Source organism: Lissotriton helveticus, chromosome 2_1 (assembly GCF_964261635.1).
Source record: "Lissotriton helveticus chromosome 2_1, aLisHel1.1, whole genome shotgun sequence".
NCBI classification, from domain to species: domain Eukaryota; kingdom Metazoa; phylum Chordata; class Amphibia; order Caudata; family Salamandridae; genus Lissotriton; species Lissotriton helveticus.
In genome coordinates, this window is record NC_136059.1 from 1,494,806,517 (window position 1) to 1,494,878,605 (window position 72,089).

Below are 72,089 nucleotides of genomic sequence, written 5' to 3' on the forward strand. Positions count from 1 at the left end.
TAATGACTTCAAGAAACGTGTTTTTTTAAACCGGCAAACAATAAAATTATTTTCCCATATTCATGGTGTAAATTAAATATTTATTTAAATAAGCACACACCATATTGACCATCTCATAATTGCAAAAAGCATTTCTTTTTTTTAAAAAACGATTTTCTGATCATAATTTTAAAACACAACACAGCTCCTATGTACAAGCACACCCTGTCAATACTTAAATTTGCCAAGCACACATGGGGGCGTATTTACAAGGACCTTGCACCACGGGGAAATGACTTAAATTAAAATGGGGAAAATAACGTCAAAGTGCCTCAAAGGCCTTGTAAATATGCCCCAAGCAGCCTATGAAACTCTAGCAGTACATATCGAGAAACCTAATTGACTTCAAGAAACATTTTTAAACACATCAAGTAAAAAAATGATTCACCCAGATTCATGGGGAAGTGACTTAAAATGCCCTAACACACATGAAAGCGTATTTTTAAGGCCCTTGCACCATTTTTGCGTCACTTTTAACATGGCTATGTAACTCAAAGAAACAAAATCTATTTGTAAAACACTTGACACAAAGCAACATTTTAAATACACAACTTTCTTCATAATTTTCTCTCTAAAGCATACTATTCTCTATCTTAATTAAATGAATCTTTTCTCACCTTAGCAAATACTTTTTGAGTTTCAAAACAGTCTCAGACACACACCAATTTTTCTTTAGCAGAGCAAAGGGTATGCACTCCAGAGGCTGCAACCAACAAAGGCACAGAAATGCTGTAATTCATCACACATCTCTCATGTCACCCAATCAAAACTCTTCCCTCACTTTTTTCAAATCAACACCCTTCCCCCCTCTGCCCTTTCTGCCTTTTTTCCATAGCAACCACCTCTTTAAAGACCTCTCATGTTTACAAGTTCACACAACAATGTTTCATTTGAACTCTGAACTCTCAGTACACCTGCGTATCCAGTGCAATCTTTCATAAAATGATTTTTTCTTGACCATTCAAATTACATCTTTCAAAGAACTCATCCATGCACCCTAACTTTCTGTTTTCAGCAATCAAAATCCACCAATCACTGCTACTGAATAATTAGCACAGAAACTCCACAGTTTTTTTTCATTACAAACTCCTACTGTTTCAACTGCCATTTCATTTCCACCCTTCATCTGACTGCAGCAGAACCTCATCTCACCATGTTTTCTGTCTGGATTGTTGGACATAGTTACATCCACTGGGCCCGAAGGTATGCTGATATCAGAAATTTACACAACCTCAATTTACAAAATGTGGAAATCACCTGGATTGGCCACAGAGGATTAAGATGTCACCAATTGATACCATTGGTGAAAACATTTTTGCATTTGCCAAAACCTGACCTGTTAATTGTGCACTGTGGAGGAAATGACTTGGGCACTTTGACTGGGGAAGGTCTGGAAATGCTTTTAAAGGACACATTTGAGCAAATGATGGCACTTTTTCCTCAAACTGCCTTGGTATATTCCAATATATACAGTTAATCAACAGGGAGGGATGAGGATTTAAAGTGTCCATTTCTATCCCCAAGATAATCAATTAATAATCAACAAAATTGGACACTAGTTACACTGCTCGACTTTTGGTTCTGTGCAAATAAGGAGACCCTCAGAGAAGTCAATGTCTGCTTGGAAATTGCGGTGTATTTGTTTCATCCGCCCCACATTGACATTCACGCAGTTATCATAGGGTTATTCCTGTTAGTGTGTACTGCTAGCCTCATCCAGAGGCACCTCCAGTCTCGAGTGCAGTGTCCAGAGACAAAAAGACTTCCCAAAAAAAGTTTAAAAAATGAAAAAGTGGTGCCCTGAAAATTTTATTATAGGGCAAACTTTCATTGAATAAAATATTTGAATACTCAATTATTGGCCGAGTTACTAGGCCGTGTAGTATTACTTGATTCTCAATCAAGTAATACTACACAGCCTAGTAACTCGGCCAATAATTGAGTATTCAAATATTTTATTCAATGAAAGTTTGCCCTATAATAAAATTTTCAGGGCACCACTTTTTCATTTTTTAAACTTTTTTTGGGAAGTCTTTTTGTCTCTGGACACTGCACTCGAGACTGGAGGTGCCTCTGGATGAGGCTAGCAGTACACACTAACAGGAATAACCCTATGATAACTGCGTGAATGTCAATGTGGGGCGGATGAAACAAATACACCGCAATTTCCAAGCAGACATTGACTTCTCTGAGGGTCTCCTTATTTGCACTGAACCAAAAGTCGAGCAGTGTAACTAGTGTCCAATTTTGTTGATTATTAATATTCCAATATATGCCAAAGACAGAAATGGAGGTGGTCCAATCAATTTTGTCAACAAATTGAGAAATCGAGGAAGCATGTAAATAAGTCTGTTTCAGCTTACATGAGAGACCATGGAATGGGCTCCATCTACAACAATAACTTGCGTTACTACATGCAAGATATCTACAGAGGAGATGGAGTTCACTTCTCAGATGAGGGGAACAGAGTTTTCATCCTGAATTTAAGACTATGTATTGGTACCTACTTATAAGATATTTTGGACAGCTTTTTCGTGATTAATGGAGTCAAGATGGATAACTTATGAATACCTCCAAATAAAATGAATTTATAATTGAAAAGTTGGTAACACATTTTTCTGATGCTGTGCGAATGGGTTTGCGACACAGTCATGTTGCACTTTTCTGAATCTATAATCATCCGTGCAATGAGGCGAGGCACGGTCCCAGACTGCACGCGAAATAAGGAACAAATTGATAAACTTGAAGAAATTACTGCAAGCAGGTGTGCAACGGCTATCTTCACATGCATTAACAATGAGATTGTTGCCTCACAAGCTGGAATGCACCCGATACTGAATTGGATAAAAGATAAAAAAGATGAGTGGACTTAAAACATCAATATCTTCACGATTAAAGCTGCTAATTTTCATGAAGAAATACAAGGAACTTGTGTGCATATTTCTCCTTTTATGAGGCTTCGACACTGCAAACAGCACATTGTAATTATACGGACACTTGCAAGATGATTTCAAATATAATGAATATGTATCATGAACCAACTTTTAATTTGCTAGTAACTCAATATATATGTTACACGTCTGAAGTTTTTATGGTGCTTGCATTTCACACACGTTATTGTTTAGTTGGGATTTATTTTTGTTTTACAAAGGATTATGGGCAATGAAGTAGTGAACAAAGAGCAGGCAATATAAGGCGGAAAGATGTGGGCTAAAGGACTGTTTATCTAGGATTGGGTGGAGCTGAAGGTTAAGGAGGTTACGTCACAGTTGCGATCTGTGCAGAAGCGAATATTTAAATAGCGCGCGATGACTATAGGGAAGTTTGAGCAGAGAGACGGTATTGAATAGAAATGATCAGCGTTCTGAAGCAGGTAACTTTGAAGGCACTACATCAGGGAGGGCAATTCTGTTTATTTAAATAAGATGGGAATGTAGGCATCGAAAATAAATATTAGAGAGTTGTTTTTGAGATATTTAGAATATGTTTAATTCACTAGGGATGTGTACTGTTTATGCAAACGCAGGAGTAAGTTTGGCAGGTTTAACAACGAGGTTGGAGAGGGGGAGGTCACTGCGTTCAGTAAACTTTGCACTTTGCATTTTGGGAGACAGGTATTGTGGGTCAATTTGGGAGTAAATCATTCATTCATCTAAAAGGGCAGAGAATGCAGGTTATGTTTATAACATGCAAGGTCAGATAGATTTGTCGGAGAAGAGAACGGGAGGACTAACATGGGTTTTATTTTATTGAAACAGCTTCCCCTGACGAAGAGCAAGAAAGCTGCTCGAAATGCATTGGGAATTATTCTTTTGCTGCGATTCATGAATTGAAAATGTCCTGAAGCAATGTAATAAGAGGCCTAGATGGGCACGATTATTTTGTGTGAAGCTTATGGATATTTTGGACAGCTTTTTCGTGATTAATGGAGTCAAGATGGATAACTTATGAATACCTCCAAATAAAATGAATTTATAATTGAAAAGTTGGTAACACATTTTTCTGATGCTGTGCGAATGGGTTTGCGACACAGTGCAATGGCAGCGAAACACATGTCAGGGGTTGCTTTTATTCATTTCAGGTTGGTTGGATGGTATTTTACAAATCAAAAGCTGTAATACTGTGGCGTGGCTTCGGCGTTGCCCAAGAGGCGGCGTAGAGGTTGAGCTCCTGCACGACCTCCACACCTCGCCGGTTCTCGTCAACTCTGCTGGCAGTTTTCGATTAGGACATACTGCCGCTTGTTGGTGAAGATGAGATGAGCCATGCGCCCTCATAAATAATAATTTTTGCAGCTTCTGGACGTTTTCTCGGCCGTGACTCATTTCCTAGAGTCCCTGTCACCATTTTGTGTTTTGAGGAAGCGTGACTTGCGCTTTAACACGCTGCTGCATTTTTCCTGCTACTCGGGATCTCTTCAAGCTACCATACCACTCTACCTCTATTTCTGGCATGAGGTGAGCTCTTCATCCTTCATAGTTTCTGATGCTGCAGCATTTTTGGTGTTTTCTCGACAGCGACCTGGGTTTCCAGACCCGGGTCGCCATTTTGTGTGCCACAACAGCGCGTATCGCGCTCTGAGCTTCTGAAATTTCTTCCGCACTTGAGCTTCACTATGGTCCACCGATACGCTCAATCTTTACTTCCAGGATAAGGTGAACCCACTGCTCTCTTTTATACTCAATTTTCACTGCATTTCTAACAATAGTTCCTGGACTCTGTTCCTCTCATTTCAACCACCATTTTGTTTCTTCAGTAGTGCACGTCCTCTTAGCTTGAGCGCCATAATGTGGCATCTCTTAAACCTTGTGGATGATTTTTCTTCAATGAGCTTATTTTTTCTCTGGCTATTTTTTCTGTGTGCTTTGAGTTGCCCATGACCTCGCTACTATTCATCAAATGACTTTTTCAGTCACGTTCATGACCCTTGTTGTTATGCCCATTTTTTCTTCTTATTGACTTCAGGACTTCTCAAACTTAAACAACTCTTTTCCACTGTATTTGACATCTGGGAGCCAACACTCCACTCAATTTTATCTCCCTGTTGACCATACATGGGGATGCTTCGTGATCTAAAACTCTCTACTACTACCGAGGTACCTATTTGCTCGGACTTTGACTTTGCTTCACAGGATATGGAAGAAGGTGCGATGTCTAAACCTGAGATTCACCCGGGGGCAATTTCTAAGTATCTTATCTTGGAGGAACTACGAGCTCTTAGACCATTTATGGAAACAACAACAAAAACCTTACAAGTCATGCATGATAAATGGTCATCCTTGGATTCTCGTGTTCTAATTCTTGAGCAGTCCACAGAATCTCTGCAAAGTTCCTGCTCTCGGATTCCATCAATAGAAACTGAACTTCTACAGCTTAAAAGGCAAACAGAGGATTTGGAAAACAGATATCGTAGAAACAACCTACGCCTTTACGGACTTCCTGAACTTTCAGAAGGATATAATCCTGCTGCTTTTTTCCAGTCCTTTCTTCCAAAAATTCTAGATGCACCCGCCTTGTCTTCCATCAACATACAGAGCACATCGGTTGGGTCCCAAAGTCTCCTCTAAACCTCGAGGCGTCATCATGTTCTTTCTACAATACACAGACCTCCTACAAGTTCTTTCAGCAGCTAAAGTAAAAAAACAAATTATTTGGGAGGGCCATCGTCTTTATCTGTCACAGGATGTTGCTAAGGTTACTGCTGCTCGTCGGAAGAAATTTCTTGATATGCGCCCACAATTGAGAGCTCTCAACGCTAGATATGGTCTCCTGCACCCGTGCCTTTTCAAGGTCACTTACAAGGAAAAGACTACTACATTTGAAGATCCTGCAGTTCTACAAGAATTTCTACGTCATCATGGGGCGGATGTTATGGACACTTCCAGCGTCACTTGAATGGGCCTGATACATTTCTAGTCTTTTACACCCTGTTTTAATGTTTGTTATCTATATCTATCTATTGTTTTACCCTTTTTATTATCCTATGTGTATTTATGCATTTCTTTAGTGCTCATTCTTTATTGTTTTTTCTTATATTATGTTTGTTTTTTCGACCCCTTTTTGCAGATTTCCCTTCACTCATCCTCTCCTGATGTTATCCTATTGGTCCTTTTCTACTGTCTTTTCTACTATTTTATCAGCGGAGGTTCGGTCACTGCTCTTGCTGTTGTCGCCATCGTCTTTTGACGCCGTCACCCCCTGTTCCACGTTTGTACCCGTAAGTATGTTTTTCAGTCATCTGTTTTTTACATGTACTGTCTATTTGTTCTTTATCTCTTTTTTCTCTCTTTCTTCTTCTTTCCTGATTTTTCCCTTTTTTCTCTCTCTCCCCCTCTTCTTCTTCTATATTGCTCTTAACTTCTTTCTCCTCTTCTTTTATTTCTTCTTATATTTCTCTTTCTCCATAGACTCAGTAAGCATGTTATCGCTTTATATTTGCTCGCAGTTTTTAATTCTGTGTTACTACCCGGAATGTTAAAGGATTAAATAATCCAATTAGGAGGCAACGGGTATTGTTACATCTTGCCAGACTTAAGACTGATGTTGCCCTTATTCAGGAATCTCACCTTTCAGAGGCTGTGGCTTTAAAAGTTAAACGTTGTTGGGTGGGACATGTTTTCTTTTCTCCCACTGATGATAAGAAAAATGGAGTTTTTATTTTGTTTCACAAAAAGTTAAACGTTTCTGTAATTTCTCAAAAATGTGCTACTAATGGCCGTTGGATAATTGTTAAGTTGCTTATTGATAAATACCCATTGTGATTTTCAATGTCTATGCTCCTACTGGTGTTGATAAGCATTTTTGGCCTTCTATCTCAGATATATTGACTACTCTAACAGATGATTATATTATTTTTGGTGGCGATTGCAATCAAATCATTGACCCTCCCCTTGACCGTCACTCCAAAGTTAAATTTTCACCTTCTAAGATGCACTCCCAATTTTCCAAACTATTCAAAACAATGCATTAGTAGATATACGGAGATTATGTAACCCTGACCTTAGAGAATACAGTTTTTATTCCCGTCTCAAAATTCCCAATCCCGCATTGATTACTTGTTTCGTAGCATATCCTTGACTCAACACCCTATTCACTCTGACATTGGTTCCATCTTGATATCAGACCACGCTCCCGTACTTGTTGATATTGACCTCATTCCCTTCTCTCCTCACTCTGGTATATGGAGGTTCAACAATTCTTTGCTCCTTGACCCCATTTTCTGCACCGAATTTACAAAGTTTACATCTGACTTCTTTTTACTTAATCACACTCCTGATTCCTCTTATGTCATGGTTTGGGACTCATTCAAGGCGGCTTCTAGAGGTTTTATCATTAATGTTGTCTCACAAAAGAAAAAACGTAATGAAGCTAAATCTGCTCTATTACTCACTCAAATCAAACAATTGGAACTTGCTTATCATTCCTCGAATACCGAATCCTCCCTTAAAGATCTTATTGATGCCAACATTTCTTTTAATAAATTTACCACTGATGCTGCTTCAAATTTACTATTGAAATGTAACTCATGTTACTACGGCGGTCAAAATAAAATGGGAAAGTTGCTTGCTAATTATTTAAAAATTCGAAAAGAAAGAACAAAAATTGAAATGATTAAAACCTCGACTGGTGATTATTTAAAGATAATGATATTCTTAATAAATTTGTGAGTTTCTACAAAAATCTCTACACTCCGGAATCAGTCCCTACCTCAGTTCATCTTCTTTCCTACTTCCATTCTATTCATCCTCCTCCTTCATCTCATGTAGCTTTTGATTCTTTGAATGTTGATATCTCATTGTCAGAGATTTTCCAAGCCATCTCAAAATTGCGTCACGGTAAAGCCCCCGGCCCAGACGGGTTTACTATTGAATTCTACAGTCATTTCGCCTCTCTTCTTCCACCAAAACTTTTACTCTTGTTTCAATTTTTTCTTGATTCCGGCCTTTCGAGCGGCTCCTTTCAACAAGCCTTAATTTGTTTGATTCCCAAGGATGACAAGGATCACTCTCTCTGTAAAAACTATCGACTCATCTCTTTGGTTAATACCGATTACAAAATCTTGGCAAAGATTCTGGCTCTTCGCATGGACCCTCTACTGCCCGACTTAATTGACCCTGAACAATCTGGTTTTGTTAAGGGCCGTTTATCCTCTGATAATTCCTGAGTCTTCTTTGACATTCTTAGTAAGGCCCCCTCTCTAGATCTTCCCTTAGCTTCTATGTCTTTAGACGCTAAGAGAGCTTTTGACAGGATTAGTTGGGATTTTATGTTTCAGGCTCTCTCTTGGGCAGGTTTTCCGCCCAAATTTCTTTCTTTTATCTCTTTACTCTATTCTGGCCCTCAAGCGTCGATTTTTGTTAATGGTACAGTTTCAGATTATTTCAACCTTCAAAGAGGTGTTCGACAAGGCTGCACTCTTTCCCCTCAATTATTTGTTCTGGTCCTGGAACCTTTTCTTACTAAAATTCGTCAGGATAACTCTATTTCTGGTTTCCACTTCGACTCCCAACAAGTTAAGCTTTCTGTTTATGCCGATGACATTCTTTTTTATTGTTCTGATCCAATCTCTTCTCTTCCTTCTTTTCTTCAACAAGTTTCCTCTTTCTCTGCCGTTTCAGGCTATCGCCTTAATGTAGATAAGTGTGAAATTCTCCCTTTAAATCCACTATGCCAAAAGCATCTTTTTGCTCATTCTGGTTTCTCATGGCAGCCGTCCAAAATTAAATATTTGGGAGTATTGTTTGCCCCTCTTTTATCTGACACTTTGAAAATAACGGTAGGTTTCTCGTGGCTGGCGGGGGTTTGGGGCCACAAAGAGGCATTAGGGGAGAGGAAAACGATTTTCCTCTCCCCTGATGTCTCTTTGCAGGGCATTTCTGCCTCAAGATCGCGCACAGCGTCGCGATCGTGCGGCGGAAATGCCCACCACTAGCACCAGGGATTTAAATTTTGTTTACAGGAAGCAACCCTTTTCGGCCGTTTTGCCCCCGGGGGGGCAGAAATTCCCCACTAGCACCAGGGTTTATTTTTGTGAGCACTTTTTTTTATTTTGGAAGCGACCCCTTGGGTAAGGGTCGTTTCCAGGTGGCATTATTTATGTTTTTGACTTTCTGTCCCCCCTGGGGGCAAATCGGCGTGTTGTTTTGGCCGTTTTGCCGCCGGGGGGGGCAGAAAATCCCCACTAGCACCAGGGAATTGCAAATTTAGTTTTTAGGAAGCGACCCCTTGGGCAAGGGTCGCTTCCAGGCAGCCTGTAAATATCTTTTTGTTTTTCTGCCCCCCCTGGGAGCAAATCAGCCCATTTTTTCGGCCGTTTTGCCCCCGGCGGTGGCAGAAATTACCCACTAGCACCCGTTTTTTTTGGGCCCAATGTTTTTATTTTGGAAGCGACCCCTTGGGTAAGGGTTGCTTCTTGGTGGCCATAATTTATGTTCTTGATTTTCTGGCCCCCCTGGGTGCAAATCGGCCCGTTTTTTGGGCTGTTTTGCCCCCAGGGGGGGGGGGGCAGAAAATGCCTACTTTCACCAGGGAATTGGAAATTTAGTTTTTAGGAAGCGACCCCTTGGGCAAGGGTCGCTTCCAAGCGGCCTGTGAATATCTTTTCGTTTTTCTGGCCCCCCCGTGGGCAAATAGGCTCTTTTTTTGGCATTTTCTGCCCCCGGGGGGGGGGGGGGCAGAAAATGCCATTAGGCACCAGGGATTGTTTTTTTTGTAATGGCGGCTACCCCTTGGGCAAGGTTTGCTTCTTAGAGGGAACTTGTTTTAGCTTTGTTTTTCTGCTTCACCCCCACCCCCCTTGGGGCGAATTGGCCCTTTTCTTTTCTGTTTTTTGGCCCACTAGGCCCTAGGAATTGAGTTTTGTAGGGTGTGGAAGTGAGCCCTTGGGCAAGGCTTGCTTCCAATGTTGCTTATATTTTTGGTTGTTTTTTACTGGCCGCCTCCCTTGGTGCTAGTTGGTCTTTTTTTGTTCTTACAGTCCCCGTGTGAGGGGGGTACTGTTAGGACCAAAAGACCGACTGACACCAAAGGGGTCAGGCAGTAAAAAACGTTCAAAAAATTAACCAGTGTCTTGATGGAAACCCTCACCTAATACCAATTGGTCTAAGCCCTATTTGATGGCCCATCTGGGCGAATGTAAATTTGGGGGGAACATTTGTGTGTTTTTTTTTTATTGTTATATTGTTTGTGAAATGTGGTAGTAATTTTTTTTTCTTCTCTATTTTTGTCTTGTTCCAGGCTTTTGCTGTTTGGATTCTTGTAGGTTGCGGTTCTGTTACTGCTGGTTTTGCAGCTTGTGTAGTTGCATGTGCTTGGTAAGTGAATGTATTTTGTACTACTTTCCCTAGATGATTGTCTTTTTGAAAACTGTGTACTTATAGCAGTTTGTGTGGCTCTGTGTTTTTTTTCTGCATTAGTGCTTGATGTGCATTTTGTTTTCTAATGTGTAATTTTTTTTCTCTTTCTAGTGGGATATCATTTCTTTTTGCTGCGTCTCAGCAGAGTAGGTGCTGGTGAGTGTTGCTAGATTTTGTAAGAGTGAAATTCTTTTGGATTGTATAGATCTTTGTGTGAAAGCCTTACCCTTGTTTACTTCTTACTTTGCACAGTGTAGGTTGTTGTTCACTTGTGTGTGAAGTCTTCTTGCTTTGTAAGGATAATGGCTAGTCACAGGATTACTGCTCAGCAGGTTCTTGGTTTGCTTTTTGAGTCTTCCTCTGACCATGGTTCAGAGACTGACTCCGATTCGGACCCAGAGGTAGGGGCAGAAGATTCAGGCAGTGAATTTTCTCTTCGCATGGAATCATCGGATGATGAATCTTCTTCTAGTGCTGATGAAGTGCCTATGGTAGAGGAGAACATTGATGTGCCGGTAGTGGGCCAAGAGGCATCTGTGCTGCTGCCTAGGGCCGCAAGGTTTCCTTTCTTTTTACATCGACAAGAGGCACGTGGGCTGCAGCCTGTGCCCAAAAGGCTTCACATTGCTGTGGTGCGCCAAGAGGCATCTGGTGCTGTTAGTCTTCCTGTTGGTGTAGTGCAGCAAGAGGCATCTGGGGCTGTTAGGCTTCCCATTGGTGTAGAGCGGCAAGAGGCATCTGGGCCTGCTTGGTTTCCCGGTGGTGTAGTGTAGCAAGAAGCATCTCAGGCTGCTAGGCTTCCCGTTGGTGCAGTGCAGGAAGAGCCCTCTGGGGATGCTATGTTTTCTGTTGGTGTTGTGCAGCCAGAAGTATCTGTGGCTGTTAGGCTTCCCGTTGGTGAACAGCAGCAAGAGGCTTCTGGGCTGCAGGCTGGGGTGGCTGCTCCCCCCGTTGATAGGGATGGCCTCTGGGTTCCCCATGGCATGGTACAGCCGGCATTGCCAGAGTTCACTGGTGTTCCTGGGTGTAGAGTGAATACTGAGAATTTTCTGCCAATACATTTTTTTCAGTTGTTTTTTGACGATGTGTTTTTGCAAGAGATTGTTGAGCAAACTAATTTTTATGCAGAACCGTTTTTGAGGGACAACAGTGCCAGCCTTAAGCCCCATTCTAGAGCTACCCGGTGGACTCCCACAAATGTTGAAGAGATGAAGAAGTTTTTGGGATTAACTTTTTTGATTGGCTTGCTAAGGAAGCCTTCAATGTCTTCATATTGGTCCACTAGTCCCTTGATGGCAACAGCTATATTTCCAGCAGGCATAAGTCGTGATCGGTATATGCTTCTTCTTCGGATGATGCATTTTGTTGATAATGGTTTAGCTTTGCCACGTGATCACCCTGATTGTGAATGTTTGTTTAAAATTCGGCCTGTCCTTGATCACTTTGTTGATTGTTTTTCTGAGATATTTGCCCCTGGTAAAGAAATTGCAGTGGATGAGTCTTTGCTATTGTTCAAGGGCCGCTTGGTTTTTAGGCAATACATTCCTAGTAAGAGGGCACGCTATGGAATCAAACTGTATATGCTGTGTGACAGTGAGACTGGATATGTCTACAATTTAAGGGTGTACACTGGTAAGGAGTCCAGCATTAACCCTCCTGGTTTCCTTCCACTTTTGGAGTGCCTGAGAAAATTGTGTGGGAACTAGGTAGAGGATTATTTAACAAAGGCCACCATTTATATGTAGATAACTTCTACACTGGTGTGCGGTTGTTCAAGGAGTTGGCCAAATTGGGCACTGTTGCTTGTGGCACAATGCGCAATAACCATAAAGGTTTCCCAAAGGAACTTGTTTGCAAAAGTCTTTTGCGGGGACAGTCAACTGCATTGCGATGTGGGGAGCTTCTAGCTGTGAAGTTTTCAGACAAGAGAGATGTGTACATGCTGACTACTATCCACGATGAAAGTACTGTACCTGTGCCTGTTTGGAGTCAGGGTGCTGAAGTGCGCAAACCTGTGTGCATTTTAGCTTACAATAAGTACATGGGTGGTGTTGACAGAGTAGATCAGAGGTTGGAACCTTATGCTGCTCTTCGAAAGGCTTACTTTTGGTACAAGAAGTTGGCTATTCATCTGTTCCACTTGGCATCCTTTATTGCTTTTGTTGTGTACCAGAAGTCTTGTCCTGAGTCGAAGATGCCTTTTGTTAAGTTTCAGGAGTCTATAATAGGCAGCCTTGTACTTGTGGAGAAGGCAAGTGTTCCTAGATTTGGAGTGGTGGAGGATGTGGCTAGATTGAAAGATCGCCACTTTCCTGAATACATCCTCCCACTACCGCAAGAGACTTTCCGACTAGAAGATGCAGAGTCTGTTGGCGAAGAGGCGTGCGGAAGGAGTCTCGCATGTACTGCCCTGACTGTCCTTTTCTATTTTCTATTTAGGGAGTTTTATAAAGCGCATGGTGACGCAACAAAGGCGTGTCCCCACGCTGAGGAGAAACTTTTATTACTGGAACTTACAGAAGCGGCAAACCTACTGAGCGAATAGAGCAGTTTTAAGCTTAGCTCTAAAAATTGATTCAGATGGCTCTAATCGCAGTGCCATGGGCAGCTTGTTCCATCTAGCGGCTGCAAGGCATCTGAAAGATCTTCCCCCCATCCGTGCTCTGGACACCTTAGGGACAACCAGGAGTCCAGAGCCGGAAGATCTCAGGGATCGGGGAGGCTCATAAGGTGTCAAAAGTCCTTGCAGAGGGAGAGGGGATCTCCCATTAATGATCCGATGGCATGTACAGAGTGCTTTAAATTCTACCCTGCTTCTGACCGGGAGCCAGTGCAAAGACCGGAGAGCCGCTGCAGAAGCCGCTCTTCTGGGTAGTCTGAGCACTAATCGGGCAGCGGCATTCTGTAGGACCTGTAAGCGACTGAGATTCTTCTCCAGGGTGCCTAAATAGAGAAGGTTGCCATAGTCCATCCTTGATGTGACTAGTGCATGTACCAAGGTTTGTCGGGCTCTCACAGGCAAGAACTTCAGAGTCTTCCTGAGGCTTTTAAGGGTCCCAAAGCATAGTCCGACCACCTGGTTGATCTGAGGGCCAAAGGTGAGGGCGGCATCAAACCAAATGCCCAGATTCCTCGCTTTTTGGCAGGGAATGGGTGTTGGGCCCAGGGAAGATGGCCACCATGCCGACGTCCACGCAGACTGGCAACCCCCCACGACCAGCACCTCGGTCTTGCCTCCGTTGAGCTTGAGGCAATTGGCGGACATCCAGGCAGCAAGGTCTTGCATGCATGCTCTGAAGATGTCCGCCGAAAGACCGGGTGCGCGCGATAGGGAGATAACCAACTGCGTGTCGTCGGCATACGACACCAAGCTGAGGCCGTGACTCTCTACTAAGGTGGCAATCGGAGCGACATAAAGATTGAAAAGTGTTGGACTCAGGGACGAGCCCTGTGGCACCCCCTGGTCCAAAGGAATTCGCTCCGAGTAGTGGTCACCCTGCCTCACTTGGAAACCCCGGCCAGTAAGAAATGAATAAATCCATTTCAACGCTGCCCCTCTCACCCCAACCTTGTTCAGACACTGTAGCAAGATGGAATGTGCTACAGTGTCGAACGCGGCGCTAAGATCTAATAAAATTAGCGCCATTGTTTGTCCCTCGTCGGCACCCTGCCTGAGAGCTTCGGTGGCCCTCAGAAGGGCAGACTCCGTAGAATGACGGGGCCGAAACCCGAATTGGGTAGGATGAAGATGGTTGCCTTCCTCCACATATGTCATTAGCTGTTTATTTACCACCTTCTCCGCTACCTTGGAGAGATAAGGCAGCAAGGAGATGGGGCGTAGATTGTCCAGGTTCTCAAAGCTAATGTTGGGCTTCTTGCGGAGGGGAAGCACCACAGCCTGTTTCCAATCCTCAGGTATTGAGCTGGATCGGAAGGAGACATCTAGCACATGCCTGATGTAGGGTTCAAGAGTCTCCAAACTGTCACTCAATCTTTTAGGGGGTGCAGGATCTCGGGGAGAGCCAGATTTAACAGACCTGCAAATTTTAATTAGCTCTTCCGGTGAGGGGGTAATAAAATTAAGTAACTGGTTTCGATCATCTTCCTCTGCTGCTAGGTCTATCGGCTCTTCCGCTGCATGAGGTATTTCGGGGAAGGCAGTGTAAATTTTAGACACTTTATCTCCGAAATAAGTAGCGATGCGGTTGCATGCTGCTACTGAGTGATCTTCGTCTAGACTTGCAGTTTTTGGGGTGGCTAGAGACTTATATATGCTGAACAGTTCCTTGGCGGAATTCTCTGCCCTCTGGATTCTGTCTGCATAGTATGTAGCTTTCTCTATACGGATTTTATTATGATAGATACGTCTCTTGATATGATAGGCTTCTTTCATCGAATCATCATATGCCACTCTCCATTGTCTCTCTGCCCGTTTACAGTCCCTTTTGGCGAGGCGCAATGCCTCGCCAAACCAGGGAGCAGTTATCTGTCTGTGGGCACCTTTTTTTGGCCGACCCAATGGGGCTGTGCAGTCCAGAGCGGCTATGATGCGGTCATTGAGCAATTTGTTTGCCGTTGCCACATCCTTGCCTCCTGGAGGCCCTTCCTCAATGAGAGCCCTATTGAACTCTGGCAGGGAAAATGTTGCCCACCTTCGACGAGGGTAATTGAGAGGGGCGGAAGCATGAGCTTTGTGCTTAGGCAGGTGAATGACAAATGGGACAAAGAAGTGATCTGTCCAGGGCAGGGGCTCTGGGGGTGCAACCAGGACATCCTCCCAGTTGGAAAATATGGGATCTAACAGATGCCCACGGTTATGTGTGGGAAGCTGTCCCTTGAGCTCTAGCTGTAGGGTATTCAGTTCCTCACGGAGCTCCAACGCTCCTTTGTCTAGTAGATCTTCTAGATGTGTGTTTAAGTCACCTAGCAGCAGAAACTTATCACTTCTTAACGCTGTTTCAGTGATACACTCTAGAAGATTACCTTTGAATCTGGACATAGGTCCTGGTTGGCGGTAAACTAGCAAGCCTTTTAGAGTTATGTTACCGTCAATTGTTATGGTGAAAAAGCCCGCCTCACAACTTGCCAAACTGATTGGTTCAAGTTTACAAGCCCAATGTTGTTTAAAGGCGATCGCAATTCCACCTCCTCTGCCTTTCGGTCTGTCCAGGCGGACCATCTGATAATTCTCTGGTAAGGCCTGTATAATATCAGGGTCACAGTTGGAATCAAGCCATGTTTCTGTAATGAACAGTAAGTCAGGATTTTTATCGATGAGAAGCTCATATACATCATATTTATGACAACTCAACGATCTCACGTTAATGAGGCCGCAGGACAAGGAAAAATTACTAGTCTTGTTATCTGCTTTCCCTGTGCGGAAACGAAATTGGCAGTGACGACACCCTTCATTCAACCCTACTCTAACACTGTGGAGTCCTGGAGTACACACATTGAACGAGCAACTTACTAGTTTATTCCTGCTCCAAGTGATTCTGCTGGCCGGGGCAGGGGTTTGGGCCCTGGGCCGTGTCCGGTCGCGGACGGGCGCAGACGGGCTTGGCTTGTGTCTGTCAGCTTGTTTTAAATCGTACCACACGCAAAAGAAGTTTTGGGAGTTTTAATGAGCTGTAAAGTTAATTGCCTGGTCTGAATTCTGTAAACATGTTTAGTTTGTTTCAAGGAATGGCATTAGTGCAATGTGTTTAGTTTTAGAATTTGTGTTAGCTGCTTTGTAGGTATTTCCATTTGTCTAGTGTTATTTTGAAAAAAATAATTCTAAATGTGTTTGTGGTGTGTGCAGGCTGGTGCTTGGCTGGCGGTGTGTGTGGAGTGGCGCTTGGCTGGATGTTGTGTGTGGAGTGGTACTTGGCTGTCTGTGCACGGAGTGGTGCTTGGCTGGCGGTGTGTGTGGAGTGGCGCTTGGCTGGATGGTGTGTGTGGAGTGGTACTTGGCTGTCTGTGCACGGAGTGGTGCTTGGCTGGCAGTGAGTGTGGAGTGGCGCTTGGCTGGTGGTGTGCGTGGAGTGGTACTTGGCTGTCTGTGCACGAAGTGGTGCTTGGCTGGTGGTGTGTGTGGAGTGGTGCTTGGCTGGTGGTGTGTGTGGAGTGGCGCTTGGCTGGCGGTGTGTGTGGAGTGGCGCTTGGCTGGATGGTGTGTGTGGAGTGGTACTTGGCTGTCTGTGCACAGAGTGGTGCTTGGCTGGTGGTGTGTGTAGAGTGGCGCTTGGCTGGTGGTGTGTGTGGAGTGGTACTTGGCTGTCTGTGCACGGAGTGGTGCTTAGCTGGCGGTGTGTGTGGAGTGGCGCTTGGCTGGTGGTGTGAGTGGAGTGGTACTTTGCTGTCTGTGTACGGAGTGGTGCTTGGCTGGCGTGTGTGTGGAGTGGCGCTTGGCTGGGGGTGTTCGTGGAGTGGTACTTGGCTGTCTGTGCACGGAGTGGTGCTTGGCTGGCGGTGTGTGTGGAGTGGTACTTGGCTGGTGGTGTGTGTGGAGTGGTACTTGGCTGTCTGTGCACGGAGTTATGCTTGGCTGTCGGTGTGCGCTGAGTGGTGTTTGGCTGGTGGTGTGCATGGTCTGGTGCTTGGATGGTGGTGTGGGTGGACTGGCGCTCGGCTGGCGGTGTGTGAGTAGTTACTTTCTGTTGGTCACTACACACACTGCTAGTTGAGTGACACTCCACGCAGTCCATCATTTTGTGTAGTTGCAGTGTCAGAAATGTGGGGGTGTGAAAGTGATGGGCCCTTGAATAGCGCTGTTTGCTGGTGTGAGTGTTGAAATGTGATGGGTCCGCGGCTGGTGGTGTGAATGTTTTGTATGTGTCACACGTATGAAAGGTGTATGAATGGCCTGTAAAGAGGTTGGTGCCTTGACGTAGCTTTACAGCTCACGAGCTGTGAGTCAGTGGTTCAGTTAATCATACTTTCAATTATACGCAATGTATTTCATTTTTGTGAAATTACTTGCGAATACAATTGTATGTACTGAATCATCACTCACCCTCGTGCCAAATCCAACCAGTAAGTGTATGTGCTTGCGGATTAGATTGCTGTGCAGTAATATTTGTTTTTTTTCTCTTTCTGCAGTAGGGTGTACCTTGTCCCTTATTGTGATTGTTGTAATGTGTTGCTTTTCCTTCCAGATGTTGTCAGTGGTCTGGTTTGTATCAGGTATGAAAGGTGTGCGAATGGCCTGTAAAACGGTTGGTGCCTTGTCGTGGCTTTACAGCTCACAAGTTGCGAGTCACTGGTTCGTTTCTATGCTTTTTTTCATTGACAGAGCATTTCATTTTTTTTAAATATCATGTTAATAAAATTTTATGTACTGAACCATCACTCGCCCTCGTGACTAATCCAACCTGTATGTGTGTGTCTTTGAGGAATAGATAGCCGTGCTTGAATGTTTGACTTTTGAGTAACTCTGTTATGGTGTATATTATAGCTATATATAACTTTCTAAATTTAGATATTATTGTTAAATCATGGTAGTATATGGTCATGTATTTCTGGTGAATTCTATTGTTGTTTTTTATCCACAATCTCCTGTAAACTTGAAATTGTCTGTCACAATTTCCATGCGATATTGTCCCCAGAATCGCACGTTCTCCAATTGAAAACTTAATTCATTCAAAACAATTTGGTTTTGCAAGGGGGTTCCCATGAGTTTTTGGTCCAGGGCTTGGCGGGCATCTTTGGAAACTACCATAAACCCAAACAGTTCTGAAAACTAGACACCAGGGGGAGTCCAGGGAGGTATGGCATGCATGGGTCCCCCAATATTTTCCTAACCAGAAATCCCTGCAAACCTTAATTTAGGTTAAAAAAAACACTTTTCCATACATTTTTGGGTGGGATCTCCCAGCCGGCACAAATTTCCTACCACCCAACGTTCTCCTTGATATTCCGAGTAAAATGATACCTCACTTGTGTGGGTGGGCCAAAGGCCTGTGACTAAGGTGGGGTGCTTAATTTGTCAAACCTAAATACTACATTTTTTAAAAATTCATTTTTAGCCTGTTCTGCTTTGGGGCACCCACACAAGTGAGGTATCATTTTACTCTGTGGTTTTGACATGTCACCAATGTCAAAACCACCAGCTTTTGCAAGAGTGGTTACCTGAGTTTTTGGCCCCGTGCTAGACGGCCATCAAGGGAAACCTACCAAACCCACACATTTCTGAAAAGTAGACACCCGGGGGCTTCCAATGAGGTATGGCTTGTGTGGATCTTTCAACGTTCCTTTAGCCAGAATCCCTTGCAAACCTCAATTTTAGCAAAAAAATCAGTTTTTTCACACTTTTTTTGTATGGGAAAGCGTGGCATCACTGGGCTCACCCAAATTTCCTCCCACCCAACGTTTCCCAAGGTCTCACGATAAAAATGGTACCTCACTTGTGTGGTTAGGCATAGAGGCTGCAACAGGAAAAGGTCCAAATCGTACAGTGGAGGATTTAAAATACCCTATTGCAAAACTAACTTGATTTTTGGGGGGGGCACCTGAGTTTTTGACCCAGGGCTCGGCGGTCATCTTTGAAAACTACCAAACCCAAACAGTTCTGAAAACTAGACACCCGGGGGAGTCCAGGGAGGTATGGCATGCATGGGTCCCTCAATGTATTCCTACCCAGAATTCATTGCAAATCTTAAAATTAGGTAAAAAAACCACTTTTCCAAACTTTTTTGCGTGGGATCTCCATGCGGGAAAAAATGTCCTACAACCCAGCGTTCCCCTTGTTATGCCGAGTAAAATGATACCTCACTTGTGTGGGTGCCCCAAAGCAGAACAGGCTAAAAATGAATTTTTTAAAAATGTAGTATTTAGGTTTGACAAATTAAGCACCCCAGCTTATTCACAGGCTTTTGGCCCACCCACACAAGTGAGGTATCATTTTACTTGGGAGATCAAGGGGAATGCTGGGTGGTAGGACATTTGTGCCGGCAGGGAGATCCCACCCAAAAATGTATAAAAAAGTGTTTTTTTTAACCTAAATTTAAGGTTTGCAGGGATTTCTGTTTAGGAAAACATTGGGTGACCCACGCATGCCATACCTCCCTGACTCCCCCGGGTGTCTAGTTTTCAGAACTGTTTGGGTTTGGTAGTTTCAAAAGATGGCCACTGAGCCGCAGGCCAAAAACTCAGGTGCCCCCCCAAAAAATCAAGGTAGTTTTGCTATAGGGGATTTTAAATTCACCACCGTACGATTTCAACCTTTTCCTGTTGCAGCCACTATGCCTACCCACGCAAGTGAGGTACCATTTTTTTCAGGAGACCTTGGGGAAACCCTGGGTGGGTGGAAATGTGTTGATCCACGCAGATTCCAGAACTTTCCACCACAGAAATGTGAGGACATTTTTTTTATTTTGTCAAATTCTTAGCTTTGCAAAGGATTCCAGGTAACAACACCTGGTGGTAGGCAGTCGAGTCACCCCATCTTGAATCCCCCTGGGTGTCTAGTTTTAAAAAATGTATAGGTTTGCTAGGCTTCCCTAGGTGCTGGCAGAGCTAGGGCTCAAAAACAAAAGGTAATCTCTTTGTCCAAAACGGGCAAGATTTCACTGGGAAATTGAGGTGCGACCACGTTGCGTTTTGCGCTGTTTCATGTCGCAGCCACCATGCCTTCCCACGCAAGTGAGGTACCATTTTTTTCGGGAGACTTGAGGGAACGCTGGGTGGGTAGAAATGTGTTGATCCACGCAGATTCCAGAACTTTCCACCACAGAAATGTGAGGAAAATGTGTTTTTATTGTCAAATTCTTAGCTTTGCAAGGGACTCTGGGTAACAAAACATGCTGGTAGGCAGTCGAGTCACCCCATCATGAATTCCCCTGGGTGTCTAGTTTTCAAAAATGTATAGGTTTGCTAGGTTTCCCTAGGTGCTGGCAGAGCTAGGGCTCAAAAACAAAAGGTAGTCTCTTCGTCCAAAAAGGGCAAGATTTCACTTGGAAATTGAGGTGCGACCACCTTGCGTTTTGCGCTGTTTCATGTCGCAGCCACTATGCCTATCCACGCAAGTGAGGTACCATTTTTTTTCGGGATACCTGGGGAAACGCTGGGTGGGTGGAAATGTGTTGATCCACGCAGATTCCAGAACTTTCCACCACAGAAATGTGAGGAAAATGTGTTTTCGTTGTCAAATTCTTAGCTTTGCAAGGGATTCTCGGTAACAAAACCTAGTGGTAGGCAGTCGAGTCACCCCATCCTGAATTTCCCTGGGTGTCTAGTTTTCAAAAATGTATAGGTTTGCTAGGTTTCCCTAGGTGCCGGCAGAGCTAGGGTGCAAAAACTACAGGTAGGCACTTTGCCATAAAAGGGTCAATTTTTAACTGCAAAATTGAGGTGTGGCCACGTTGCATTTTGCGTCGTTTCCTGTCCCACGCACAAGGCCGACCCACACAAGTGAGGTACCGTTTTTATCAGGAGACTTAGTGTAATTCAGATTTGTAAATCAACTGTTATTACAAATTGAGTTTTAATGCATTTCTCCCTTCCCAATGAAAGACATTGTGTAAAAAAAAAATCGTTTTACAAAATGACCAATAATTCTCATGCTAGTATGAGTATTCCCAATTTTGAAAATGTGCAATTATATACTGTTTCTAAACTCTATAATTTGTACCCAATTCAGAATACATAGGTGTCTTTCATACCGATTTTTCCACGTATACATTGTCCAAGAATAAGTGCTCTATACCCAGTAAATAAAAAAAAATCATTGCAAGTTGCTGCTCAGTTTTTGGATCTGGGTTCGTCTGGTTCTTGGAGAAACTACAAGTACTATATATCCCCACAACCAGGAAGGTCTAAAAAATGTAATGGTACATTGCTTTCCAAGAGTTGTCAAAATTACTAGAAGTTGAAAACGTTGAGACAAAAGGCTGTTTTTTTCAACAAATTTTCAATTATTTCAATATTTAACTGTTAGTTTCTATAAAGAAACCTTCATGGATTTAGACAAATGACCCCTTTTTTAATTCAGAATTGTGTCTACTTTTCGAAAATGTATAGCTCTCCAGTGTCCCTTATTGCTTTCAAACTCATTTCTACCATTAACTGGAAGGAGGTGAAAAGCTCTAAAAATAGCAAAAATAGGCTATGTCCCAGAAAAATGCCAAAACTGTGTGAAAAATGTTGGTTCTCTGACAAAAGTCTGTCATTCCCTAAAAGCTGAGAAAATGGAGATTTCAGCCCCACAAACCTTTTTTGATACCATTTGCGGGAAAAACCCAGAGGCTTTCATTTGCAGCCCGTTTTTCCCATTTTTCTGAAAAAAACAAAAATGTCACTATATTTTGGTTAATTTCTGGGACCCCTCCAAGGGAATTCACAAACCCTGGGCACCTTTAGAATCCATATGATCTTGGAAGAAAAGGACGCAAATTTGGTGTGGATACCTTATGTGGTCAAAAAGTTACAGGGGCCTACGCGCGCACTACCCCAAATCGCCAAAAAAAGGCTTAGCACAGGAGGGGAAAAGGCCTAGCAGCGAAGGGGTTAATGTCGTCATCAGTCTCTAACACGCGTTTCCGCGAGTAACCGCCTTCTTCAGGAGAAGAGCTTGTTGTTCTAAAAAATAAAGAACAATGTATATTGCACATTTATAGGTACGATAGTGCATTGAGGCTAAAACTTGATACAAGATATATCTAGGTACACATTAGGCTCTCCTACTTTAGCCCCTTCCATGCTCATGATGAGCTCAGCTCGTCATGCAGTACACTGCTTGTGTGCTCATGACGAGCTGAGTTCGTCATGAACAATGGGATTTCAAGAAGTTCAGCACCAAGGATGAATTGCTGTAGCATTGATGTGGTTAATATAATGCTAAATCAACCGAAGAAGATTGGGGAGTAACAATGAAAGGAAAACCCGTGCTCAGAAAGGAAACTGGACAAGTGATAAACCATCAATAGATATAACCCATTTATAGTATAGAAAAGATTAGATTGTGTGGTAGAGAACCAGATGAGAGTGATAGGGCATAATAGAAAAAGAGTGCACCAGCATGGCTGAGAGATCGTTGTTATTTTAGACAATAGTGATAGTCCTGATAAAGGGCCCTACTAATAAGGAGTCCTAAGATTCCTAAACTGTTCTAACCAATCTGGAATATGTTGATGCTTTTCGCTTGAAGTGATATATTGCTGGGATATGTAGAATTTCTATTAATGATATTAAAACAAGAGAGCATGATATAGCATAACCTATCCCCAGAGCCGTATGAGTGAAGTGAGCATATGATTAATTTGAGGCTACTGCATACCTGTTCGTCTGTTATTACTGGACCTAAAACAATCTAAAGGTCATATATGGATAAAATAGCGAAGGAATCCCATGCTGGTACATTTTACCATTAAACAAAAACAGTTTATTCTCCAAATAAAACAATAACATTTTGAGCAGGTGTGTTGGAAATGTATGATAGATCTGTTCATCAAGAAATATTCCACTGCCCTCATTCCGTCCTTATTTTTAATGCAAGTATATAAGGCGGAGGCATCAAGTGGTATCAATAAATAAGTTGGTTTCCATACAATATTTTGGAATTTACTTAAGAAGTCGCAGGTGTCCTGCACAAAAGATTTAAGCCCTCTGACAAAGTCTTGCAGGAAATAATCGATATACGTAGACAGGTTCTCCAAAATGCCATCACAGGCAGCTATAATGGGCTGCCCTGGTGGTTTACTGATGTTTTTGTGTACCTTTGGTATAAAGTAAATCACCAGAATAGTTGGATGCTCTTTCTTGAGGTATTTAAACTCCTCCCAACTTAGCAGGCCCATGCTCTTCCAAGCCAACAATTGTGAAAATAATAGTTCCTGTATGTCTTTAAATTTCGTAGGAGAAATCTTCCTGTAACATTCCACATTATTTGATTATGCGCTTCCTCCAAATACTCTGTAAGAGGCCATAAAACGATATTCCCGCCCTTATCGGATTCATGTATTATGACCTGTTGATTATCCTTGAGTTTGTCTATGAGCTGATGGCATTTTCTCTCTTGATTGGTATGTTTCCTGTGTGCCTTATTGATGGTAATGTTCAAATTCCTAATTTGTGCTACAATTTGCTCATTAAAAACATCAACAGAATCTCTGGCCAAGATAGGAACACATTTTGATTTAGTTTTGAAGGGAGTGAAAGCTTAGGCACCATTTCCATGCAACTGAGACTGTTATGAACTAGGATTGACTGAATCAATTTGATTGACACTCACATTAGATGTGGATATGTCTTCCCGTTCAAAGGGATGTAAATCACGTAACAGTCCATAATCTGATGCCATAAGCTCTGAGATCTCCGATTCTTTCATTGGCATATCCAAAGAGAGTGGGTCTTCCTGTTTGTTACGTTGGTAATGAAACGTTTTAAGTTCAAGTTTCCGAATAAACCTATAAATGTCCGCTCTCGTCCGAGTATAGTTAAAATTGGATTCTGGACAATACGATAGGCCAAGAGATAGGAGCTGCTGTTCAACAGCAGTGAGGTTAATGCCAGCTAAATTGATAATGGTGTTGGTTTCACAGGCATTTGAGTCACCGGGTGCCATATTCGTAATGTCCACTGCTACTTTGCAATGCCCTTCCCACGTTTGTGCTTCCTGGCATTCATACATATGTATATATACATACAAACAGCAAGGTTGCCCTCAGTGAAGATGCCACACACAGGAGGTTAATGCATTTATTTGAAGACTGCAGAGTTGCAGATCCCCACATCACAATTTTGTTTCGTAAGCCCTACGCGTTTCAGACATGATTGTCCTTGTTCACAGGCATAAGAAAAGTGAACTGACAGCTGCAATGTGGAACACCTGATAATCTTCACAAGTCCCTCCCCAGTGGGCGTAAGCATGATTGCATGCTGGTAGAGAAGTTCCATCAATATGTTATTCTGTTATTCTCTTGTGGGTGCTGCGAAATCACCCTAGTAGTTCGTAATCTTGCCCGAGTGGGTTGATTAGAGGCAGGAAACACTGCAAAGTCTATATTTTACTGTCCTTCAAAACGGAACTCCTGTTCCATCAGCGCGTTACAATCACCTTGCCTTGGATCCGCACTGGAGGCAGCGGGGCGTCTCTGTGGCTGGACCAGCCACTCAAGTCCAAAAAGTAAGGTTGCCCTCAGTGAAGACACTGCACACAGGAGGTTAACACCTTTATTTGAAAACTGCAGAGCTGTAGATCCCTACATCACTATCTTGTTTCAGAAGCCCTACTCATTTCAGACATGATTGTCCTTGTTCACGTGCATAAGAAAAGTGAACTAGCAGCTGCAATGTGGAACACCTGATAATCTTCACTAGTCTTGCCCCAGTGGGCATATGCATGATTGCATGCTGGTATCTGAAGTTCCATAAATAAGTTATGCCCTTGTGGGTGCTGACAAATCACCCTAGTAATTCGTAATCTTTCCCGAATGGGTTGATTAGAGGCAGGATACACTGTAACCTCTGTATTTTACTGTCCTTCAAACTGGAACTCCTGTTGCATCAGCGTGTTGCAATCACCTCGCCTTGGATCCCCACTGGAGGCAGTGGGGCGTCTCCCCGGCTGGACCAGCCGCTCAAATCACAAAAGAAAGGTGGTCCTTGGGGGCCAACTACTCCTCCTTTTACCTCCAGTAAGTTCCATACAGCAGGATTGCTGAGTAGTTTTTTTTTTACTACATTTGATTTTGTTATAATTTATAACCGTACAAAAAGTCACAGTAAATCATAACACATGTACATTAGTCCTTCATGTCAAATGTCTCAATTGCGACACATGCAAAACCAACAGTTGATGGACAGAATGCAGAACAATGTCATACATTCACCCCAGTACATGGATCTGGGCCTAAATCCATCATTTTTTTGCACTCCACACCACCCCAGTTCAGACATGGCCATATGCAAATCAGCCTTGACCCTGTGCCTCATGGGAACAGTCCAGCCGGAACTGCCAAGCCATGTCTTTCCTGGACCGGAATCAAGCATCCTAGGAACGGTTTCTGGCTATCAGCCGTCTTCAGCCAGGATAGCTTGACTCCAGTGGTGTGGAGAGCATGGGACTCACGTCTGAGCATTATACACATGCTAGCAGAAGCAGGCTGGATGGTTAGGTCAGAAAATGCCCACTTTCTAAAAGTGGTATTTTCAAACACAGAATGTTAAAATCAACTTCACTAAAAGATGTATTTTATCATTCTGCGTTCAGGCATATTAAACTCAAATTCCCACCATGTTCTCTGAGTCAGTTAGGGTCATAGGATGTAATGATTAAACTGCCCAGTCTGGCCTTTGGAGAACAGGTAGCCTTGAAATAGTGAAAAATGGAGTAGGCTGTAATTCACTACCAGGACATGCCACACACCCCACAGGGCATGTCCTGCCTTTTACCTACAATGCACCCTGCCCATTGGGGTAACATGGTCCTACCTTAGGGGTGACTCACATGTAGAAAAGGGAAGGTTTAGGGACTTGTAAGTGTGTGCACTTGCCAAGTCGACATTGCAGCACAGGCTCTGCAGTGGCAGGCCAGAGTTACACTTTACAGGCTATTTACGTGGGTGGCCCAATCCAGTGCTGCAGCCCACCAACAGCATTTGATCTATCGGCCCTGGCACTCGCAGTGCACTTTACTAGGGTCTGACACATAGATCAAATAAGCCAAATATGGAAATACCAATCCATAACACATTCTATATAGGAGCACTTGCACTTTACCACGGACAGCAGTGAGAAAAGTGCGCAGTCTCATTACACCAGCAAAAACAGAGTAAAAACTGGGAGGTCAGTAAGCAAAAAGCCAGGGGAAACAAGCCAAAATTTGCCAAGTCTAACCGTAAGTGACATCACTGATGACATCACTGATGACATCTCAAATGACATCACTGATGACATCATCCGCATGATAATCTGATGCACCTCCTCAAACCCTAATATAACCTTTGACAGACCCACTCCAAAATATAGACTACCATTCTCGAAACCATACACAATACCAATTACTACATACCCATTCACTGATTCCTTGGTCAACACACACATCCACTCACTCACCTATACAGTCACTCATACATGCAGTCACTCATCAATACAGCCACTATTTTATGTACTCATACACCCATACATATACTCAAACAGTGCCACTCACCCATAGAATTACTCACACAGCTAGTCAGTAATGCAAAGAATTATTCACATTCACATTTACTCACCTACTCAGTTATACATACACCACATCACTTATTTATACAGATACTAACAGATACTCTCATATACAATCACTGACACAGCACACACTCATCCATACAGATACTCTCACAATCACTCTCAAATATAATCATTTATATACTCCTACACTCAAAAATACTACCTTTCACATGTGTAGTTACTCGCACATGTACAACTAAGACATCCATTAACTCACCAACACAGATATGCACACTCACTCACCTATATAGCCTTTCACTGCTGCACTCTTGAACCCATGTGGGAGGCAAGAACGGCAATGGCGGTAAAAAAAAACAGCAGGAGAGTGTCGCAAGAGGGGCTAGCTAATACTGGAACTAAAATGATGACTAGCACACAATTATAAAAAGGAGACTAGAAAGTATATACAATAACCCAACCTTACATATGCAAAACACAAAATGGGCTGATGATAGCGTGGGCTAACACAGAAGTAAAAGCTGCAACGAACGGATAAGGCAGCTTGCACAGAATCAACGGTTAAGGCAGCTTGCACAGAATCAGGAGCGATGCGGGCAAACAGACAACGGCTGGTGGGCTCAGGCAGTGGGGGCAGGGGAAACCTGTCAAGGGGGCATGGGGAACTGGTGCAAGGACCTGCTCAGGTGGAATAGCCTCACTTCTGACATCTGAAGTTGGCGAATGATGAGGCAGGTGCTTGAAGTGTGAAGAATCTTGAGAAATGGACTTTCCAGAATGGTGAGTGGTCACCATGTGTTCTTTACTAGTCACAACCCTCAGTGGGTCAACATCAAAGGAGCATCAGACTTGCACTTTAGTTTCTGTCTGACAACGACTCGATCTATTTTTGTAAAGACAGTGCTCTTAGCACATTGGCATTTGTCTGCAGATGTCTTCATTTTGTATTTGTAACATGAATAATTTTAATGAAGTTCACCATCATTAATTAAGGTTTCTTTGATTCATTGTTGTAACATGGTCTTCATGGCTCTGGCTCTCCCAAACATCAATGTGGCAGGACTTTCAGTTGTCATTAAATGGGGAGTCCACCGATATGCACGAAGAGCAGAATTTAGAGTTGATTTAAGTTGAAGCTTTTCTAGGGTCTTATTGAGTTTTCTCATAAAATGCTTACCAACTCCATTTGCTTGTGGCCAAAGAGGTGTGCATTTCTGATGCTTGATATTTAAACGAGTCAGAAAGTCTTTAAACTCTTGACTGTTAAAAATGTGGGCCATTGTCAGACTTCAGAATCAAAGAAACACTCCATGTTGCAATACTACCATCTAACCTCTCAATGATTTTTTCTTGAGTGATCGATGAGAGGTCTTCTACCAAGGGATAACGAGAATACTCATCAATGACTACCATCAGATGATGTAAATTGTCAAGGGGTACAAATAAGTCAACAAAAGTCCTCTCCCACACATGCTTTGGCATATCAGACCTGTTCAATGGATGCTACGTTGTTTCACGAGGTAAGCAGTTGCACAAATGGTAGAACTTTAATTCCCTTGCAACTCTCTCATGAAGACGAGGAAACCAGACTCTGTCTCAGAGAGCTCACTTAGTGGTGACAATGCCACAATGTCCTTCATATGCCACTTCCATGACTTGTTTTTTCAGACTCTCCGGTATGGCAATTCTCAGACCTCATAAGTCAATACTTTCTTGAGTAACACAAAGCTCTTTTTTCAAATTTTTTAATTTCTGATACTCACTGTCATTTGTAAGAGGTTGTGTGCTGGTTTCATTTGCAATAATGTCTTGTGGTAGCAATGATTTGTTCCAATGACATAGCTGCAGATGTACTGGACTTTACGATAAAGTTAATGTAGGCTTCAGCCACTTTGTAAGTGGTAACTACACTGTACTGGCACTCTCCGACACTTACCCTTCTGTTGCAAACTCTGGATTGGGAATAGTAATTTTTACCCCTACACTAGCCAACACTTACCCTACTGTTGCACTCACTGGAGTCGGAATAGTAGTTTTTACCCCTACACTATTCAACACTTACCCTACTGTCGCACTCACTGGAGTCGGAATAGTAGTTTTTACCCCTACACTATTCAACACTTACCCTACTGTCGCACTCACTGGAGTGGGAATAGTAATTTTTACCCCTACACTATCCAAGACTTACCCTATTTTTGCCCTAAAAGTAATATGCATTGTAATGGTATGTGTTGTAATGGTATGCGTCGTAATGTAATGTGTTGTAAATGTAGTTTCTATAAATGCGTTGTGATGGCATGCGATGTAAAATCTTGCATTGTAATGGATGTTCCGATATAAAAACTGCATTGTAAAGGCATGCGTTGTAACATCATACATTCCGTTATCAGACCTTCAGCGACTGTCTGTAAAAAATAAAAATATATTTAAACCAAGGAAAAGTGAGCGCAGGGTCATCAGTCAGAATTCATATTCCAGTGGCCAAAAGGGAGCCACTTGACATTGACAATGTGATAGTAGAATCCTTGGAAATATCTTATGTTGTGACAGAGGTCACTAGGGCTGGTAGCCAATAGTGAGTCGGCTGGAAAGGACCCTGATTGGCTGGACGGGGGCTTCTTAAGACTGCACTGCTCTGCCTTGGTTCATCTAGCATTGTAATATCACAGAAAAAAAGAGCCTGAGGAGGTCTAAATTCCTATAAACCATGAGGTGTGCTGTTACTAACAGATGACAAAGAGGAGGATAGCTCCTATAAGGAGCAATGAGCTTCACACACCGAGGGGGTGTCATGCGTCATCATAGGGCAGCTCTCATTGGGCCAGTGCTGCAATGCCCAATGGGCCCCACAGGGGGGCTCTTTGCCGGGATTCTTTTACATGTGACCCTGGCCGTTGATGAAGCAGGTGTGTGTGGGATGTGTGGTGTATATACAAAGGTGAGTAGAGTGTGGGGAATATACACATTTCAAAATAACTATGGGAACCAGTTGAACCAACTTTAATTAGCGGGTTCCATGTCATGATTAAAAACCTATAGTACTTGCACAAAGAGATTCTAATAGTCTTGTCAAGCTCTTCAATGAGGAAAATGATAAACATATGTCATGCCCTTTAGTATCTTAGAGAGTGTGACATTTCTTCAGGAGCTAGAAACTCTACTAGCAACTCATAGGGGGGTGGTTCACATCTATATGTAAGAATTGATAACCATACCCGAGCGACACCACTCCGGAATACATGGAGGGTGGGTCGGTTGCGTATTGCGTACCCGATAGACAAGTCAGTCGAAACTCCATTGGGCGTCCCATGACACCAGAGCCTTTGGCTCATTCCCCCCTGCCCCCCAGAACCCTACTCAAGGCTTTTGGCCATCACCTTTCTAAGAAAGGTTGAATGTACTTCTCAGTAATCAGTTTTAGTCCTGACCTACAGAGATTCCAATAAAATATTTTGGTATACCCTAGAGTTAGTTTTATCTCATACACTTCCTGTCTTTCTGTCACCACACCCTGCTCGCTTAATTGGTTTTAGGAGACCTCTCTTGAAAACACTGAAATCATAACTGAACTCCTCCCTCTAAGAGAGGGGGTTTTAGCCCCCATTGCAACTAGGTTTGCATTGCAAGGAGGTTTCCCTACGATGAAGCATGCCACCTATGGGTGGGTGAGTGGAACTGTCCCATAAAAGGGATATCCCAGCACATCTTTTCATTTCCTATCTCTCAATGTAGACTCAGGTGGTCTTGCTGTGCTTTGTGTCATCTTCCATTGTGACAGGGAGTCACAGGGACCATGATTGGCTGGGCGGGGGCTTTTTAGGGCTACACCTCACTGACTTGGCTGCTAGGAGGCCAGCTAACACCAGCACTTGCACTGAAGCTCCTGCCATTGGGTGCCTATTGATTAGGTGACTATGGGGATAAGAAAAGCAGGGGGGCCAAGCCAGGATGCTGACACCCTGTCTGCGTGCAGGACTGGACCTGACAGTGAATGACCACTTCTGCCACCATCAACACTGCACTGCAGCCTGACGACCCTGCCTGGTGTCACCCCACAAGCTTTACATAAACATAAAGAGGAGTACCGTCAGAAAGCAACAAAATAATGCGGACTGAGTGAGATGACTATCAAATGAAGAGAGTCCTTCTTTTGTTTAAAAACCCCTCACTCACCAACCTGGTTGGTGACATGCTTCATCATCGGGGTCCACCCTAATGGCCGAGTGCCATCAGGGTGTGCTGCGACACCTGAATTACAGTGGAGCGGGTATTTTGTGTGTGAAGTGAACAAAAATATGTTAAAAATTGTCCTGGTATCCTTGTGTGAAAAAACTTTTATTAGCAAGTTACTGGACAATATTAAAATAAAGTGTGTGGATACAGTGAGGTTAGTTATGACCAGGTGTATCACTATGTGTAGGTCAGGTCTACATGTTTCAACCCATAAAGGGAAAATTCCGGGTTTTCATCAGGACCAAAAAGAGGAAGATGGGTGGTCAGGACACACTAACGACCTGCCAGCCCTAAATTCCTAAGGACTGTAGACAGAAAATCCAGTCACAGTCGCACTCTCACACTCAATGGTGGTGAGAAAAAAGCAAAAGACCTGTGGAGGAAAAAAGCATAGGGTCACGAATATGCATGTTACAAGCCTGTAACGTCGTGCCGTGCTGATTCTCACGTGTCTGCTTGCTCACTGTGCATCTCAATCAGAACTCATAATTGCCGTAATTGTGCAACTATCGGATGGCTCATCATTTAATTAGTGGTTGTGCCTAAAGAAAATACAAATTTATAGTAAGGGTCAGTCGGGGCTCCAGCAGGCACACTGTATCAATGACGATGTGCTCTGTGATAAGTAACCGTTACATCAACAAACGACAGCACTAGGCGTTTATCTGTGCGTGGCTCGGCTTTTCACTGCAAAGTTAGCGTGAATAGTAACGGCGTGAAATCAAAACCCACTCATACATTCATACTAAACAAAACACCACACAACATAAATTCGAAGAACCCTCGTGGTCAACAGGGCTTACTCCTGTTGTGGGTCTTTAGAGCTTCACGGGGTAGAGGGAAGGATAAAGCCTCAAAGCGTAACGTATTCTGTCGAGGAAAAAAGAAAATAGGATCGTTTCATATGTGGGGCTTACCAACTAATGATAGACGATCACACGGTGCTTGGCTCAGATTGAAAAATCATGGCACTGAATACCTCCCTTCTTGCAACCGCCGGCTAGTGTCTACAGGTTCACCACACCCAGACAGACCTCTTACCACTGCTCCAGGCTTTACCCAGACACTCTAGGTAGAGCATAGTTCCCTGGGTTTAGCCTGGTGCCTCCTTTCATGCCCATAGTCCTTGGCCCAATATATTACAGTGGGCGAGCAATACTCCGCCTGCCTATAGAACTCCGCGAATTTGGTGGAGTTTTTGGTAACTTTGTGGAATTCTGCAGAGAGGAACTACGCCCAGGCCCAGTTTTGATCTTTCCCTTCAGTGCACAATAGTGTAGTCATATTCCTGCAGTCACAACTCCCATCTTTCAATGGGAGGAGGCCTCTTGGCTTTAGGATAGCCGAAGATGGTAAGCAATGCTTGATGACTGTGACAAGAGAGGAATATAAATACATTTGGAAATGTTCACAAGCCCATACCACTGCTAAGCTTTCTTTTTCGGGTTGTGAAGAGGCATGTTCAGTTTGTGACAAACGTCTGCCAGCATAAGCCACAATATGTTTGAGTATCTGTGTGTCTATTATGTTAGGATCGAGCCTTCCTCAATGACAACCTCTGTATGGAGCCTCGGATCAAAGTAGGCCATTTCAATGGTGTTTTCAATTGCATTTTTGAGTTTCTTAAATCTGTGCATTCACATCGGCATTGAAATAAAAAATGACATGTTGTTCCATTAAGTCTCTAAATGGGGCACTTACTGTGGCAAAAATCATATACATACCTAGAGCAGTAACTGGCCATGCTTAAAGAAGAGCATAACATTATAACATCTTTTTAGGGACAGGTGGCTGATAAAGCTTGTACAAAAGATGAAGGTACATGTGGATTCATTCTTTCATCGAGGAAAATATGACCAAAGAATTTGAGTGTTGTTTTGAGAAACTCACACTTATCTGAATCAGCACGTAAAAGGAAAACCTGTCAAAGAGCCTTATCTTGGGTTTTTTTGTGTAGCCCCCAAAGACAAATGATGTCTTCAAAAAGTTCTGCATCTGATGACATGTGCAAAACTTAATCGTTTATATCTGAACAAACCGATATGGGTAGAAAAGGTAGTAATGTACCTTCAATTTTGTTCTAGTTCCAATTGATACCATTTGTTAAACTCAATGGAGGAGAAGACTTTAGCACCATTGAACAGTGCATTCTGCAATGTGTGGACCTACATATCATTCTCTTTCAATTGCCTTGCTAGCTTGACACATATCAACATAAATGCATGCAGCTCCTTCACTGTCCTTTTTGGGCACTACCTCAATGCGGGAAATCCATGGTGTCTTACCAGTAGATTGTTCAATGATATCATGCTTCAGTAACCTTTCAAGTTATTTTTCAACCGCTTCCTGTTATTAAAATGGAATTTGACAATTTCTTTGAGCAACGGGATGAACGTCCTCATTGATATACAGTTGCACTTTCATTGTCTTAATTTATCCTGATCCATGAAATGATGGGAACTCTACTCACAATTTTGTGATGAGCATTTATGTTGTAGTTTACAGATATAAGTCCCATTTCAAAAGCAGTATTGAACCTGAGTAAACAGTCACTTGTCGCAGTACCATGAAGTACATGAATGGTTGCTTGTACTTTTGTCCTTTTTTACTTCATGGTTGCTACAAATGAACTTTGACTGTTTAATGGCGTTGATGGAGTCCATTTATACACTTTAGGCTTTGACGGTGTGAGAGGGGGCACTGGAGACAGTTCATTGTCCTTCTCAGGTATGATATTATTTGACTCACCACTCTCCATGATGAAAGATATGCAATAGTCATTCAACGTTAGTGTGATTTTAGGACAATGTCTGAAAGAATTTTGTGACCACTTGTCGATCTCGCCTTGACTTGTATTCTTCTCTGTATGCCGCTAATCTGACGTTTCTCTGTAGTTGACGTCAACATTGTACATCCATCTTCTTCATTGTTGCTTGACAATAAAGTTGAAGAACTTTTGTACAAAGATTAGGATGATGATAGACTTCTTTTAGTGTCCATTTGCCTCAGCTTATGTTGCTGCTTAGCTTTAGGGGTGTGAGTACATTTTGTTTTGTGGGCATGACCTACTTCATTTTTCCTTCACCTTGTAAACTGTTACATAATGGTTTCCTTTCCAGCAGCCATTGCATACTTGTCCAATGGTGGAACATTTACCTTCATATGGAAATGAAAATCCGCATCTGAAGCACACTTTCTTTTTCTATGAAGACAACACTTCATGGTCCTCGACCTTGTATCTATGCTTACTTTTCATGTACAGTGCTGACTCACTCTGGGCTCTTCCAGTCTTCATGTCAGCAACTTGTCGGTCTGCATGTTCCTAAGCTTTTGCAGGCTTGAGTAATTGCTCCAGAATAAGCATTTCTCACTGCATTCAGTATCTGAAATACAAACAACCATATATAACTCTGAGTAGTATAGCTTTGTCACAGAATTCATTGAACTTACAATGTTTGATGAGTGCATCAAGTCTTTCAACAGCTTTGTTGATATTTTCATCGGCTTTCTGTATTCCTTGCTTGAAAATATATATATTTTTTGGTAATTGGATTTAACTTGATATTTAGCTCCTCTTTGATTAGACAGTAGGAAACTTCATCAGTATGTGGTATTTTCTTTATTAGGATAGGATAATATTTATAAAGCACACTTATACCAGATGGTGTCATGGTGCTAAGCAAAGAGGGAGAAGTGACCACAGCAACAACCCGCTAGGAGGCAAATAACCAGGTCTTTAAGAGCTTCCTGAAGACTGGAAGTGAGTCTGTCTTGGAAATGGGAAGGGGAAAAGAGTTCCCGTGGTTTGCGGCTGCCACCGAGAAGGAGTGGCCACCCCACTTGGACTTGTGAAATCTGGGAGAGATCAGTTTTTTAAGAGGAGAGGATCTCAGGGTCCTCCCTGGAGTGTTCCACTGGAACATAGTTTTAAGATAAGATGAGCTGTTACTATGCATTGCCTTGTACAACAAATTCAGTACCTTGAAGGTGATGCGCTTCCTGGTGGGAAGCTAGTGCAGGGCTCGGATTACTTCCCTGGCAGACTGATACTTTGGATGTTAAGTATCAGACTTGCTGTAGCGTTCTGAACCACCTGAAGCTTGTTCAGGGAACCTGTGCTGATGTTATGGTGCAGAGCGGTGTAGTAGTTCAACCTGGAGGTGACTAGTGCGATGATATTGGGCCAGTGTAGTTCCATGGGATATGTGGCACTACTCTCTACGGGATTTTAGGTGTGTAGAAACAGGTGCTGACTGTACGGTTCACCTGGGCATCAGAGTACAGGCCCACATTGAAGAGGACTCCAAGGGTTTTGTGGTCCAAAGACTAGCACCTCGGTTTTGGCTGCATTAATTTTAAATTTGAATTGTCCTACATCCAGCATATGATGCTGGTCATATAAAGATCAAAATGTTGACAATGATTTGTGTGTCACCTGTGAAGGAGAGCACCTGGAACCCGAACAATCTCACCAATTTTGCCAGGGGGGGTCACATAAAGTTTGAATAGAGTGGGGTTGAGCGAAGAAGGGAACGCCAAAGGCCTTAGCTTTAAAGCCCCACAACTGATGGTATGGGATTTACCAGTAGATAACACATTCAACTGCAAGATTCTTGAGATGTTTGATAATCTTTTTGGTATCTGCTTTTTTCTGTGCATTAAATAAATCATCAAACATTTCCATCCAGGCAGTCCATCTGCTTCCAATATCCTGCTTTAGGACTGTATTCAATGGTTGTGGTGGTTTTAGGAAGGCAGCAGCTGTGTATTTCATGCCTCTTTCTACCATCATGGAAAGTATGTGCTGGTCAGACAGCGCTTGATGTGCACTTGACTCTGCACCTTCCAAAAGTACTGGCTCTGTATTTGAACTGGGGTCATCTTGTCCACTTACTGGATGTGCTGCACCTTCTTCGTCTTTACGGTAAACACTTGTTTTGTCTCTTGTACCTGTTCTTCAACATTACCCTTCTGCATTGTCTTCTAGTGCTTACTTGCACCTGGCAATCTCTGCCTTTAGCACTTCTCTGAAAGTGGTTGTCACTACATTTAGCGTTATCATTCAGTATAGCCTAATGCTTGGTTTTGCTTTGTGGAGCAGTACCTCTTTCACTGCCTCACCAGTAGGTTTCTGGCCATCAATATACAAATTTCGCTGTAAGGCCTTTGTCTTGTTCAAAAGCTTGATACTGGCTGGAGTGGCATTTTGATTCCACATAAGTCAACAGTAGATCTTCACTTTGACTGACACGCATGTGGCACACACGAGCATTTTGCTGGACAATGGCAAACTCTGTGGGAGAACACCGTTGATTCTTCAGGTTATGAATCCCTTATCTCGTTATCAGTTGTAGCATCTTCCCCAGCCTCGATACATGTAAATAATTACGCCACACACGGAGCTTGGTATTACGCATCTTTATTCCTTAGCGTGTAACTGTTAACTGAACATTCTACTTCATGAATTCTATAAACCGGATCTAAACACTTAAACTAAAGAGTCCATCAGGAACCAAAAGAGTTCCATCATTTCTAGCACACAAGGCATTACAGTGCTGTCAGAGGTCCAGTACCTATACCCAGTTTGCCCTTTTGAAGTGGGGGAGACTTCAAAGACAGTCCTTTGAAGTGCACAGACGTCCTTGTCCATCCCGCCCTAGCTTCAGACTCACTAAAGGGGGGTATGCAACCCTTTGTGTGGGGACAGGACATAGCTAGCTATGCAGGTGTAAGTGAAATCTAGGCCCAGCGTCTCCCTCCCATCCTGGCAGGATGGCTCATCCATTCACATCTAAGCTCCCATTGTATGTGGCTGTTTAGGAGGAATACACCAAGGCCAACAATTACCTGCCCCAGACATGCGATCAGAGACCGGCAGCAGGGAAAGGATGGCTAAAGTAAGATAATTCTAACTTTCTGAAGGTGGCAGTTTCAGAACTGTAATTCAAAATGTGACTTTACCATAAGTTGGGATTTTAAATTAGGATTCCAGAGACACCTGACTTACGGGTCTTATCTCTTCCCAATTGGAAATTACACTTATAAAATGGAATAAGTTAATCTGGTTTAAAAGTACATGTCCTGCCTTTTAAATAAATTGAACCCTGCCCTCTGGATTGTCCATGGCCTACCTTAGGGGTGACTTATATATATAAAAAGGGAAGGTTTATTTTGCCAGGTCAACATGGCAGTGTAAACTGCACACACATGATCTGCAAAGCCAGGCTTGAGACACAGTGAGAGGAATACTTAAGTGGGTGGCACAATCAGTGCTGCAGTCCGCCCAGTAGCATTTAATTTACAGGCCCGGGGCAAATGTAATGCACTTTAATAGAGACTTAAACGTCAATTAAATATTCCAAATGTGTGTAAGCTAATATTTTTAGGTTGAGATGAGAGAGCATATGCACTTTAGCACTGGTTAGCAGTGGGAAAGCACTCGAGTCTACAGCCAACAAAAACAAGTTCAGAAAAAGTTGAGAAGGAGGGCAAATAGTTTGGGGGTGACCCTGCAAAGAGGGCCATTTTCCAACAAGTAAACTGAGGACAGGCAATACAAATGATCTTGTTGCTCCTTGATGTCACCATCTTTAGTTAGGTGATATAAGCTTCTCCTTCATTTCATCCAGATTCTGAGTACTTTGCAATCAGTTCATGTGTGAGAAAAAGCATGCACTTTACAGGGCAGAATTAAAACACATCTGTTCTCTTAAACTTTGGTTGCAGTTTTGACAGGCAACTGGCAGAAACATCCCTTTTGAATGCAAAATAAATGTAGTCATCTATCCAACCATTCAGCCATTTATGAAGTATTCTGTTGTTTGATATTTTGTAATAAGTCAGTCAATAATACATGTAAAAAACCCATAAAGGCAAACAAACACAAAAAGCCATTAAAATATGGCACGCATGGTAAAGTTGACATCACTAAGAAAATACTGAATTAAATTGACCCTGTCTCAGGATAACAATGTCACTATACTGTAGAGTCAGTCAAAAATCATTATTTCGCTTAGTTTCCATAGCATAAAAAGTACATACATACAAAAAACAAGCATAATAAATGAGCAAAAAATTCATGATAAATACTAAAACCCATTCTAGACACTCACACATTATAATGTTCTAGCAGGAAACATTCTTTTACATTGAGAAAGAGATTAAGAAAATATTTCAGCAGGAAAATACATGGATAAATAAACATTGGCAATAAAACAGTGCTACCCCCAATGTGCCTGGTCTATCATAAAATCACATATAGGAGAATCATCAACACTTGACATAATACATTTAATATATATTAGGTACACCAGTTGAAAAGGTCAGTCATAATTTTACAGTTTGTTATAAGACCTTGTTATAATAGGTCGTCCTACCAACTCATCAGCTTTTTTCTAACAACCAATAGGATCTCTTGCACTTGAGGCAAGCCCAAAGGTATGGCATCACTGTATGACAAACCAATGGGTCATCAAGCTGTTGAATAAAAAATACTGCTGGGTGACACTGTCTAAAATTATATATGTGTAAAAGCGGGACAATAAGGGCCATATCAAGAACGGGCAATAACATTATCACCGCTTCAGCGGCAGGAAACTGCTGCTAAAGCGGCGATAAGGGGCTTGATAATATGCTCCATAGAATTCCAATAGAAGCCCAGGTTCTGGTGTGAAGAACATCAAACCTGGGCTTCTATTGGAACTCTATAAGGCATGTTATCAAGCCCCTTATCACCGCTTTAGCTGCAGTTTCCTGCTGCTAAAGCGGCCATAATATTATCTCCCGTTCTTGATAATATGGCCCTAAATCGTTTCCTGTGTACGGAGTAGAATATACAGAAAAATAGTAAATGTAAATCAGACTGTGTTGACACACAGTTACTCTGACACAGACAAAGGTCACACAGGGAATGAGAATATGCAGGGAAGCCAAGCATCGCTGGAATATGATTTAGACTAAATCTTGTCAAGATAAAACGAGGCTGCAAATGCCAGACAAAAACTAAGTAAGACAGGCACCTTGTTTAGGGGGAGGCGCTTGATACAGCCTAACAGTGATTTTATCCCCTTTTTGCCTTCCATCTATTTGCAGCAGCCCTTGCTAAGAAAATCTCCTTAAGCCTTGTCTTTGTAATTGACAAACATGTGGCTGAAGACTCAAAAAATTCGAAAAAGCCCAATCTCCTCCAGGGTGTGCTTAACGTATTGCTACCAGGGGATCTTTTGTAGGAAATCAAGGTTTAAATAATCCCTCAATGTGGTTTGGTTCAAGGTTTCAGTCTCCCTTCTCCATATCGAGTGCCAGAGTAAAACTTGCACGAGGCAAATAGTATCAGTAATGTATGGTAAGCCCAGCTCACTGTGACATATGAAGTTCGAGCAACTTCAAGGCACGGCTAACAGTCTTTTACCAAGCGGTTCACTATCCACCATGCTCCAGATGTTGATCCCAGAGGTAGCGATGAAGACAGCTTTGGCTGCATATATATCTAGATTATTGGGGATAGGTTTCAACCCCAAATTCTTTGTAAAATTAAAAATTGACTATGCGCTTTGTTCTAGCAACAGTGCCCTATTTAAGACCATATTTTCCCAATAAACTTCCCATCAGAGTATCCCCCAGTATGAAAACATTTTGGCCATGTCAACCCTTCAATGTTCTATGTGAAAAACTGGAGTTTTCTTAGGGCATGACTCAGATAGGAGTACATAAGTCTTCAATTAATTTGCATGCAGGTCCAGGTTTTCCATAAATGTGGTATCTTCTATAAGTAGCATAGTGCTCGCCCTGTTTTGGCAATGATCACTGCATTGTCTGCATAGAGGTGTATAGTGAGGAGTCCTGAGTCTATAAACAGGACATCTCTGGAGCTCTCCGCTAGAACTTCCTCCTCCCCCATAGTAAAAATCATAGCATCACTTGAGAACATATAAACCAGAGCAAGTCTCAGAGCCAGGGATTGAATACCAAGTTTGTCTAGTGGATGGACAATTACCTACATAAAAACATAATAAAATAGATAGAAACCAATAAAACTCAGTTTTGGCACATAGATATAAAGTCAAAAACACTTTATTGCATTCAATTCTGTGCTTATGTATGTAATATCGTGTGACAATTACAATGACATCACTATACACAAAAATGTTTTTCAGGAAAGGCTTTACCCACAGCAAAGCAGTTTATAGTGCAAAGAATTTAGGGGAATCAACTAACGCTTTAAGGGCACATTAAAAAAAAATGCTCAATGGGTCAAATGACTCTAAAGTGTGTAACATAGCATTAGGTGGCAACTTTAGCTATTAAAAGATCAGCAAATTACTATTCAGACATAACGTTTGGGCGGATGGTCCAACTGTTAAACTAGAAATGTTTACCTTTGCACATTGCCCTGTGTAAGTTAGCATTCACTGCACCATGTTCTTTGCAGGCGCCATTTTAGGCTTTTCAAAACTAAGTTAGTTTAATTCTGAGAAATGTTCCATTGTAAGTTTTGTTTTCTGCCATGCAGGCTTGTTCCCATAATGAGTACACTGTTCCTATTAGCGCATACTTATCCAGCTAGTTATAGGCCCTCTCCCACTTGTCTGGTGGCAGGCCTGAATGGAATAACCTTGGACTTTGTAACTTTGTGTAAGATTTGAGCGCAGGAACAGTTTTTCCTGTATTCATTGCTTAGCTGAACCTGCCTGGAAAATTCCACTTTGGGCGTGTTTCGGCCCAGTTGTGAAATGTACATAATGCATCTTTATGCTTATCAATTTCAGTCCTTCTGCAGCACTCATAGCAACTGGGCTCTGCTCCACGTGTATATGAATAAATAGTTAATGGTTTGTATTCTCTGCTGTCTGACCGACTCTTCATTTGGTATGGAAGGCTGAAAGGTGGTCATTAGTGACCTGGGTGACCCTAAATGGGTCACTTCCTTCAGTTGGCACCCAAACAGGAACTGCTTCGGGTAATTGATCCATCCCTTTTGGCAAATGGGGGGGAGCCCAGGACATCTTTGGATCAGGCTGACGTTTTAGGGATCTCTTCATGAAGAGTTACTGTTACTCGCAGCTGCTTCTTCTGTCCCGCCGGATGGTGCCTCACCCAGTGGTCATTCTGACTGGAGTACTGAACCCTTGGATCTGATCACTTGGTCTGAAGAATCAGCAGTGGAGACCTGGTCCGTTTGTGCTACTGATATCAGGTGAGTTTGTTTTGGTTCTTTGATTCTTTGTATTTTGAGTTTAGCATGGTCTGAGGATCGTTTTTGATAAAAGTTTTTGCAACTACTTTGCCAGGTAAAAATAACAAACTTGTTTTTCTTTTAAGATGCCCGGTCTTATTAAAACCTTGTATTCGTGTTATTGTTCTGCAGATGCTCGATTGGAAGAAGCTCTTCCGGTGCCCTCCTGAAGGCAGCGCTAATTTTGATATGTTTTTGAAGCATGGTTTTGGCCCGGTTATGTTTTGTACATTACGGCACAAATATATGAGGGGCAATGCAGAGTTGCAGTGGCCGTTGACTGGCACTTTTGATAAACAGAAAATTGGGTTTGTACATGAGCAATTATTTAAGAAAAGAAGTAGACAGTCCATGTTTTACTCCCTCAGGACCTGGCAGAAGGCGACTAGACAGAAACGGTTAAATATGGAAAGAGATGCACGGACAGAGAAAATGCAAACATTGACACAAAAAGCTGTAGCATATGATAGAGAAAAACAAGAGTATGGAGTTGAATGTGAAGAAAGAAGATTTTGGTTGCATATTGATAAGTGTTATTTGATGAAAGAAGAAGATGATACCTTTGTAGAGGAGTTGTTATATACTCAACCCCAGCCTCCTTATGTCCCTCAGAGGGTATATCCCACTGACTGTTTCCTCCTAGTCACAGCAGTCTGTTACATCTGCTTTGGCTGTTTGCGTATCTACGGCTGTTGTTTCTACGGTTTTGGCTAAGGCACCTCACGCTCCTTCTTTGTCCTTGTCATCTTTGGCAGCTGTGACCCCAAGCACATCTACTGTTTCAACTCCTGTATCCTCTGTTCTTTCTCCTCCGCTGCAAGTGTTGACAACAATTGTGCTTTTTACCTCAGTTGCTTCTCCCTCTACTGTTTTTCATCCTCCGGTGCCTTTGACTGCTGAGACGCCAGTACGTGGGTTTGACGATGGAAAGTGGACGAAATTCAAGGAGTGAATAGGCCCATTAGTGCGATTTGGGGTAGGGGATGAAGAAAAACAAGTAATAGCAGACCAAGCTGTGCGGTGGGCTCTTAATACAAGAATGACCGCCTCCGTCCCGAAATTCAAATCGCTACTCAAAGCCCTCTTCCTTGAATACTCCGGTGCCTAAGGAGAACCCCACGCCTGACGGTGAAAGTCCACTATCTCTCTGAATCCAGAGCTGGTTGATTCGCTCCTGATCTCCGTCCCATATTGCGCTCAAGTTACTGTCGTACTGACTCTATTTCCTGCTTGATGTTCTTGATTCCTGTTTTTCTATGCTTTTTTTCCTTTGCTGCATATCTGTATTTGTTGTGAAGCGCTCTGATACCCCCGGGTCCAGCTAGCGCTATACAAAACTTCAATAAATAAATAAAATACATTGATTTAGTCTTTGACAAAAATACATTGCCACAGAAGCGCTTCAAATTTTATTTGATATTAGAGATCATGTGTATGCTACTGACTTGGAGCCAGGCCAAGTATTTGGGAATGGTGCAACTCTATGCTTACATGGGTAGACTACTCAAGAGGAGCCCTACTCAGATAACTGAGTTTCCGATGCAAGAGGTCCATCCCATATATCACCCAGAAAGACCTGGGATAACGGATCAGCGTGGTAATGCACTGACCAGCTGTTGTGGCCCATTTCCAGGAGCAGTAGGTTTATACTCCCTGAAAAAGAAGCAAAGTTTTAGCCCTTAAGGCTCATTTGCCTGACTCTAGAAAAAATCCTACAGCCTATTATGACGAATTCACAGAGGCTGCCTTTTCTACTGTAATGACTCTTGCTGACATTGAAATGTGTTTTTGGTCTTCTCGTACCGGTTGATGTTTGGAGATAGGTAAATACTCAAGACCATGTCGCAGAGTTGGGCGGTACATGGGATGTGATTAAAGGATGGGATCAGGAAAGGAAGCCAGGTGATGGACCCAGAGCCGAGAGACTTGCTTTGCCAGGTCGTATTATTACATACATTCATTCCCTTATTCCACCTAGGAAGGTAAGCTGGGACAAATTGACAGCGTGTCGACAGAAGGAGGATGAGAGTGTGTCTGATTTCTTTACCAGGTTTGAAGATACATTTTTGGACTATAGTGGGCAGGATGTCAATCGAGGGAGGAGTTTAATTGTTCATTGACAGATTTGTTTCTAATCTTCTTACTGAAATTACAACTTGTTTACAGGCATCTGTGAGTACTTGTTCCACCTCTTCCCACCTGTTAATTTAAATATGGCCCAGTACTGTGAACAGCAAGATCAAGAGGAAAAGGATAGGACTGATAAATGTTGTTGCAGCAAGCGTTTAGGGGAAATAGTAGAGGACAGGGTGGTCTTTCTAGACAGCTTCCACGTACCAGTAGACAGCCTTCAACAACACCTTTAGAGCCAAATCAGTTTGTGTATTGTAAGGAGGAGGGACATTGGTGTAGCCAGTGCCATGTGCTCTTAGAGAAAGTTGTAGCTCCTAGAGGGAGTGGTTCTGGTGGAAGAGGTCATGGGACAGAGAGAGCTCTGAATGCTACGGTTTCAAAGGGTTGTTCAGATAATTACTTTGATAACCCTTGTGATGGCCAGTATTATGATGATTACGATATGGATGAGGTGACAGGTATATCATATAGCTATTTACAAAGGCAAACAAGTACCCACGGGAGCTGCCACCAGCACTGCGTGCATGATATTCGATGAACTTCGGACAATCATCCTTGTCTTCAAGAAGTATTGCACTGCCGCTTGAACAGCTCTATCAAGTTCACTTGTTAATATTTACCTCTGGCAGCATCACAACACTATTTTAAAGATCATCTTTATTTTGCAACATTCCAGCCATTCATTTATCTGCATAAACCCTTCCAGTGCTGCTCCCGCATTGAAGTATTTCCACCTATATTGGTCAAGCAACACATCTACCAATTTTAAAGCTCTGACCTCTACAATTGAACTCTTGATCTCTTGATGCCTTGCTGATTAAGCACACAGGTCTTTGCAGACCCAGGAACATTGTGGCCTACATTAAAATTTCCTGACGAAGGCTTCTATATACGCCGAAACGCGTGCCGAATGAGATACTAGCTCAGCCACAACCTTTTATTGTATTGACTGTATTTATGTATTTTTTAACTTATAATTATTTCTCATGCACTGTATGAATTGCACACAACTTTGATCAATAATTGGTTTTTAAATGTATTTTTTATCAAGTGTTTATCTCAAATAAAAATTATTTCTTGTACATGTACTTGTTAGTTTGAAATTTTCTACATATCTACACATTCTTTCATTGTCTATTGCATTGTAAACTGTCTAGGAAGATACCCACGTAATATCATATAGCTAGAACAGCCAGTGAGAGGGACCAGTTCAGATACCTGTAGATCAGCGTGGTCCTTATGTCACAGCAGATTTGCAAGGCTCGACTAAGGAATTTTTGGTGGACACAGGTGCGACAAAGAGTTCTGTTTCCTGACATTTGGTCCCTGGGGCAGCCCTTTCTAGCCACAATAATGTTTAGGTAGCTTTTTCAGGTGAACCGGTTGTAAGCGCCATTTCAAGCCCACTTGCATTGACTGTGATCCCTTTACTGTGGAACCTCAGTTTTTATCGACATCCAATTGTGGTGAGAATTTGATGGGTTTGGATTTGCTAAAGAAGTTGTATGATACTATCTATTGTTCTCCTGCGGGTGTCTATATCACTATGAGTCTGGATGTGAGTACTAAACAGTATTTGTCTCAGGGTGCAGCCCTCCCAGTGGAATTTGCTGATGTCCCAACCACTTATTAGGCTACAGGTGACACGGATCTAGGAGTGTTGCATATACCACCAGTTTCCATACAAGTTAAAGAGAATGTTGTTTTGCCTCATATTCCTCAGTATAAGATACCGCAGGCCGGTGAACTGGCTCTTATTGAGGCTTTGATACAAAAGGGAGTAGTTGAGGAAACGTCTGGAAATATTTGTAATAGTCCTATTCTTCCGATTCCTAAAAGGGCACCCTCAGGCTCCTCTTAGGATGCTGATGATGTTTATCATTTTGTGACTGATCTGCGCAAGGTTAATAAAATAGTAGTTCCACAGTTCCCTGTAGTACCTGATATTATTACGCTTTTGACGATGATTTCTTCTACTGCAAAATATTTCTGTTATTGATTTGAAAAATGCTTTCTTTAGCATTCTCATCCATCCAGAAAGTAGATATTTGTTTGGGTTTACACTGGCTGGTAGGAGTTTAAGATTCTGTTGCACTCCTTAGGGCAATAAGGAGAGGCATAGTATTTATAGTCAAGCATTAAAGGGTAAAATGTACTTACTATCGCTTCTTTCAGGTGATATATTAGTGCAGTCTGTCGATGACCTCCTCATTGCTTCTGATACGGAACAGGGTTGCAGAGATAGTACAGTCAAGTTATTGTTGCATTTGGCTCATAAAGGACATTTCATGGAAATTTCAATATTGTAGACATGAGGCCACCTACTTAGGTCAGGAGGTTGACCCCTGAGCGCATCAGTACCATCGTTAAAATGCTCATTCAACACACTCAGAAATATGTGTGCACTTTTATAGGAATCACTTCCTACTGTCGTCAATAGATACCTAACTATTCCCTGCTCATTAAACCTTTGCTTGCATTAACACCAAAAGAAGTGCATGAGCCTTTGCCTTGGGTGCCTGAATACCAGCAGCCTTTTGAGCAATTGAAAACTACACTTTGTTCGGCTTCAGTGCTTGGCACATCTGATTATGGCAAATCATTTGTGCTCAATGTCCACAAGATGGCTGGCTGTGCGCTTTGTGCCCTAACACAAAAATTTGGGGGTAAGCAACGGCTGTGTGCTTATTTCTCTGCTGTGTTTGATCCCGTTGCAAGGGACCTCTCGAGTTGTCTGAGAGGGGTTGCAGCTGTGGCCACTTCAATTTAACAATCAGCTGGACTTGTGCCTGATACTACCCTCACAGTTATGGTACCCCATGCTGTGGATACACTTCTAAATAAGACAAAGACACAGCACCTCACCAGTGCACGTCTTACAGGTTATGAGCTATAAATTGACCATCATTGCTGAGCATATTGCAATTAAAAGATGTTCTACTCTGAATCCAGCCACTTTATGCTCCTCCCTTGTGAGAAAGATGCCGTTGATAAGCATGATTGTATCTACCGGACAGAAGAAGGGAAGAAGGGACGGGAAGACTTGACTGATGTTCCCTTATCTGACCCCAAGGAGAACCATATGTTGATGGCTCTTGTTTTAAAATACCAGATGGTACCACGCCGGCAGCTTGTACTGTCACTACGTTGTGCACAGTAGTTGAGACATCGCACTGGTCCCCTATCAGTCAGATCAAGCTGCTCAGCTCGCTGCTCTTATTCGAGCTTACAAATTGAGCAAGGGACTGGTTGTCAACAGTCATACTGACAGCCAGTATGTCTTTGGGGGTCACGCATAATTTTGGGTGACTCTGGACAGAGAGAGGTCTCCTTACTTCTCATGGAACCAAGATTCAGCATGGGTACCTTATATTGAGGCTTTTGTCCGCTTTAACGCTACCCAAGAAATAGGCCATAATTAAATGTAGTGCCTTCAGAAAGGTTACTGATGACGAGGGTAGAGGAAATGCTTTTGCAGTTCAGACAGCGAAGGAACGGCCCAAACAAAGATGAAATGCATGTTTGTATCAGGTCCAGCTAGATGGGTCCCTAAAGTTGTCATGTTTGATAATACCCTTGAAAGTGTAAAGGCGATACGAAGTGAAAAAGCACAGTTAAATTAAGAAGGATGTTGGATTGATAGTTCAAGTTCGGGAATTTATATAGCACACTACTCACCCAGAGGGCCTCAAGGCGCTTGGGGGGTGGGGGGTCATTATTTATCGAATAGCCAGGTTTTAAGTTCTTTTCTGAAGGAGATGTGGTTCTGTGTAAGGCGGAGGTGAGTGGGGAGTGAGTTCCAGGTCCTGACCGCCAAGTAGGAGAAGGATCTACCTCCCATGGTGGATCTTTGGATACGCGGAACTGAGGCGAGGGCTTGATTGGAGGATCTTAGTTGGCGGGTTGGTGTGTAGAAACACAGTCGAGTGTTGAGGCATTCGGGTCCTAGTTTGAAAAGGGCTTTGTGTGCGTGGGTGAGGAGACGGAACGTTATTCTCTTATTGACGGGAAGCCAGTGGAGGTCTTTTAGGTGGCCGGTAATGTGATCTTGGCGAGGGATGTCCAAAATGAGTCTCGCTGATGCGTTTTGAATGCGTTGGAGTTTTTTCTGTAATTTGGCTGTGATTCCGGCATATAGTGTGTTTCCATAGTCCAGTCAACTCGTGACCAGTGCATGGGTGACAGTCTTTCTTGTCTGGGGGGGGATCCAACGGAAGATTTTTTTGAGCATACGAAGTATGTCGAAGCAGGAGGATGAGACTGCGTTGACTTGTCTGGTCATCGAGAGTGAGGAGTCCAGGATGAAGCCGAGGTTACGATGTGGTCAGTGGGTATGGGTGCTGTGCCCAGATCCGAAGGCCACCATGAGTCGTCCCAAGCAGAGGGGGAAGATCCTAGGATGAGCACCTCCATTTTGTCGGAGTTAAGTTTTAGGCGGATGTTTTTCATCCATTCGGCAACTTCTTTCATGCCTTCGTGGAGATTGGTTTTGGCGGTGTTAGGGTCTTTGGTGAGGGAAAGGATCAACTGGGTGTCGTCAGCGTAGGACATGATGTTAAGGTTGTGTTGACGTGCGATGGGTGCGAGTGGACTCATGTAGACGTTGAAGAGGGTGGGACTGAGTGATGATCCTTGTGGTACACCGCAGATGACTTCGGTGGTCTCTGATTTGAATGGGGGAAGTCGGTCTCTCTGAGTTCTCCCAGCGAGGAACGAGATGATCCAGTCCAAAGCTTTTCCTTGTATGCCGATGTTGTTGAGGCGTTGAATAAGGGTGCTGTGACAGACTGTGTCGAAAGCGGCGGAGAGGTCGAGTAGAATGAGGGCCACTGTTTCTCCGTTGTCCAGTAGTGTTCGGATGTCGTCTGTCGCTGCAATGAGGGCGGTTTCAGTGCTGTGTTTGGCTCGAAATCCGGACTGAGAGGGATCGAGGGAGTTGTTGGATTCAAGGAAGGTGGCGAGCTGGCTATTGACGGCTTTCTCAATGACTTTGGCAGGGAATGGGAGGAGGGATATGGGGCGGTAGTTCTTAAGTTCAGTGGGATCAGCTGTGTGTTTCTTTAGGAGGGCGCTGAGTTCGGGGTGTTTCCAGCTTTCTGGGAAGGTAGCAGAGTTGAAGGAGCAGTTGATGACATCACGGAGATGGGGTGCGATGATGGAGTCTGCTTTGTTGAAGATGTGGTGGGGACATGGGTCGGTGGGCGAGCCAGAATGGATGGAGTTCATTAGGCGGATGGTGTCTTCAGTGGTCATTGGGTTCCAGGCGCTGAGGTTGTTAGCGGGCGGTGTAGGTTCGGAGGGGGGTGGGGAGGGTTGTTCGTTGTAAATGTTCTCGAAGCTGTTATGTATGTCGGCAATTTTGTTGTAGAAGAAGGAGGATAACGAATCGCAGAGGTCTTGGGAGGGAGAAATGTCGTTTGAGGCTGCGGTGGGGTTGGTGAATTCTTTGACGATGTTGAAGAGTTCTTTGCTGTTATGGGCGTTGTTGACGAGTCGATCCTTGAATGCAGATTTCTTGGTGGATCGAATCAGTTGGTGGTGTTTGCGGGTGGCTGCTTTGAAGGTGGTCATGTTGTCGGTGGTTGGGTTTTTTCTCCATGTTTTCTCTAGAGTACGGCATAGCTTCTTGGATTTCTTAAGGTCATCGTTGAACCAGGGGGCCTTTTTGTTACCTGATTTGATCTGGTGGTTTTTCAAAGGTGCTAATTCGTCAGCGCTGTGAGTGATCCATTGTTTGAGTTTGGTGGCAGCTTGGTTTGGGTCCGATGAGAGGGTGGGAGGGTTTTGGTTGAGTGATGTGAGGAGTTGGTCGGTGGTGATTTTGTTCCAGTTTCTTCGAGGAATAGGTTGTGGGGGGCTGTGGGTTGAGGTGGTTTTGTAGCTGAAGTCAACACAGCTGTGGTCCGTCCAATGGAGAGCTGTGGTGCGATCGAAGGAAATGTGTTTGCTGGAGGTGAAGATTGGGTCGAGCGTATGTCCGGCTACATGGGTGGGGGAGTCAACAAGTTGTTTGAGTCCGAGATTGGCAAGGTTGTCCAAAAGGGTGGTGGTATTGCTGTTGTTTATGTTTTCCAGGTGGAAGTTGAGGTCTCCTAGTAGAATGTAGTTCTCGGAGGCGAGGGCATGTGGGCTGATTAAGTCAGTGATGTCTTCGCTGAATTGTTTGCTGGTTCCTGGTGGTCTGTATATGAGGGTGCCTCTAAGTGTGGTCCTAGGGTCGGTGTGGATCTGGAAGTGAAGGTGTTCGGCGGTAGCGAGGTTATCGTCGGAGCTGGACGTGATTCTGATGGTGTTCTTGTGGACGATGGCGATGCCTCCTCCTGTTTGGTTGGTGCGGTCTTTTCGGATGATCTTGTAAGCGTCCGGGATGGCTATGGCAATGTCGGGCACTGATGAGGCATTCATCCATGTTTCTGTGAGGAAGGCGACGTCCGGCGCTGTAGTGTCGAGTAGGTTCCAAAGTTCAATGGAGTGTCTGTGGACCGAGCGGGTGTTCAGCAGGATACACTTCAGGTGGTTCGAGTCGGAGCTGTGTTTGGAGGGAGTGGAATTGGTGTGGTTCTTGATGCAGGCGAACTTGCAGGAGTGGCAGGCGAAGGGACCGTGGGTATGTCCTGGGGCAGCTTCGTAGCATTGTGGTGTGCGTCCGGGGTTAAGGGCTAAGAGGGTGGCGGCGTCATATGTTAAGCGGGAGGAGTGGGTTTTGCGAGGACCAGGGGGTCGGGCCCTGGGCGCGGTCCAGGCGCGGACGGGCGTAGACCGGCTTACCTTTGGCGCACCTTCGGCGCGCATTGGGCGCAATCGCTGCGCGTGAACGCTGCGCGGATATGCATCTGTCATATGAGGACAGTGGAGGGGGGAGGGGTGAGGGAGCAGCAGCTGGGAGGCGGGTGCGTGGTGGAGAGGGCGGGCTCCGAGGTACAACAACAACAGAAATGGCGTCGGAAGCGAGACCGGAAGTCGGTTGGGGAATGTAAGTAAATAGCGCTGTGGGCAGGGAGGCGCTAGCGAAATGGAGCACACCTTAATTTCTAAACACTTAATTAATAAATAAAATGCGAGCGCTAGTGGAGTACACCTTAATTTCTAAACACTTAATTAATAAATAATATGTGAGCGCTAGTCAGGGCAGCAGCGCTACGATACCCCAGGCAGCAGAGCAGTCAGCAGAGCAGCGCAGCGTTGGTGAGGCAGCAGTGTGGCACAGCGTGGATCACAAGACACCAGGGGCCTTGGGGAGCGACCGCGTCTGACGAAGTCAGGACGGTCACAGCGCTGCAATCGGCGGGGAGAGCCTTACCACTTAGTGGGAGGGAGGAGCAGCTGGGAGGCGGGTGCGTGGTGGAGAGGGCGGGCTACGAGGTACAACAACAACAGAAATGGCGTCGGAAGCGAGACCGGAAGTCGGTTGGGGAATGTAAGTAAATAGCGCTGTGGGCAGGGAGGCGCTAGCGAAATGGAGCACACCTTAATTTCTAAACACTTAATTAATAAATAAAATGCGAGTGCTAGTGGAGCACACCTTAATTTCTAAACACTTAATTAATAAATAATATGCGAGCGCTAGTGGAGCACACCTTAATTTCTAAACACTTAATTAATAAATAATATGCGAGCGCTAGTCAGGGAAGCAGAGATGGATGTTGCGGAATGCATATGTTCTTCCTGTGGTTGCTGTGGCACATGGTCCAGCTCATATTAGTGCAAAAGGCATTTGTAAGTTGTAAACCCCTGTATGGCAGAATGACAATAGCTTTAAGACAGCTCCGCATTTGGTGAAATATTGCATGGTTTGCATAATGTGTAATCCTCGTAAGGGTACCCCTGCACCACCCACTTTCCCTTGTGAAGTCCTTCAAACAGACTATATTGAATTAGAGAGATTCAATATTCTTAAATAGATTTTAGTGGTTGTATGTGCAATTAGTGAATGGGTTGAGGCTTACCCCACTACAGATAATACATTCATTACAACTACAAATATATTCCTGAAGGAGTTCTTTCCTCGTTTTGGCTTACCCCGAGTTATCTGGAGTGACAAATGCGAAAGTGATTTATTTAATTTGTGAGGGTATCCATGTAAAACAAAAATTCCATTCTGCCAATCATCCACAGTGTAACATAGAACAACGTCTCTAAGGCATTTATCTTGCTCCCTCATTATCCAGATGGAGGCGTCCTGACTTATCCTGACAACAGCATGTTTGTGCACCTCAGCTCAATCATCAGATTCACTATGGCTGGTCCACTCCACCGGTTTCGTTCCTTACTGTCTCCTTGGCCAATCAAGGCCCTTTCTAGCGCTTTCCCACCACCCATAGACATCCTTGCTAATTTCTCTAGCGTATCAAACACCTTTTTTGAATCACCGGCAGGGACAGCATGTCCGGCACCCTGCCACCTTTCGCTCCGAGCCTAGACACGCGGTATTCCTTCACTTAACGCCTTATATGCTGCGCTCTAACTGTCATTTGGTCTCCTCTTTTGGCTCTTCTTAAATCTTTCTGTAAACTTTTCCTTTCTCTTGGTCCACCATTGAGTGTCCTTAGTCTCATCAACAGCACTGTCATGTAAATAATTGTAAGCTGGTCCTGAAGATGACCTAACATCCCTACAGGCCAAATAACCTTTGACTCGCACAGCATAATTTACGGCGCCAATCTTTCAAGGACACCCATCTAAACCTTCTGTATATAATTACATTAATTGCTTGGGTATTTCTATGCTTAAATTATGTACACTATTTGTTTTGTTTCTTGCGCCCCTCATTGTCGCTGTACATAGTTTCTCACGTGTCACTTGCGCCGTTCACTATTTCACAAGCACTTCTACACAGTATCACACAGATTACATGCTATTGAATGTAACAGTGTTTTTTCATGTTTTTTCATGTCTTTCTAAATATAGGAAGTAATATATAAAACAATACTGTCTTGTCATTCTGAATCATTTGTCTCCCTGTTCACCCCTTGTGCTCTGAGCAACTAATTGTGCTCCAGATAAAATTGACCTGTAACTTACACCCTTAGAGACATTGTTCTATGTTACTCATGTTGGCCCTGGTCTCTATAGGGTTTACGGGCTACCTCCTGTAGTCTGATACTGCCAGTCATCCAAAGTCAGCTGGTTTGGTTGAGAAGTACAATTGTACTCTCAAACTGAAATTGAGAAAATTCACGGACCACAGGGTTAAAGAGGCCAGATGCTTTACCAGTAGCACTCTTGAACAATGAGAATGGCAGCACATTCCAGGACAGGATTGGCTCCTTACAAGGTCATGTTTGGGCTCCCGGCAAACCTCTGGGATGTCCCGTGTCCCCGTAGGATCACTGATATTGAGTACTGCTTGTTGCTTGATTACCTAGGCCAATTAACAGAAAATGTGCGTTCTATTCACCAACCGGTGCAAGAGTCACTGCCTTCTACACCTGAGGGACTCTGCCACGAAATCCAACCTGGTGACTTTGACCTATTGCGCAATATCCAGAAGAAGAAACGTTTGGAGCCACGCTGGAAGGGGCCTGAGCAGTTTCTGTTGGTGACACGTACTGCTGTGAAGGTTGCTGGCAATAAGAACTGGGTCCATGCAACCCTCTATCGGAGGGTTCCATTGCCTCTGCCCTATGACCGGTGGGTCAAGGACAGGATTGGGGATGCAGAGTGTTAGCAGGTGCCTTGATTTATCCCCTTCAGCAATGCCCAGCTAATGTGGACACAAATGGATAAAGAGAATGAGGATGTACTGAATGAGACTGTTCCCCCAGAAATACGAGCTATCTAAGAGCCTTTGTTTACTGATCACGCAGTGCCTGGAGCTACCAGGGAAATTTAGTCCAAGGAGAAAAGATATTAGGGATGGTCTGCAGAAAATAGGTTGTACTTAGGTATAGTACCAGCAGAATTAGCTGAAATTAGTGGAGGGTTTTGGCTTCTTTTATTCTAGTTGTTTAAACGGTTAGTTAGGGAAGACCAAAGTATACCAAGGAGGTATACCATCTTGATTGATGTGGGATCCTTTAAAGAGCTTAGGACAGTGCGAGCTCCACCGGCGGTGCCTCAAGAGTGCCAACTTATTGATGGACAGTAGGAGCCTGTGCCAGTGAGGCTCTGATGGACACTGGGAACTTGCATATTTTCTCTGTATTTTGACCCCCCTTTTTCCATCCGTTATGCATCCCTTTGGTAGACCAGTTGCTGAGCAAGAGCAGCCAGTGATTCTTGTTGCCCAGCCTAATATGGTGTGGACTCACAAGCAGAAAAGAATATGTGTTGTTCTTGTGGTTTTGTTGCCCATAATATTGTGACGGGTGTCATGGGTTTTGGAAAATGATCAGGATGTACCTTTACGTAATAAGGGTAAGGTTATTCCTCCGACAAGAAAGAAAAAGAACAGCCCTGAATAATGTGTTTCTAGACACAAACAAGAGATTCTTTGGAGAAGGGACCGCTTGTTACCCCCACTGAATATGTCACTAGTTTATGGACTACCTATCCGTTATTACATGTACATTATACATATACTCGTCAACCACAATTTACAGAAGTGAGGGAGTTTTGGGGTTTGGCCACTTGGGATGGATTATCCAGGTTGTGATAACAACACATGTAGCGACACCTTCTATATGGAAGAACAGAATGTCACACTAGTGGGTTGGCATTACAAGGAATTGAATGTCGCTTGGGAGGCTGGTTATTATCCTGTCTGTTGCCCTATTGTGAATAGTACGGACACTCCTTTGTATATCAATTGTTCTGGAATAGCGTTGTACAAAAACATGATCCCCTTAGTGAATGACAAAGATCCAAGTACTTTGGGAATGAACACCAGATATGCCGCAGTAAATTATGAAGGGCCGATTTATGCATACCCGTGGTTTATTTTTTGTCTAACGGTACCTATTCTAATGTGCATAATGGTACAGACTATGTAGCTCTTGGGATGGGGTTGCCCTTAGGTGTTCTCTGTAAATATGCTAAGCCTAATGCCCGCTGGGTTAAAAGGAGTCTGACCAAAGAATTAGTGACCGGTATAGAGGTCAAATATTATTATAATGTGATCACTTTTGGATACATCCTTTCTTCTATTTTCCTGTTATTATTGTTTATGGTTTCCTGTTTTTCTGGTTTCCTGTTTTCATTGTGCTGTTAGAAAATGTTTTAGCTCATACTAAAAGGAGGGACTGGTAACCAGACAAAATATTGAATTCAAAATATAAAATTACCAAAATATCGAAGTCAAAATATAGAATGGACAAAATATCAAATGGACAGAATAAAGTGGTGAAAAATATTGAAGGTAAGTAATTTAATATCGATTTTCATAATATAGAAAGTCAAAATATCGAAGTATATAATATAGGTATTAAAATATATCGAATGTTTAATAATATCAAATTTTTTCAAGTGTTTTGTATGTTAGTATATGTGTGAAAAGTGTATATTATTTTTGTAATTTATTTTAAGTAATGAATTTTATGTTATTTAATGATTGCGTTATTTAATTCTGTAGCGGGTTGTGGGTTTATAGGGGAATAGGGTGGGAAGTAATTCAATTGTAATTAATTAAATATTTTTATTTATTTATTGGTATTCATTTTGAAATAATTGATAATTAATTTTCGATTGGTAATTAATTTTTATTAATTGATTAATTGATAATTATGTTTAGTTTATTGATTTATTTTCTGTAGGGGGTTGTGGGTTTATAGAGGAATAGGGTGGGGAGTAGTTTAATTGTAATTAATTGAAAATTTTTATTTATTTATTGGTATTCATTTTTAATTAATTGTTACTTAATTTTTAATTGGTAATTCATTTTTATTAATTGATTAATTGATAATTATGTTAATTTTATTAATGTATTCCTGGCACAGGTTGTGTGTTTATAGGGGAATAGGGTGGGAAGTAATTCAATTGTAATTATTTACATCTTAAAAATTATTTTTGGGTATTGATAAATAATTTACCGTTAATTATTAATTAATTGATATTAATTTGTATTACTAATTAGTTTTTGTTATTGAAAATTAATTAGTTGGTAATAATTATGAATAGGTAATACATTGTAATAACTAATATTTATTTGTATTTATAATTGATTATTTATTACAGAATATTACATTGGCAAATCATTTTAATTAATAATGTATTGGTATTGATATTTAATTTATGTTTATTAATATATTAAATCATTACTTTCCCTACTGTTGAACTCACTAGAGTGGGTATAGTAATTTTTACCCCTACGCTATCCAACGCTTTCTCTACTGTTGCACTTAATCAATCAATCAATCATGACATTTGTATAGCGCGCTACTCACCCGGAGGGTCTCAAGGCGCTGGGGGAGAGGGGTCCGCTTCTGCTCGAAAAGCCAGGTCTTGAGTAGCTTACTGAAGGTTAGGTGGTCCTGGGTTCGCCGAAGGTGGATGGGGAGGGAGATCCATGCCTTGGCTGCCAGGTGTGAGAAGGATCTTCCTCCGGCGGTGGGCCTGCGGATGCGTGGAAAGGCGGCGAGGGCGAGGCTGGTCGACCGTAGCTGGCGGGTGGGCGTGTAGAAGGTCAGGCGGTTGTTGAGGTACTTGGGGCCTTGGTCATGGAGAGCCTTGTGTGCGTGGGTGAGGAGTCTGAACGTGATCCTCTTGCTGACGGGGAGCCAGTGCAGGCCGGAGATGTGGCTGTGACGGGGGATTTCCAGGATGAGTCGTGCGGAGGTGTTCTGGATGCGTTGGAGTCTTTTCTGAAGTTTGGCTGTGGTTCCGGCGTAGAGTGTGTTTCTGTAGTCCAGTCAGCTGGTGATGAGTGCCTGGGTGACCGTCTTCCTGGTTTTGGTGGGAATCCATCGGTAGATCTTTCGGAGCATGCGCAGGGTGTTGAAGCACGATGATGAGATGGCGTTGACTTGTCTGGTCATTGAGAGGGAGGAGTCCAGGATGAAGCCCAGGTTGCGTGCCTGGTCTGTTGGCTTGGCAGTGGTGCCCAGGGCAGGGGGCCACCAGGAGTCATCCCAGGCGGAGGGTGATGACCCCAGGATGAGGACTTCCGTCTTGTCTGAGTTCAGTTTCAGGCAGCTGTTCTTCATCCACTCAATGACTTCTTTCATCCCTTCATGTAGGCTGGTTCTGGCGGTGGCTGGGTCGTTGGTGAGGGAGAGGATCAGCTGGGTGTCGTCGACTTAGGAGATGATGTTGAGGTTGTGTTGGCGTGCGATGGCTGCGAGGGGGCTCATGTAGACGTTGAAGAGGCTGGGGCTGAGTGATGATCCCTGTGGTACGCCGCAGATGACTTCTGTGGCCTCGGATCTGAACGGGGGGAGGCGGACTCTCTGGGTTCTTCCGGCGAGGAACGAGATGATCCACTCCAGTGCCTTCTCTTGGATTCCGACGTTGCTGAGGCGTTGCACTAGGGTGCGGTGGCAGACAGTGTCGAACGCTGCGGAGAGGTCCAGGAGGATGAGGGCCGCTGTTTGCCCATTGTCGAGCAGGGATCTGATGTCGTCGGTGGCTGCGATGAGGGCGGTCTCGGTGCTGTGGTTGGCTCAGAAGCAGGACTGAGAGAGGTCGAGGGATCCGTTTGTCTCGAGGAAGACGGCAAGCTGTCTGTTGATGGTCTCCTCGATGACTTTGGCAGGAAAAGGGAGGAGCGAGATATGGTGGAAGTTCTTGAGGTCGATGGGGTCCGCTGTTGGTTTCTTCAGGAGAGCGCTGAGTTCGGCGGGCTTCCAGCTTTCTGGGTAGGTGGCGGTGTTGAAGGAGGCGTTGATGATGTCCTGGAGATGGGGTGCGATGATGGAGTCGGCCTTGTTGAATACGTGGTGGGGGCAGGGGTCGGTAGGGGATCCGGAGTGGATGGTGTTCATCGTGCGGGTGGTGTCTTCGGTGCTGACCGGGGTCCAGGTGCAGAGGGTGGTGGTGGGGGGCGTTGGTTCGGTGGTTGGGTGCGTGGTTGGTGCGCCGAAGCTGTTGTGTATTTCGGCGATCTTGCGGTGGAAGAACGAGGCGAGTGAGTCGCAGAGGTTTTGCGAGGGAGTGATGTCGTTTTTTCCGGCGCAGGGGTTGGAGAGCTCTTTGACGATGCTGAAGAGTTCCTTGCTGTTGTGGGCATTGTTGTCCAGTCGTTCTTTGAATGCTGTCTTCTTGGTGGTGTGGATCAGCTGGTGGTGTTTGCGGGTGGCGTGCTTCAGGGCAGTCATGTTGTCTCTGGTCTGTTCATTGCGCCAGGCTTTCTCGAGGGTGCGGCAGTTCGTGTTATGTTATGTTATGTTAAACTTGGTTTTATATAGCGCTCAGCTACTCCCAGGAGTGTCCCGGTGCTTCAAAACCCAATGCAGAAAACAGGAACAAACAAAAACAGGCAAGTAGCCTATTGAACAAACAGCCAGTGCTTTAAATCTTTCCTAAAAGTTAACAAAGTAGTATTTGTTCTTAAGAGAACTGGCAAGGCATTCCACAGTAGGGGTGCCATACATCGGAAGGAACGACTACCTATGCGTGCATGTTTGATGACCGGGCCAAGTGCAGCAAAGCTGACCGCAGCGCTCTGGAAGGTTGGTAAAAAGCCAACCGCTTCCTGATGTAATTGGCACCAAAACCATGGAGCGCTTTGAAAGTAAGTGTAAGTGCCTTGAAAACAATCCGTTTACGGATTGGGAGCCAGTGAAGGGTTTTTAGTCAATCGGTGGCACTAGCTCTCCGATGGGAGGCCTAGAATGGCACGTGCAGCCGAGTTTTGAGCAACTAGCAAACGTGCAATAAGGTACTCCGGTAGACAGAGATAAAGCATGTTGGAGTAGTCTAAACGGGAACCTATCAAGGCCTGCACAGTAGTTTTCCTATGGTCCAGGGAAAGCAAAGGAAGACATTTTCTAAGCATCTTGAGGAGGCCAAAGCACTTCCCCACAAGACAAAGAATCTGAGGCTTCAAATGTGAGGCCGTTATCAATCTGCACCCCAAGATTCTTCTTGGAGTTCTTAAGTTCGTCGGTGAACCAAGAGGCTTTCTTGCTGCCGTGTCCGTTGGGAGGGGGTCTTCAGTGGTGCAAGGTCATCAGCGCAGTTGGTGATCCACTGTGTGAGTGTTGGCTGCTACGATGGGGTCCGTGTGCTGGCTGGAGGGTTCTGGCTGAGGGAGGTGGAGAGCTGGTCGGCGGTGATCTTGTTCCAGTCCCTGCAAGGAACCTGTTGCGGGTGGTGGTGGGTCGTGGTTCTTCTGAAGCTGAAGTGGACGCAGCTGTGGTCAGTCCAATGAAGTCCGGTGGAATGACTGAAGGAGATGTACTTGCTGGAGGAGAAGACTGGGTCGAGCAAGTGGGGCCGGCGTAGTGGGTGGGGGTGTTCACCAGTTGCTTGAGTCTGAGGTTAGCGAGGTTGTCCAGTAGGGTGGTGGTGTTGTTGTCCTTGTTGTTCTCCAGATGGAAGTTGAGGTCCCCTGGGAGGATGTAGTCAGCGGAGGGGAGGGCGTGCGGAATGATGAAGTCTGTGATGTCTACGCTGAATTGTGTGCATGGTCCCGGGGGACTGTAGATGAGGGTGCCTCTGAGTGTGGTCTTGGGGTCAGTGTGTATCTGGAAGTGGAGGTGTTCGGCGGCAGTGAAGGTGTCGTCGGAGCTGGTCGTGATGCGGAGGGTGTTCTTGTGTACGATGTTGATGCCTCCTCCCGTCTGGTTGACGCGGTCCCTTCTGGTGATCTTGTATCCGTCCGGGATGGCTATGGCGATGTCGGGCGCTGAGGCGGCTTTCATCCAGGTTTCCGTGAGGAAGGCGACGTCTGGTGATGTTGTGTCATATAGGTTCCAGAGTTTGATGGTGTGTCTGTGGACGGAGCGGGTGTTGAGCAGGATGCACTTGAGGTGGTTGCTGCTGGTGCTTGGCTTGGCGGGTGCTGTGCAGGTCCGGCGGCAGGTGAATTTGCAGGCTTGCCAGGTGAAGGGTCCGTGGGTGCGTTTCGGGGTGGCGTGGTAGCAGGCAAGGTTCTGGCCGGAATTGAGTGTGTGGAGGGTTGCAGCGTCGTACGTTCGTCGGGTGCGCTGGCATCGACGAGGACCGGGGGTTCTGGCGCTGGGCGCTGTCCAGGCACGGACGGGCGCAGACGGGCTTGCCTTTGGCGCGCCTTCGGCGCACAATCGGCGCGCCTGCTGCACGAGCGCGCGGACTCTGCCATAAATGGAGAGTGGGGGGGCGGGAGGAGGAAGGAGCAGCTGGTAGGTGAGAGCGGGGTGGCGAATGGGAGAGGGTAGAGGGAAACAGAAGGAGAGGGGGCGGGCCGTGGGGGAGCAGCAGCAGGGAGCGGGGTGGAACAGCGGGGCAAGGGGCCAGAAGCCCTAGTGCAGAGGACAGAATCAGGGGCAGAGCACAAATACGAAGATCACAATCAGGGGCACAGCAGCAGGGCAAAAACACACCGGGGGAAAAGGCAACTATGAAACTACGAAAACAAATAGTCAGGGGGCTAAACAGAGGACACAATCAGGGCAGCAGTACAAAAACACACAGCGGGAAAAAGGGGGCAAATGTGAGCAGGCAGCGGCAGCAGGGAGACAGGGTGACTTTCAGGAGGAGCCACGCGGCGGGTTTCAGCGACCGGCACTGACGAGGTCAGGCTAGGTCACAGCTCCCCGTCGCACGGCCCCTGCCTTAAGTGTCCAGTGGGAGGGAGGAGCAGCTGGGAGGTGGGAGCGGGGTGGAGAATGGGAGAGGGTAGAGGGAAACAGAAGGAGCGGGGGCGGGGCCGCGGGGGAGCAGCGGCAGGGAGTGGGGTGGAACAGCGGGACAAGGGGCCAGAAGCGCTAGAGCAGAGGACAGAATCAGGGGCAGAGCACAAATACGAAGATCACAATCAGGGGCACAGTAGCAGGGCAAAAACACAGCGGGGGAAAAGGCAACTATGAAACTACGAAAATAAATAGCCAGGGGGCTAAACAGAGGACACAATCAGGGCAGCAGTACAAAAACACACAGCGGGAAAAAGGCGGCAAATGCGAGCAGGCGGCAGCAGCAGGGGTACCGGGTGACTTTCAGGAGGAGCCACGCGGCGGGTTTGAGCGACCGGCACTGACGAGTGGAGTGGGAATAGTAATTTTTACCCCTACACTATCCAACGCTTTCCCTACTGTTGCACTCTCTAGAGTGGGAATAGTAATTTTTACCCCTACGCTATCCAAAGCTTTCCCTACTGTTGCACTCTCCGGAGTGGGAATAGTAATGTTTACCCTCCCGCTATCCAACGCTTTCCCTACTGTTGCACTCACTGGAGTGCGAATAGTAAGTTTTACCCTCCCGCTATCCAATGCTTTCCCTACTGTTACACTCTCTGGAGTGGGAATAGTAATTTTTACCCTCCCGCTATCCAACGCTTTCCCTACTGTTACCCTCCCTAGAGTGGGAATAGTAAATTTTACCCTCACACTATCCAACGCTTTCCCTACTGTTGCACTCACTGGAGTGGTAATAGTAAATGTTACCCCCCCGTTATCCTACGGTAAAAATATTGTAGATTTATGTTAATGTATATATATATATATATGTGTATTAAAAAATAAAATTTTATTTTTTTTAATACCTTAATTTAATTATTTAATACTTTTAAGGTAATATAAGTATTTTTATGGTATGTTTTAGTTAATCATATTTATTATTTGATTCATTTTAGAATACATTTTAAAAAATTCGATATTTTGACTAACTATATTTTTTAAAACTATATTTTTGATTCAATATTTTTGTATTTACTTGTTTGTTGATAGGAATTCGATATTTTTGCATTCTTTATTTTTTCTTAGATATTTTGGTAATTCCATATTTGTGTATTCGATATTATGTTAGGGATCCGGAGGGTCTGTTAAACTAGATAAATTTGAGCATTGCCCTACGTAAGTTAGCAATTGCTGTGCCATTTTCTTTGCAGCCACTATTTTAGGCTTTTCAAAACTAAGTCAGTTTAATTCTGACAAATGTTCCATTGTAAGTTTCGTTTTATGCAATATAGGCTTGTTCCCGTAATGAGTACACTGTTCCTATAAGCGTATACCTTTCTTACTAGATACCCACTTGTCTGGTGGCTGGCCTATATAGGACAACTTTGGACTTTGTAACTGTGTAAGATATGAGTGCTGAAACAATTTTTTCTGTATTCACTGCTTGGCTGTACATGCCTGGAAAATTCCATTGTGGGCATGTTTCAGCCCAATAGCAAAATGTACATAATGTATCTTTATGCTTGTCAATTTCAGTCCTTTCTGTAGCACTCTTAGTGACTGGGTAGACTGGGCTCTGCTTCAAGCATATATGAATAAATAGTTATTGGTTTGTATTCTCTACAGTTAGATCAACTCTTTATTTGGTATAGAAGTCTGAGAGGTGTCGTTAGTGACCCGGATGACCCTAAATGGGTCACTTCCTTCACAACTCAAATTTAGAAACGTCACTGCCACATACACGTTTGCCTCATTCGTTTCAGCCAGCAACAGCATAAATGACTAATTGCAGTGTAGCACTGTCTCATGCCCAGCTGTCTGCAGATCAGGAGTAACCACTTTTCTCTTGGACAGTCATAGCCGAGGCTGAAAGAGAAATAATATATACATATATACGTGTCTCACCCTCCTGTCGGCAGACTGGGCACCCAGTGCTCTGGTCAAGGGTACCCATCTACTAGTGGGAAAAGGCCTTTATGGGAAAGGAAGTCTAGAAAGTATTCAAACCTATTGTGGTACTTAAGATCCATATAATCGAGGGAGTGGGTTCCTGAATTCTTGTGCCTATCTTCGGAACCCCAGACATTTGCCCAATTTCAGTTCCTTAACACAAGTCTTAGCTAGGGGATTCATGTGGAACTCATTTCAGCAAAAGCCATCCATTTCCAGTTTAGTTAGTAATGTCTTGAGGTTAGTTATTCAGTTGGTCTTTTTTCCTTTGTCCATAGTAGCTATTTCTTTAAAGGCACAGTAGTAGTTGTCTGAGGTCGAAGTGGACCTCAATTTTTCCCAAAGAGGTTGAATGGCCTGATTTAGATCTTGGCGGGACTACCATCAGTGTACTGCTGCAGAGGCGGCCACAAGTACTCCGTCAAGATGATGGTGGTCCACCAGCCATGTTAAGATGTTGTGGCTATAGCCAGGTTCCCGTGGCTACAGCAGTCTTCTCTGCTGGCTGACAGTACTCCGCCGCCGTCAGGCTTGTTACAATGTGCTGGCGGTATCCTGGCAGCAGAGTCCTGATGGAGTGAGGTCCTGCTGGTCTGGAGACAGGTAAGTACTATGTGTCATTATCTTAAAACACATATATATGTTGTGAAGGTGTCATAATGTATATGTAGGTAATGTGTACTGTCCTTTTTGTTTACCTATAGCATTGCACATTAACAACATACACACACTATTAAATGTACATCCACAGTCACTACAAGCATAACACCCACCCACCACCTTCATCAAAATATTTTGTCACTACAGGTGTGTTTATTTTACCACAATAAGTGGTAAGATGTACACGTATGTATATCACACAAAATAAATACCATTTAAGAGCACAGTAAAGATACACAAGGTGAAAGCAAATGTTACCATACTATTCATGGTGAGACAAGTGACACAGAAGCCTGGCTTCGATTCTGGCAACAAAGGGGTTGATGAGTGTCTTAGTCAAGTAGCAGCAGCACAGAAAGGACCTGGACAATGGCATTTATTTCAAGACTTGATCGGAAGTGGGACCCTGAAACAGGTCAGCTCAACGGAGTACTTCGGTCCGCCATTGCGGTAGGAGTACAGTAGTCCCACCAAGATCTAAATCAGAGCCTTGCCTTACTTGAGAATGATTTTACACCAGTGTCCCACAGCAGTGGGACAATATGGATACTCGGGTAAATCCAATAGTGACAGTAGAAAGTTGTTGTCAACAGTTGGCAAAGATAACCCCATGTTGCCCCACGGTTTGCTCCATTTTGTATGCGAAGGAGCACAGGGAGATTTTGATCTCAAACCCATTCTCCTTTCCTTGTGGGGTGCCTCAGGGGTCCTCTCTTAGCCCCTCGCTTTTTAATATCAATGTTACCCCTCTGGCCTATCTTATCTGAAGTTTTGGCTTCGAAGTATGTTCCCACGCCGATAACACTTAACTTGTGGGGTCAGTTTCATCTGATGTTGAAGAGGAGGCAAACCATTTTTAGAGTTGCATGTCTCACATTGCAAATTGGATGCAAAGTAAGTGAAACTATAAACATCAATGCTGAGTGCAGCCAGTTTTGAGAACAGTGCCAATGTGAGATTCTTCCAGGTCCCCAGTAGTTACCCACTGTTAGGTGCCCCTGTGTATAGATCCAGTAGCGGCTGTATGAGGATGTTGTCTTGGCAAGAAACAACTGAACTGGGAGACCATTGAGACCCATGGCTTTCCGTCCTGCCAGCTGAGCGTTAGCATCTATAAACTCAGTTGCTGTGAGCGGATCCTCTAGAGATCGCTGTTGAAAAGCACTCGGACAACAAGGTTTGGTGGTGGTGGCATGATTGAAGTTCTGCCACTGAGCGGATTTGTGGCTCTGCATTGAGTTCTGCCTAGTAGATGGCAGAGTGAGTATTGCCTGGCTCGTCCTTAATCAAGGTTGTGAATTTGATTCTATGTGTGTTGTAACCAATGTTGAAGTCTTATTGTTTTGTTCATAACGGCGACTCAGACACCTGGCAGAGTTTCCTGCCTCATCCTTTCAGAGCACCTGAGGGCGAGCGTGGCTGCGTCAATGTATGCTGTGTCTTCTCAGGATAGGCACACTATGCTCCCGCACTGTCTGATCCTGGGCCACAATCTTGTGTGTTCTAGTCCGATATGGTGGATCAGCTGAGAAATCACCTCCCTACTCATTACCACACAGTAGGCGCTTCCTAGGATGAAGTGGAGTCTACAGATGCAATATTGTCTCAAAAGAATTGTGTCATATTGTTGCTCAGAGTGTCCTTAAAGGGCTTTTGGGTCAGCCACCAAGAGCTGAGCAGCCAGGGTATCTAGGAGTAGGGACGGCCGCAATGAACATGCATTGCTAAAAGAGTGTGAAAAAACAAACTCCAGGCATGAAGCTTGATATTGGATGCTTCCAGAGATCTTGTCTGAGAATATGTCAGTAAAGATTAAGAGTCTGTAATTGTCTGGAGCATGATAATAGTAGAGGTCTGATCATCTTAATCCACAACCAATGGAGCCATCCATGGAGTCAGCGATAGCCACAAGTGAATTATTGATGGCCCATGGAGCATCTTTACCCATCTTTTGCTGGTACAAAACTGAGGTTAATCTGTTCCGTCCACCTGGCATTATGGCTATGAGCAAAAGGATGCAGGGCCTCGGCCTAGGGACCACCAAGAGGACTACATATGATTCCATTCTTGGTCCAAGGATTCCTGGTGTCCCAGCTAGTCAGTTGTTGGTTTAAAGTAGATCTCCCCTGGTCAGTTGTGTCCTATGTTGATGGTGTACGTAGGGGGAGAGGGGCAACTGTAGACTGAGCCAGGAGAAGGGTGCATGGGGCCTCTATTGACTTACACATCCAAAGACTTCTACAGGGACCTTGTTTTGGACCCCTAACAGGCATCCTGAAAAAGCAGGATAGGCACACTATGCTCCCGCACTGTCTGATCCTGGGCCACAATCTTGTGTGTTCTAGTCCGATATGGTGGACCAGCTGTGAAATAACCTCCCTACTCATTACCACACAGTAGGCGCTTCCTAGGATGCAGTGGAGTCTACAGATGCAATATTGTCTCAAAAGAATTGTGTCATATTGTTGCTCAGAGTGTCCTTAAAGGGCTTTGGGTCAGCCACCAAGAGCTGAGCAGCCAGGGTATCTAGGAGTACGGACGGCCGCAATGAACATGCATCGCTAAAGGAGTGTAATCAGACAAACTCCAGGCATGAAACTTGATATTGGATGCTTCCAAAGATCTTGTCTGAGAATATGCCAGTAAGGATTAAGAGTCTGTGATGGTCTGGAGCATGACAATAGTAGAGGTCTGATCATCTTAATCCACAACCAATTGAGCCATCCATGGAGTCAGCGATAGCCACAAGTAAATTATTGAGGACCCATCTTTTGCTGGTACAAAACTGAGGTTAATCTGTTCCGTCCACTTGGCATCATGGCTATGAGCAAAGGGATGCAGCGCCCTGGCCGAGGGACCACCAAGAGGACTACATATGATTCCATTCTTGGTTCAAGGATTCCTGGTGCCCAGCTAGTCAGTTGCTGGTTTAAAGTAGATCTCCCCTGGTCAGTAGTGTCCTATGGTGATGGATGTACGTAGGGGGAGAGGGACAACTGTAGACTGAGCCCGAAGAAGGGGGCACGGGGCCTCTATTGACTTACACATCCAAAGACTTCTTGTTTTGGTCCCCAAACAGGCATCCTGAAAAAGCAAGTCAACCCATGTCAATGAAGCCCAGGTCCAAAAAGGCAACAGGAAAAGAGACGTTCAAGCTCCCTGGGCCTGGGGCTCACTAACTGTCTCCTGGGCCTGCTCCACAATCGAGGGCCACCCGGCCTGCTGGCCGCCATGATAGAGGACTCTCAAGTGGGAGCACAAGCAGTTTGGGGGAGCCGGCCAAGTATAATCATTTAATACTGGTCAGTATATCAACCAGTGAAATTACCAGAAGGTGGCAAAGGATTACCCGGATTAACGATTGGAGACTGAGCTGGCAGCACTGGAAACTAAAGATGCCTACAAGCTCAGCTTTCCCTACAGCGCGCTAGTTGTTTTCCCCCTAACCATGAATGGAATGTAAAGCCCGCACTAACTAACGAATGCCACTTCACTCACCTGATGAAATTCCTGAAAAGGCAGCCGTATTCTAAGCTCTCCATCGCGTAAGTTTAGTTTGGGTGGAAGCATCTTGGTTGTGTCATTTAATTCCTTTTGTAACTTCCTTGTGAGGAGACGGTTAATTTTCCTGGGTAGAGTCTTGCTTTTGAGAGCACCTCACTGAGATTTATTGTCTCTTGTCCTGACCCTTGGCATGGTGCTCCTTGAATTACCTCAGAAGGTCATAGAGCAATGATTGTAGAAAAGATGCAGAAGATTGTGTCTCAAAATAGAGCTTAATCCTGACACTGCGGATTTGTGTTAAATAAAAAATCTTGCTGAGGATAAAACTGGAAAGAAAGGAAAGCAATAATACTTACCTGCAATTTATTTTCTGTTGAGCTACATTAAAGAATAGAAAATTAAAAGAAAAAGAAAAAAACATAAGCATTCAAGTTGTTGAGTTAAAAACGAAAACAATTACCTGTTTGAAGCTCCATCCTCAGTCTCTCCACGGCCTGTCTCTTAACTTCTTCAAGAAAATCAGCTGGAAGAAAAAAGTAACTAAGATTTAATGGCATTATTATCTTTTTTTGCAAATGTAAATAACTTATAAATGACTTATACAAGGCATGATAAAAGCTAGCATTAGATGCTCCACAGTTTCAACTCATATTGGGACTCCCCTGGTTGACAGAACACAATCCCACTAAACATTTGAGTGCAAGGACAAATGAAATGAATTCTGATTATTGGCTGGAAAATTGTTTTGCAAAAATTGAATTACAGCAAGACTCACATGCAGCAACCCAGTTTTGTGAAAGTGGCGTTTCAATGTGTGTGATACAAACATATGAGATCACTGATGAGTATAGAGATTATACAAATGTGTTTTATCAAATAGAAGCGGAAGAAACTTCCCGAAATTAGGTCATACAACTGCAAAATTCTGTTTGAACCCAGCCCAAATTTAGCCTGTATTTGAATCAATTCACTGACAGAAAAGGAAAACCAACATCTAAAAGAATATCTTTAAAAAATGCTTATACAACAGAATTATCAGGCTATCTCAGACTCCAGTTTTATCACCACTTTTCTTCGTTCCAAAGAAAGGGGGTGACCTAAGGCTCTGCACAGATTATAGAGCATTCAATCAAATCATAATCTGAAATCGCAATCTGTTGCCTCTCAATTCTGTGCTTTTACATCAAGTAAATGGGGCACTAATTTACACCAATTTGGATCTCAGTGGTGCCTATCACCTTATTAGACTACAAGTAGGGGACAAATGGAAAATGGCATCCAGGACAAAATATGACTTGTTAGAGTTCCAAGTAATGCCATATGGCCTATGTAATGCCCCTGCTATTTTTCTGCTTTTTAATAAAGATGTCTTAAGTGGGTTTATAGAAAAATGTGAAATTGTCTATATAGATGATAATTTAATTTACTCAACTACTGAGTAAGAACAAGGGACACAAGTAAGAGAGGTACTTCAAAGACTGAGAGAGATCAAGTTATATGTAAAGCTGGAGAAATGCACTTCCAACATGACTACAATAGACTTTCTAGGAGTTGTACTCTTCCCTGCAAGTATTACCATGGATAAGCAAAAGGTGAAGGCTGTCACAGTTTGGAAATCGGGGAAAAAACAAAGGTGATGATGGACGGAGCGTTGTCAATACGAACACTCACCCCCAGTTAACTGATCTGGGTTTAATCCATCACCGTTCTTTAGCTCACTCTGCCACCCCAGTTCAGACATGGCCATATGCAAATCAGTCTGACCCTGTGCCTCATGGGAACAGTCCAGCCCGAACTGCCAAGCCATGTCTTCCCTGGACCGGAATCAAGCTTCCCAGGACCGGTTTCTGGCATTACAGCCGTCTTCAGCCTGGCTTCCTTGACTCTAGTGGGAAAGTGAGCAAGGGACTCACGTCTGAGCATACCCTGCCAACTTAGGGCGAACAAAGAAAAACCAAAGGTGATGATGGACGGAGCGTTGACAATACAAACACTCACCCCCAGTTAACTGATCTGGGTTTAATCCATCACCGTTCTTTAGCTCACTCCGCCACCCCTGTTCAGACATGGCCATATGCAAATCAGTCTGACCCTGTGCCTCATGGGAACAGTCCAGCCCGAACTGCAAAGCCTGGAAAGTTTGGAAATCACCAACAGTAAAGGAATTCCAGAGTTTCCTATGCTTTGCTATTTCCTATCAGATGTTAATCCATTAATTCTCTCAAAAGAGTATTCCTCCTACACTGTTATTGAAGAAAGGAGTGTCTTTCAAATGGTCAGAAGAAGCAGAAGAAGCCTTTAGCTTCATGAAGAAAATGTTCACCTCTGCCCCAGTTCAACTTCATGCTGATACCTCTGAACTGTACCATCTACAGACAGATGCATCAGAATTGGTCATTGGAGGGGTCCTGTCTCAAAGGCACAAGCTAACAGGACAACTGCACCCTGTGGCTGATCTCTTCAGAAAATAAAATCCAGCAGAAGTGAATTATGCAATGCCCAAAAAAGTAACGGCTAGCTATTAAGGATGCCTTCAAAGAATGGAAGCACTATTTACAGGGAGAAATTTACACTGTGACAGTATTCACTGACCATAGGCACTTGATGTCTTTAAGATCAGCTGGAACTTTATCACCCTGACAACTCAGATGGTCATTTTAATTTGCTGGTTATGATTTTTGAGGTACTGGGTTTTTCGGAACCCCGTGGTGTCAGGGTACACCCTAAGACCTCGAGTACTTTCCTGATTCAGACACAGAAACTCAGAGTCTTCTAGGTGAAGTCAAAGATCGAATTTATTGGCTGCAACCAAGTAACAGGCGTCCTAGAAGTACAACGTATGTATATTCTCAGGAGACTGCTCAATCTTACAAAGCCAGTCTTCTCTTTTTATTCAAAATATTATGCTTCAGGCAAACATTCTTAGATTTGCAGTAGACTATTCACATATTTTCAATACAAATAAAAAGCAGAGTCATGATGACAAACCCATATTTCAGTTCGTCCAGCCCACAACAAATTAGCCGGCAAGGCCCAACATTTTCATCAGATATCGGTGGACCCCCAATAAAAACGGGCACCTCCTTCTCGTAAAGCAAGACATATGTAAAGAAACAGGGACAGGTGTGAGCAAGATTAGGCAGGGTGTGTGTGCGATGAAAAGGGTTTATGGCATGTTGTGCCTTGATGCTATCTCGTTCGGCCACTGGGAGAGGAACTGACCGAACTGGTTTGGCCTTGGGCAGTGGAGTCAGCTTGCCCAGGTCGCAGAGAAGTCAGGAAAGGTGTACGTGTCCTTCAGAATCGTGTTTGGCCTATGTGAGGGCAACTCACAAAATGGCTGTCGTACACAAGATGAAAGCCGAGGGTTCAGGACGCAAATTACGATTTCGAGGTGAATCGTCACTCGAATATGACGAAAATGCTTGTACATAGTGTACTAGCCATTCTTGGTCTTTTGATACCAAAATCGTCATACTACGACAAAGTTTATCACACGAGTCCAGAATTTTCAGAACCACAAACCCTCCTTTTGCCCTTACATAGGCAATTAACCTATCCTCATGCTAATCTGAGTCCAGGTATATATTCCTAAAGTCATTGAGATGTTGCTGTAACATCATCCTAGTACTTAGCTCGTCTCTTGATACAGGTTTCCTTACACATGATATAGCACAGAGGCCACATATTGCAGGAGCACACTGCACGCACAGAGAGAACAGGAAAAGAATGGCTAACACCATCCCAATGACCATCATAATTTTCCATCCCCAGGCGGATATCAATTCCCAGAACCATCCCATCAACGACCAAGCTCCTTTATCCACATGAATAGATTTGGAAATCTTATGCAGTTTGGAAATGGCCTGGTACACTGTTGGAGCGTTATCTGGAATGAAAACACAGCAACTCGATTGGATCAATTTACATACCCCACCTCGGTCTGCAAGAATGCGTCTAACGCGACCCTGTTCTGAAGGGTCATAAGACGATCCGACTGGAGCTCAGCAGTCAAGTTACTAAGGGCACCGGCAGTTTCAACTACGGTGGATTCAACTACCCTAGTCAATTGCCTTATGTTCCTGCTGTTAACCATGGGTCCCCAGAACGGCAGAAAACCTTTCACAAAGTCTCCAAATTCTTGTCCCGCAGTGTCTTCTTTGCTGAAGACACCTCTAACTATCCTTGTCTTGTGGTAATCTGCCGCAGCTGTGTAGGTGGGAGGCAACAGGAACGAAACAAAGCATGTGCCTGAAAAGTCAGGGGGCAACCATGTATAGGCTCTATCATGGCAGATGAAATAGGTACCCTTAGCTGCTAAGAACGAAGGGGAAGTCTGGGATGCAAAGACATATGTTTCAGTACAGATACTCTTCCCTAACCGAGCTCTGGGATTCTTGCCAGTACCTTGCAGACACAGGTGACCCTGATGGGGTACAATCCAAATCGGGGACGATCTCTTAACTTGCTGTTTCTCACTCAGAGTAGCGCCATATCCGGTTGCGTTCCATCCTATGTATACTAGTGTCTCATCTCTCGGGATAGTCTCATAGGAAATATCTTCCTAAATCATAAGTTCAAGTTCAAGTTCAAGAATTTATATAGTGCACTACTCACCCAGAGGGTCTCAAGGCGCTTGGGGAGGGGGAATTATTATTTATCGAATAGCCAGGTTTTAAGTTATTTTCTGAAGGAGATGTGGTTTTGTGTAAGGCGGAGATGGGTGGGGAGTGAGTTCCAGGTCTTGGCCGCCAAGTAGGAGAAGGATCTACCTCCCATCGTGGATCTTTGGATGCGCGGAACTGCGGCGAGGCCTTGATTGGAGGATCTTAGTTGGCGGGTGGGTGTGTAGAAGGATAGTCGAGTGTTGAGGCATTCGGGCCCTAGTTTGTAGAGGGCCTTGTGTGCGTGGGTGAGGAGACGGAATGTTATTCTCTTGTTGACGGGAAGCCAGTGGAGGTCTTTCAGGTGACCGGTAATGTGATCTTTGCGAGGGATGTCCAAAATTAGTCTCGCTGATGCGTTTTGGATGCGTTGAAGTTTTTTCTGTAATTTGGCTGTAATTCCGGCATAGAGGGTGTTTCCGTAGTCTAGTCGACTCGTAACCAGTGCGTGGGTGACAGTCTTTCTTGTTTCGGCGGGGATCCAATGGAAGATTTTTTTGAGCATACGAAGTACGTTGAAGCAGGAGGATGAGACGGCGTTGACTTGTTTGGTCATCGAGGATGAGGAGTCTAGGATGAAGCCAAGGTTACGTGCGTGGTCGGTGGGTATGGGTGCTGAGCCCAGATCCGAAGGCCACCATGAGTCGTCCCAGGCAGAGAGGGATGATCCTAGGATGAGCACTTCCGTTTTGTCTGAGTTAAGTTTTAGGCGGCTGTTTTTCATCCATACGGCTACTTCTTTCATGCCATCGTGAAGATTGGTTTTGGCGGTGTTGGGGTCTTTGGTGAGGGAAAGGATCAGCTGGGTGTCGTCAGCGTAGGAGATGATGTTAAGGTTGTGTTGACGCGCGATGGAAGCGAGTGGACTCATGTAAACGTTGAAGAGGGTGGGACTGAGTGATGATCCTTGTGGTACACCGCAGATGACTTCGGAGGCCTCTGATTTGAACGGGGGGAGTCGGACTCTCTGAGTTCTCCCAGCTAGGAACGAGGTGATCCAGTCCAAGGCTTTTCCTTTTATGCCGATATTGCTGAGGCGTGTATGAGGGTGCTGTGACAGACAGTGTCGAAGGCGGCGGAAAGGTCGAGTAAAATGAGGGCCACTCTTTCTCCGTTGTCCAGTAGTATTCGGATGTCGTCTGTTGCATCGATGAGGGCGGTTTCGGTGCTGTGTTTGGCTCGAAAGCCGGACTGTGAGGGATCGAGGGAGTTGTTGGATTCGAGGAAGGCGGCGAGTTGGTTATTGATGGCTTTCTCAATTACTTTGGCCGGGAATGGGAGGAGGGATATGGGGCGGTAGTTTTTAAGTTCAGAGGGTCTGCAGTGGGTTTCTTCATGAGGGCACTGACTTCGGCATATTTCCAACTTTCTGGGAAGGTAGTAGCGTTGAAAGAGCAGTTGATGACATCACGGAGATGGGGTGCGATGATGGAGTCAGCTTTGTTGAAGATGTGGTGGGGGCATGGGTCGGTTGGCGAGCCAG